Here is a 71,419-nt window from a genome sequence, read left to right as displayed (position 1 = left end):
TCTAGCGTGGACATATCAATGACCTTTTTTGAGATCGCATTGAAGAACGAGCAAAGCTTTATGATTGGGGCGCGGACCTTTGGGGGGAGGATACCACGCAGGGCAACAGGGAGCAGCTGAGTCATAATGACATGACAGTCATGGGCCTTCATAGGGCCATAGTTGAACTTGAGTTCTCTCATGTTCACTAGCCTCTTTGGGTTTGCATAGTAGCCCATTGGGACTTTGAGTTCATTGAAGAAAGAAATAAGCGCATGCTTTTCTTCCTTCTTCAATGTCCATGATCCAACTAGAAGTTCAAACTGGCCATTCTCTAGCTCCACAGGATGCAGCTCCTTCCTGATTCCCAAGTGTTGCATGTCCAGGCGTGTGGCTAGTGAATCCTTCAATGTCCCCCTGGTGTCCATCAAGGTGTTAAGAGTGTTAGCACACACGTTTTTAGTGATGTGCATAGGATCAAGACAGTGGCGTACACTCAGAAATGGCCAGTAAGGTAGTTTCCAGAAAACCAATTTTTTCTTCCAAATGCTCCCATCAGGTGCTGCTACTGCATTGTCCCCCTTCCTAAGGACAACCTCCAGTTTGTTGAGTTCTCGAAGTATCGCAGGCCCGTCTTGATATTTTGGAGCTAAGCGTTTCTCAATAGTATCGTTGAAATCTTTTTTGTTCCTGCGGTAAGGGTGATCCTTAGGTAGGAACCTATGGTGTCCCATATAAACTATCTTTGAGTTATTTGGTAGATTTACCGCATCAGTGTCGTCCAAGCACTCGACACATCCGGTATAGCCTTTTGTCTTCTCTTTGGACAACGAACCTCGACCTAGCAGGTCGGTGATTGTAGCGATAAGTACTCCCTTGATCGTGACATGTTCCTTTTTGTACTCATCCCAAACATCCGACACACCCTTTTCAAACATCTCCACTAGTTCATCGATCACTGGTTCTAGAAACACATCGATGTCATTCCTAGGCTATCTTGGCCCTTAGATCAGTAGTGGCATCTAAATGTACGACCACTTCATACAGACCCAAGGTGGAAGGTTGTATATACAGAGCATCACTGGCCAGGTGCTATGATTGCTTCTAACCTGGTCGAAAGGATTCATCCCATCTGTGCTCAAAGCAACCCAAAGGTGCCTTACCTCTCCACCAATGTCCTTATAGAACATAGTATTGATAGTCCTCCAGTCATGCCCATTGGCGGGGTGCCTTATCATTGTATCTTTCTTACGCTCTTTGCCATGCCAGCGCAATAGCTTGGCTGACTTTGCACATGCAAACAGTCTATGCACCCGGGGAGCTATAGGGAAATACCAAATGACCTTTACGGGACCTCCTCTGGTCTTGGTACCCTCATCTGACGGCCCTTCCTTGTACCATGGAGCTTCACACTTGGGGCACTTGTCCAAGTCTTTGTATTTTTCTCCACGGTACAATATGCAATCATTGGAACATGCGTGGATTTTTTTTCAACCTCGAGGCCGATGGGGTAGATCATTTGCTTGGCCAAGTATGTCTTTTCTGGCAACTCGTTTTTTTCTGGGAGCATTTTCCTTATTATACCTAACAACTGATCGAAGCCTTTATCGCTCAATCCGTTTGTCGATTTCAACTCTAACAGCATGATGTCGACTTCTAGTTTGCTCATTGGACAATTCCTATACAATGGTGTTTTGCCATCTTGTCTCATTTTCTCTAGCTTTCTTAGCTATCTTTCACTAAGACATCCGGTCTCTACATTACGTAGCAGCTAAGAAATGCCATCGTTATCCTCGGTGTCGTCAGCTAGCGTGTTCCTAAACACATTATTAACTGTGGCCATAGGTTCCGTGTTGACACCGGGTTCCTTATCAGCATCGTGGATGGCTATGTTAGGCATGTCCACATCATCATCGTTTTCCCGCAGAACATTCACACCAACCTCGACATGCATAGTCCATATCGTATAGTTTGGCATGAACCCCCTGGTAATCAAGTGCGATCGTATAGACTCAATTTGACGAAAGTTCCTATGATTCTTGCAATCTTTGCATGGGCAGGAGACAGGGTTCCCATTCCCAGCATGGGCTTTGGCATCGGTGATAAACTAGCTGACGCCATGCATGTACCGCTTGTCCGTTCGGGACAGATGCATCCACTCTCGATCCATCTCTGCATAAAAAAAATACTGAGATAGTAATTATTTTGTGCTAATAAGAAATCGAGCTTCATGAACAACAATTGTAGCTCAAAAGTACCATTTTTGGAAAATATTATTGTACACTAATTATTGAAAATTTGAAATTGATAGCCCCGGCCCTGTAAATTGAAAATCGTAGTAAAAAACAATTATTGCACAATATTGAAGAACAACTATTCTACTCTACTTCTAAGAACTAATTATAGCATCACATACTAACAATGATGATCTTGACCACCATGGAATAATTAGCTAGGAATTTAAATGTGTTCATAGACACCAACCTTTTGGATGATGGATTCACCACAATTTGAGCTTTGCACAAATGTCCAATTGGAAAAGTGCTCTCTAGAATGGAGAAAGAACTAGAATGAGAATCAAACAATGTAGCCATTAAAATGAAGCTAATTAAGCAACAAAATCAAAGAAGTGGATGTTTGTTACTAACCTTAAAGCAAAATGATCAAGCCATTCTTCAAAATCCAAGCACTAGCTTCATGGTGAAGAGTAGCCGCAACAATGGAGGGAAGGGTCCAAACGCACGCCTCTGTTCTCGGGATGGAAGAGAGGAGGAAGGAGAGGACAACTGCAGCCTTTTGTGTTGTAGGCTTATCACCATCGGTTCTTGGCTAGAACCGACAGTGATAGAGCCCAATCACTGTCGGCTCTTGGCTTAAACCAGCAGTGATGAGCGGCCGCCAAAACACTGCCGGTTCAAGCCACAAACCGACAGTGATATGGTCCTTCACTGCTGGTTTTAGCCCAGCCCCAATTATTTTTTCATTTTCAAGCTCATAACCGGCAGTGAAGGTACATCACTGCTGGTTCTCACAAATCCGGCAGTGATGATGCTGGCAGTGATGTGCAAATCTGACATAGTGAGAGTGCATTACTGTATTGCAAGAGATCTTATAAATTGTGGCGTAGCCAACTGCAATGCTTTGAGCTCATGGAGATGGTATGTCATGCCCAAGTTACGGAGAAAGAGTCGAGATGCAACCCGGTATGATGTCAAGGACTGGTGGGAAAGAGAACCAAAAAGTTCAACTAGTCTTTTGCAAATGGTTTGATTTCTCTTGTCCTAGCATCGCGCGGGTATCTTACTTATAAGAAGGAGTAGACTAATCCACTCATAGGTGGTTAAGCTCTTTCTTAGCGTTTGTTAGCTATACAAACTATACAAGCTCTTATTGGTGTGGCCGAACCCAATAGACTTAATTAGTCCTTCTACCTGTTCGAAGCGCCTCTATCATTTGGCCGAGAAAGGCATTGGCATAATAAGATAGGATAGAAGATAGAAGGGCCCCCAGCTATGTGCCATTGTAAAAATGGTTTTCTATCACCTTGACCTAAAGAAAAAAGTTTTCTTCTATGTCTCCTAAGCCTTCTTAACTCGCTACTTTTTTTCCGCTCGTTCCCTATCTATGGTCGAGCACTTCGTTCATGAGTTGCTATCACTTTAGCTGTAATAACTAGAACTTTTGCTATCTTCTCAAGCAAGTTCCAATTGCTTTCCTTAGGACAAGCTTTTAAGGCAAAGTAGAAAGAGCTTATTTATTCGTCGATAAAAAGCCTTTACTTAAAACTAAAAAGGAATAGAACCGAAAGCTCTTTTCCAATACAAAGAGGCATGTCAACAAGCACCTGACAGACACTCATCTACTTCCATTTCCTATTTTTTTTATCAATATCCTTCCTATCGTATTCTTTCCTTCGCTTTTGGGTCACAGCCTAAGCCAATGGCTAGCTAGTGAAGTGAATCCTTCATTCACCGACTAGATAGCATGCCACTATGCTTGCCACATGAAATTTGTTTCTTTGGCACTATAGCTGCACTTTAATTAGTCACCTTGGGCCAGGCCCACTTATACCCTACCACAAGAAATCACCTAAAATAGGCCCATGTCAGTACTACATAGCTTTGGTTATTCAAATGGTTAGCGAAAATTCTCTTTATTTCATTTTCTTTCGGTCTCGGCACCAACAGAAAATGAGAAACAAATCAAAGAAACTGAAAAAGCCACTCAAGCGAAATATGGAAAGGAATTTAAAACATCATGTGCTGGTATGAAGGAAAGAAAGCACATAGCTTGACAAGCGAGCATCCCTTTGATGGATGCATGAAGGCTTAGCTCTTTACTTTAAGAAAGACTACTTGAAAGTAGCCTTCTCCAATTTGGCCTCACTCTTTCGATGTGCTAATTCCTATTCCTCAGCTGGAAACAGATTCTACCAAGCTAGGGAGGGCTTGCTTCCATTTGGATTTAGTAGTCATAGAATGCCTTTATCTTGATCCATATCTAGATCATTAAGATGAAACTAAGGACTTCCTTGATAAAGTATATCTTTGTTCCATTGGAATGATCTTTTTTTTTATTTTTAGGTGCTCCCCCTCCCAATCAACTTCCAGCCTGACTCTAGAGGAACAAATCCTGGACCCAGCCGAGAATGCTCCAGATTGGCTAGCTGAAATTTCCCCTATGAGTTCCTTTTTATTTGATCTCTCTCCTCGTCAAATACACTCTCTCTCTAAAGGCTAAATCCCCTTGTCAGTACAGAAAGTGACCAACAAGTAAATATTTGTAGTTTTACCGTACGTTGTGATCGGAGGTGGCCTAGCACTCAATGACATAGGGTTTATACTGGTTCAGGCAATGTGCCCCACGTCTAGTTTGAGTCGGTCGGTGACTTTATTCCTGAGCCCAGGTGCTCAAAGTTTGCAGTGGGGTTACAAACGAGAAGGAGAAAGATGGGTTGCACGAGAGGTTCGGTCGACTCCGGTCGGAAGGGCCGAGAGCGATAGGAGCTCCTCTATGAGCTAAGTGTTCAAGTGTGTGCTTGAGGTCCAAACCTAGCGGTTCTGTGGTTGAGAGCTAGTGAACTTGATCGATCTGGATTAACTTGTATGTACTTGAATCAACCTAGTCTCTTGGGAGAGAGCGCATCCCCTTTTATAGATGAAGGGGATGACCTTACAAGTGAGAGGGAGAGAGTTTGTATGCTTCTAAGTCTTATTGCCCACGCCGGTGAGTACAAGAGGATGGTAGACACCCACAACACTATTGGATGTCGGTTGTATGTGGGAGGTTACGTCGTCTTGTTTCGGGTATGGCAGATGTCGGCACCTGCATATACTGTTGATGCCCAGAGGCATGTGAGGAGTCTCACCATGTTCACTTGGTATGGTAAATTCCGACGCCCGCAACACTGTTGATGCCCAGAGGCATGTGGGGGGCCTTACCATATGGGAGTTAACGGCGCCCACAATACTGTAGAGGAAAATGTCGGCGCCTACAATACTATTTGTATCAAGGCGATTACAGAGTATTGTTCCTGTAGGTGATAGGGTACGGTCCCTGGTATCATGGTTTGACTTGAGCGCCTTGCCTTGCTTTCTCCTTTTGTTCCTTGGTCCCTTCTGGGCGGGCGTCCCTAGTCGGTTGGTCCTAGTTGGCTCTGGTTGCGCCAGTTGGAGAAGAGCAGTGAGCAGGGTCTTTGCATACCCTGGTCGGAGATGTGGGGTCAGAATCAGAGGTAGTGCTTTGCCAGGCCTTCCGGTTGGAGAGACCGTCCGGAGGCACTGGAGACCGAAGTGAGCGCTCTAGTCGGAGATGTGGGCCAGAGTCGACAAGCGGGCGTTGTTCCTCCTCGGCCTAACCTTTCGGTCGATGGCTGGACCGCCCTCCTATCCTATTGTTTTAGACATTTGGGTCAGCCCATGAGTTGCGCGCTGTCTGCTTGGGCCGAGCCTTTGCGGGGAAGCCGGTCCACGAGGGACCCCGGGTTTATGAACCCGACACCCCTTGTATCTCATATCCAGCTCATAGGTCTCCTTAATGGGACTGATCTTGACTACTGGAGGTCTCTGTGATGGAGCTTCCTTCACTAACTCAAGACTTGTTTCCATATCCGTTGGGATGCCATCACCTTTCTTCATCATTCATCATCGGTGTTTGCTATGACTGGTCCTATTCCTTCTCTATTTTTTCTAAAATCAGGGTAGGATTTCCTACATTTACATTTTGATCTACGTTGCTGATATTATCGTTACTGGTAATTCATCTTCTGCAATGAAACACCTCTGACATACTTTACATCAGTAATTCTCCATTAAAGATCTTGGTCAACTTCACTTCTGGGTATTGAGGTCACCTCTACTAGTTCAGGTATCCTTCTTACTCAACAGTTCTTGAGAAATCTACTTATGAAGGCAAACATGCTCACAGCCAAACCTATGTCTTTAGTTATCCAGGATTCCCTTAATAAATCCTTCCTTGTATCGAAGCATTGTTGGCGCAACTTCTGATCCTCCATAGAACAAGTAGGCAGTCTTTGGTTGGCTTACTAAAAATGCTAGGATCACCAATCAAACTAAGGAACCCAGAGGGAGAAGGGAGAGATCTCAATGTTACACTTCCTACCTACTCGCTCTCGCTCTGCTTTTCTAATAAATCTTCTCTAAGAAGGCTGCCCCACTACTTACTTAATGAATCTCATGGGCCTTGTCCTAGCTTCAAAGAAAGACCTTTCAAAATGTCTCCCTCTAGACTTTCTTGGGAAAGATCGACTAACTCGAAGAAGAAACTTGAAAATACCAATCATCGCTAACTGATTCTAGCTAGCTATTCCAAGAAAGAAAGAGAAAATGGTCTACGGGCCTATCACTTCAATAGCTAAGCCTGCTACTCATCCTGGGTGGTCAAGCACAACATGTCCAATTACCAAAAACTCCTTTTCACTTGTGAACCACTTAGAAAGTTTTCTACTTGATTGGCATCCATCCACATGTTACCAACAACATATCATTCTCTATGGAAATTGTCAAGTGGGATCGATCCCCAATCATCGAGTTAAGCACCTTAGTTGCTTGGTATGCGGTGCACCATCCTTCTAGAGGTGTCGTAGGTTCATAGGCCATAAAGAAAAGATAGACTAAGTATGAAAGGAGCTTAGCTTAGACAATGAAACTAGCCACTAGAAAGTCCACTGAACCTTGTCATAGAGGAAAATCAAGAAAAGGGAAGTCCTTGTGTGCTTAGTAGGTGATTGGGCATACAAAGTCAGACAAAGGCACTAACATGAATAGTAACTAAAAAAAGTATCATCCATGGGAGGACTCAAAAGGAAAGAAGGTGAGCGAGATACTAGTCATGTTGATTGAAAGTCTGATCTCTATCTTTTCCTAAATAAGGAATCTGTCCTGGCTCTGAAGGAAAGCTCCCATCAGCCCAAGAATGGAAGTTAACAGTCAAAGAATGAGAGCTCAGGCTCCTATTTGAAACTCTCCATTGCTTTGATCAGGAGCTTTGAGATAAAGAATTGATTGGGCAGTACCGGGAATATAATAGTTTTGGATACCACCAGATCTTGACAAATGGCATCGGGAATTCGTTCATAGGCTACTAGAATCCAAATCAATGGTTTGACAGAGAAGAAGGTCTGAGTAGAGCTTGAGAAAGAGCAGTTTTTCCTAAGTCTACAAAAAACAAAGAACATGAATTCCACATAGAGGGGGGCATGACGTGAGTAGCTCTTTCATGATAGAATTTCTCTTCTCCATAATGGTGTGACCTTGCTTTCATCCCTTAGGCCATAGCCATCTCTTTGTCATGAACTGTCAGCGCCCACTAATCGTACTTGAGTCTTCTTTGTAAGCTCCTTTTCAAGCCTTGTTTCAGCCCCTATCTGTCTGGCAATAAGTAAAGATATTTCAAGCTTTGGATAGGCCGAGAAAGCCTTCAAACTATCACAAAGAAAAATCAATCTGTCTCCCGAGCTTTAAGAGGTTACCGTTCAAAACATGGTAGGTCTATACGAGCCAATTGCAATTTTTTCCCATTTTGTCTTTTACGTTACTTGTCTTGACTACGTGTGGGCTGCAATTTTAAGTGAAGCGGTAGCCATTCTAGTTCATCTAAAATTTTCATATATAGTTTATTTTATCTTTGATGAGAAAGCTCTTCTAATTAATTCAAGATTGCCTTGATTTTCTTAGTTATTACTCGAGCGCGCTGAGGCAACTCTGAACTAAGCTCAGGGGAGGGGTAGTAGGTATGCTTCCCTCCAGCACCTTGAAGATTGAGCTTTTTGAAAAGCGGATTTCTACCATCATCCATCGTCTTTGTTTGTTAAAGTATGGAATTCTCACCAAGTGCTGCAGAACTCACGACTCTATTAGAAAGTAGAATGACCAACTTTTACACGAATTTTCAAGTGGATGAGATCGGTCGAGTGGTCTTAGTTGGAGAAGGGATTGCACGAGTTTATGGATTGAATGAGATTCAAGCAGGAGAAATGGTGGAATTTGCTAGCGGTGTGAAAGGAATAGCCTTGAATCTTGAGAATGAGAATGTAGGTATTGTTGTCTTTGGTAGTGATACCGCTATTAAAGAAGGAGATCTTGTCAAGCACACTAGATCTATTGTGGATGTTCCTGCGGGAAAGGCCATGTTAGGCCGTGTGGTCGACGCCTTGGGAGTACCTATTGATGGAAAAGTTGCTCTAAGCGATCACGAATGAAGACGTGTCGAAGTGAAAGACCCAGGGATTATTGAACGTAAATCTGTCCAAGAACCAATGCAAATAGGCTTAAAAGCAGTGGATAGCCTGGTTCCTATAGGCCGTGGTCAATGAGAACTTATAATCGGGGACTGACAAACTAGAAAAATAGCAATAGCTATCAATACTATATTAAACCAAAAGCAAATGAACTCAAGGGGCACAAATGAGAGTGAGACATTGTATTGTGTCTATGTTGCGATTAGACAAAAACGATTGACTGTGGCACAATTAGTTCAAATTCTTTCAGAAGCGAATGCTTTGGAATATTCCATTCTTGTAGCAGCCACCGCTTTGGATCCAGCTCCTCTGCAATTTCTGGCCCCATATTCTGGGTGTGCCATGGGGGAATATTTTCACGATAATGGAATGCATGCATTAATTATATATGATGATCTAAGTAAACATGTGGTGGCATATCGACAAATGTCATTATTGTTACGCCGACCACCAGGTCGTGAGGCTTTTCCCGAGGATGTTTTCTATTTACATTCCTGTCTCTTAGAAAGAGCCGCTAAATGATTGGACTAGACAGGTGCAGGTAGCTTGACTGCGTTACCCGTGATTGAAACACAAGCTGGAGACGTATCGGCCTATATCCCCACCAATGTGATCTCCATTATAGATGGACAAATCTGTTTGGAAACAGAGCTCTTTTATCGTGGAATTAGACCAGCTATTAACGTTGGCTTATCCGTCAGTCACGTCGGGTCTGCCGCTCAGTTGAAAGCTATGAAACAAGTCTGCGGTAGTTCAAAATTGGAACTAGCACAATATCACGAAGTGGCTGCCTTCGCTCAATTTGGGTCAGACCTTGATGCTGTGACTCAGGCATTACTCAATAGAGGTGCAAGGCTTATAGAAGTGCCCAAACAACCACAATATGAGCCAATTCCAATTGAAAAACAAATTGTTGTTATTTATGCTGCTGCGAAGGCTTCTGTGATTGAATGCCACTAGACATAATTTCTCAATATGAAAAAAACATTCTAAGTACTATTAATCGTGAATTACTAAAATCCTTCTTAGAAAAAGGTGGCTTAACTAACGAAAGAAAGATGGAACCTGATGCTTCTTTAAAAGAAAGCGCTTTAAATTTATGAGAAGCAAAACTATGACTCTATTACTAAGAATGCTTGTTCGCCGACAACGGCAAAACTACACTACCAAGAAGAGAAAACTTTATTGGGATAATGTGCTATCATTGGGATCGATCTCCAATCGATGGGAAGAGATAACGGGTCAACCCGACTCCAGCTCTTAGCAGGATGAACTGCGAAACTACGCCGTCCGAAACAAATGGACTACGTCATCCAGCCATATCCAGATTTTTTCCCTTGAGCACATAGCCCGGCTGCAAAAAGACGGAAAAATAAAAGACATTTTCATGTTTGTTAATGACCCTGAAGAAAAGCGGGACGTTGCCAAATTTCTGGCCCGCGAAGGACTCGACAAGGATACCCTTCAAACACTTTTTTCTCAGGACGTTCTGGCAAACCCCCCGTTGGACCAGAATGAGGAGCCGGAGTCGGCGAGAGATTGGGATCTCAATAAAAGTCCTCAGCTAGAGCTGGATCTCAATAAAAGCCCTCCGCTAGAGCTGGATGAAGCCGAAGACGACGGAGCTGAATAAAAAATAAGGGATATGTATGAATTTGCTTTCTAATACAGCGCAGCATTGGTAGCTTCATTTCTTGTGCAGAAAGAAGCGAGGCCGCTGCCTCCCTAAGCTGTGGGAAGGAAGAGTGGGTCAGAGGGCTTCTTTCACTTTTGTTAAGATGTCGAGTCGGGTCAAGTAGATTCATATAAGTTATTGACTTGTTTACTTGGGAGAAATAGCTAGGGCTGCGCAAATCCTACCTGTATCGGTACTCGTTTAAAGTATGCGATACACAATCCTTTTAGTCGTGGGTGTAAGGCAAGAAATCAATTTCTGTATGGGTCACTCCCCACTTTTCTTTTTAGATTGACTAAAGAATTTCCAAAATTGTTTAAGATTGAAAGGCTTGAACTACCCTAGCCCACAACCCGAAAGAAATAAGACCTATGGCAATCTAACAGGGTTCGTCTCACATGAGATTGACTGGAAGTAACACTACTCCTTTTCCTGATTATAAGATTTTGACCCGAGTTTTAGTTGATTGTTCAGCATAAGCGGCACCTAACCACACTCAGCCACGATTGGAACTGGGCAAGGTAGGGCCCAATTTGACTTTCGTGCCCCGAACTTTATGCATTGAGTCTTCTTGTAGTAAAAGACTTGCCCAAGGTACTTTTACTTACATTGAACTTAACACAGGGTCTTCTAACTGATATTTGGTAGAGAAGGAATGAGCCGGAACTATACCACTTCTTTTATCAGAAGATTATTTAACACTGATAAAGGCTTTTCTTCCGCAGTCCATTGATGACCGATTCCCTGCCTTTTACTGTTTCCCCTGTACACCCATGGAATATATAAACGGTGAACAGTCCACGTATACATAGTGGCTGACTAGTACACCAGATAGGAATAATAAACGAAAGACAGAACGACAGAAAGAAGGCTTACTCCCAAGTACGGAGATCACATTGGTAGCTACTACAATCTACACTCTCTTTTAAATTATTATTTGACTGAATATCCTAGTGTAGTGTAGGAAAAATAAACTACTTACATTGTATACTTATCCACTCCCTTAGATACCGAGGATCTCTTCTAGGCGCGAAGCGATTCATTTCATTATATCGGATATAAATATAAGATTTGTTTCCCTAAAAATTATAGGTCTCTTTCAACCTTCGGCCTCCTTCTCTTTGGTCGATAAGAATTCCGGTGGCTAAGTTCCGAGAAATTGATTCGCTCGAGAACGAAGAGTGTGCCGTCTGAAAGATATTATTTTAAGCACGAAAAGAAGAAAAGAAAAAGGGTGCGAAGCAAAATAGAAAGGATACGACTTTCTATTGTTGGTACCCCGTGCATCTGCTTCCTTTTCACGTGTGTATAGAGATAGAAAGCGCGGGAAGAAGTTTGCCTCACTCATCTTTTTTACGTACTCTAAGAATGAAAGAATGCATTCTCCTTTTCATCTTGCAGCCTTATACCGGGCCTAGCACACCAGAGACTTATGATGATCCTGCTTACCAAAAAAACTCCTTCCTAATTCGTGTATGCGCGTCGAGTAGCTTGAGTTTCCCACGCTCTGGGTTTAGGAATAGCCAAATCCAAGCGCGCAGCGAAAAAAAGGCCAACAACACAAATGGTTTGTGCTTTTACCAGTAATCCATCTTAGCGGCCTTTGTAGAAAAATCTTACCAGATAGCATTTATGGAACCTGCCACCTAGGCTTATTATTTAGTTATGTATTCATTTATTTTGATTTTTTTTATTTTTCATTGTAGAGGGGTGGCTTTATACAAACTTTCGTGGGTCACAGCTCTCAATCAACTCACCTCGTTGGATTTCCACCCCAAGAGAACTGAGCTGCTTTGCTCATGTGATGACAATGGTGAGATCCGTTTCTGGCTTGTTGGTCAAAATGCACCTTCTCATGTTTCTAGGGAAAGACTCAAAACCTTTTCTGATTTACTTTTCTTCTTTCTTATGAGCTGTGAAATGGCTTAAGCACAAACAAATTTCTTTTGGGATCAGGGTGGCACTCCCAATGTGAGGAAAGAACACAAGACCATAGAGATGGCATCATTGTGGACTAGGCACCACATCTTTATAAGTTTTTTACCACCTTTCTAGTGACCTATGGCGTCAACACTTCGCACCTTGTTTCTTTTCTTATTTTTATAGTACTAAATTGCTTTGTCCTAGGTCTTCAACTCAATTCTCTCCTGCCCAACCAGCTTCCTCTCTGCTTGATATAGATGATTTTCTAGGTTTTTCTAATGATGCTAGTGATGTCTCTTCCAGCCAGCCCTCTGGGATTCCATGGGCCACCTCACTTTGGATGTTGACCAGGTCACTTTTCCTCTCCCTTAGGTGGGCTCAGGGGACCGTTGCTACTAACGCGCTGAGGGGGTGGCACTTCAAGCAGTAAAGCGAAGCCCACATCTCAACCCCTGAGTACACAGCACGCAAGTGGTGGTGCTGCCCCCGGTGGTTAACCAGTAATAGGGCTAAAAAATTTGTATATAAGTATAATTAGATTTATTACAACCAAAATTGATTTATGTAAAAGTTGTTGAGATGAAAAATCTGACTAACCAAACAAACTTCTTCCATTTATAAAAAGAACCAAAAGGCTTTCTTCAAAGGAAACTTTGGAGAGGGTCGACAGTCCATTTATCATTCCATCACTCCCCCAAGCAAGCTCAGGAGTTCAGGTGGATCGTCGCCATTTAGCTGCTTTAAGCCCGATCGCCCTTACGTCATATTGGCACTTCCACCGAAGATATCTTTTTTCGGGTTCCAGTCCAACCTTCTGTTGTTGCCCCTCTACAACTACTTCAATTTATACTTTCTGGTCCAGGCCATCTCTCAGGCTTATAGTTGTAAATCCGAGTTATCGTTACTACCGAATCCATAGAAGACTTTCAAATGAGAAAAGAAGATGAAAGGTATGGCGGAGTTGTAGAAACTTCTTAGTCTTGGGGCTTGTAAGATTATCCTTTTTGATAGTTGCTCTTCTAGGGCGCGCCTTTAAGTAAGGCCCTTTTTAAAGGGAGGGGTTTGGTTCCTCTTCCGGGCTCGGTTATGGACGAGAGGATAGGTCCTTTTTTACTATGTTTTAAGGTCCTTTTCCGAGCGAAGGTTTCAAATGATTCAACTAAAGCTCCTAAGTAAGGTCCGATAGCCACAAAAAGGGTCATTTCCAGTTTAAGAGGAAGTGAAAGGAGCGAGACCATGCGGAGTAGGTACAAAAAGGGGGGCCTCAGAAGAGGTAGTGAAAGCCCTTTATTTAAGCGAGGCAAGAGAGGTCTTTTAGGACCACATACCCTACTGGATGCAGACCCCGAGGGAAGTAAGGAAGCGAAGGATCGACCTTTAGTTTAGAGTGGCTGTCCTATTTGCTTGCCTAGAAAAACGGTGGAATAAAACTCCCACAGTAGAAGTCGGCCTAATATGAAGCAAAAACTAAACCACAGCGATTTCATTTTCTTTAATTGACTCATTCTTTCCCATTTGAAAATAAACTTTCATTTTACGGATCCACCCACCCACCTTCTATATTCTCCCATCCCCGAGGGAAGACCACGCACGGTCGAGAAAGAAGTGTCTCATATTCAGCAGCTCGACTAAGTCCTAACCTTAGTGGAAAGAGTAACATAAGAAAGCTTAAGCGTGGTAGCCCACAGACCAAATATGAGAAGTGATGTTTTTACGGGAAATGCACTACTAGTTAGTAAAGAAAAAGGTAAAGGTAAATTAAGTAGGACATACTCTGAAGCAGTAGGTCAGCACAATCAAGCACGAGGTGCACTACTGGCTTGAGACCGCCTACCACACTTGTCGCCAAGTTGCACTCTTCTTTCTCACGTCAGTTATGGACCTATTAGAGTCAAACTTTCTCTATTGTGAGGAATGATCTCATGCATTCAGCATTGAATTTCACACTTCTAATAGCTAAGTGAAATGCTCTTATATGATGCTAGTGAGGATGATTCGATGCATGGCTTGGTTATCTCCTTTATCAAGTTATCGCTTTCAACACATTTCATCAATGGCTCTTTATTAGCTCGCTAGTGACTCAGCTGCTTCAAGTCAGCGCAAGTGGATTTCATTTGATCATATAGAATGAAAGAGTTCATTGTCTCATCATTTGTGTGTGTGTGTGTGTTTCGTAAATAATATGTTTTGGGAGGGTTGGATTGGGGATCCCACTTGCTCCTTATGTGGTGCTGCTGATGAAACTGCCTCTCACCTTTTTCTGTAGTGCGAAATAAATGAACAAGGCAGGTAAGATAAGAAATACTCTGACAAATCACCCAATTAACTTTTTATTTTCCACCACATCCTTAAAAGAGTCCTTACTTCTTTATATGATTAGGTGAAGACATACCTGACTTGCCGGTCCTGAACTCTTAGGTAGGAGCACTCCTCTTATGATGGCAAACTGAGTCTGAAGGATAAATAGAAGGACCTTCTTCCTTCGTCTTAAATGGAAGACTACTCTTTTTCCTATACCTCAAAGCTTCTTATGGAAAAAGCTTTACTTTCCTTTGGTATGGCTAGGCCCAGGAGACTAACATTTTGTGGGCTAGGTACTGTGCTCGTCTCCATCGAGCTGTCTTTTATAGCAGTACAAAACCTAACCTATTGGATATTTCTGATTTGAACTTATACATAATCAATCTTGTGGTGTGCTTTTTCCTCCCTCCACGACAAGCCTTGATAGCTTTGCCTTTCCCATACAAGAAAAGAAGACTTGGGCATCTGTGGCCAATTGGTTTTGAAAGGGAAATTGGTCTTGCCCCTTTACCCCCCTTTTTTACTAGATCTTTTAAACAAAGCAAGCAGCGCATATTCAAACTCAAACTACATTATTCTAAACAGATACCTGGAGTGTACATGTACTCTCTTTCTTTGCCCAAGGGATTGGCTTGTCCCAATACATATTGAATAGGAAAGAGAAGAGTTTACTTGGCTAAAGGTCGTATGATAACGACCACTAATCTCATATATAGTTGTTCATGGGGTTCTCGTTTCTGCTTGGCGTGTTGATACGCTTTCGAGACCAGCCTTTGAAGCAACTCTTTTTTGGCTAGAGCGTATTTTCGTCACCTTTTCCCTGTTGAATTCATTTCCTGCCGTGGTGTGTATTTATTTCAACTTAGGTTATTCATCTTTCCATCAATTGCTTTCGTCTTCTGTCATCTGCACCGAGGTTATGCTCTGCTTTTGTTTATAGCACTTCACTTTTGATACGGCAAATACATAGTTCTAACGAGACTCCTTCCCATCGAGTACATGTGCCTATCACTTTTCGTGGAACCGACCCAGCTACTTTTCTATAGTAACCCTGTTACTGCTGGTAAGGCCCCAAGAGGTTAGCGTTCAGCCAGATGCTCTATAGGGAGGGGAGTCCATTAGGCTGCACTGTGGATTTCACATGGATCCAGTGTTTATAGGGAGGGGCTCTCTTCGCTCTTGCTAACGCCCTTTTGATCTCGGTCTTGTGTACCAAACGGGTAAAGTAAGACGTCTGACATTAAGCGGTAAGCGGGGTGCCCCTATTTGGTGCTGTAAAGCGGCAAATTTCTTTTCCTGAAAAATGCTTTTCCTCTCTAACTCCTCTCTTTCCATCCAGCCTTAGTGGCCCCTCTCTGATAAGGTTTGAAATCAAAATGAAAAAAATGACAAATCTGATCCGATGGCTCTTCTCCACTAACCACAAGAATATCGGTACTCTATATTTCATCTTTGGTGCCATTGCAGGAGTGATGGGCACATGCTTCTCCGTACTAATTCGTATGGAATTAGCCCGCCCCCAAATTCTTGGTGGGAATCATTAACTTTATAATGTTTTAATAACGACTCACACTTTTTAATGATCTTTTTTATGGTTATGCCGACGATGATAGGTGGATTTGGGAATTGGTTTGTTCTGATTCTGATAGGTGCACCTGACATGGCATTTCCATGATTAAGTAATATATCATTCTGGTTGTTGCCACCAAGTCTCTTGCTCCTATTAAGCTCAACCTTAGTAGAAGTGGGCAGCGACACTGGGTGGACTGTCTATCCGCCATTAAGTGGTATTACCAGCCATTCCGGAGGAGCAGTTGATTTAGCAATTTTTAGTCTTCATCTATCAGGTGTTTCATCAATTTTAGGTTCTATCAATTTTATAACTACTATCATCAACATGCATGGACCTGGAATGACTATGCATAGATTACCACTTTTTGTGTGGTCCGTTTTAGTGACAGCATTCCTACTTTTATTATCACTTCCGGTACTGGCAGGGGCAATTACAATGTTATTAACCGATCGAAACTTTAATACAACCTTTTTTGATCCAGCAGGAGGGGGAGACCCAATATTATATCAGCATCGCATTTGGTTCTTCGGTCATCCAGAGATGTATATTCTCATTCTGCCTGGATTCGGTATTATTAGTCATGTCGTATCGACCTGTTTCAAGAAAACCGGTCTTCGAGTATCTAGGCATGGTTTATGCCATGATAAGTATAGGTGTTCTTGGATTTCTAGTTTGGGCTCATCATATGTTTACTATGGGCTTAGACGTTGATACGCGTGCCTACTTCACCGTAGCTACCATGATCATAGCTGTGCCCACTGGAATCAAAATCTTTAGTTGGATCGCTACCATGTGGGGAGGTCTGATACAATACAAAACACCCATGTTATTTGCTGTAGGGTTCATCTTTTTGTTCACCATAGGAGGGCTCACTGGAATAGTTCTAGCAAACTCTAGGCTAGACATTGCTCTACATGATACTTATTATGTGGGTGCACATTTCCATTATGTACTTTCTATGGGAGACGTTTTTGCTTTATTTGCTGGATTTTACTATTGGGTGGGTAAAATCTTTGGTCGGACATATCCTGAAACTTTAGGTCAAATCCATTTTTGGATCACTTTTTTCGAGGTTAATCTGACCTTCTTTCCCATGCATTTCTTAGGGATTTTGGGTATGCCACGTCGCATTCCAGATTATCCAGATACTTACACCGGATGGAATGCTCTGAGCAGTTTTGGTTCTTATATATCCATAGTTGGGATTCGTCGTTTCTTCGTAGTTGTCGCAATCACTTCAAGCAGTGGAAAGAACAAAAGATGTGTGGAAAGTCCTTGGGCTGTTGAGCTGAATCCAACCACACTAGAATGGTTGGTACAAAGCCCTGCAGCCTTTCATACTTTTGCAGAACTTCCTACTATAAAAGAAACTCAAGGAGAACTTCAAACTATAAAATAAAAGAACCTAAAACAGGAAGTGGAAACCGCCACTTTCCACTTCCTACTGGATGCGCCCCTTTTTCTAGAAAACTTCTGTGCTGGAGTGAACAAGCCACTTCAGTTTCGGGGCAGTAAGGAACTCAACACCGAAAGGAACTGGTCTAACAAAAGAGAACTACATATGGTCTGAGACTTTCTTCCTAGAAAAGAGGAAGACTAGTTATGTAGGCAGTAGCCGTGAAAGAAATGTATCTTTATCGGTTGCTCGACCAAAGCCTGTCAAAGAATCTATTATAGATTGAATCCTTTTTATAAGCAATACCGCTCCGTTACTGGTATGTTTATGGTATATAGTAAACGGATCAAAGGGATATCCTCTGGCATTAGAGAATATTCATCTTGACAAGAAATTATCTATATGTTAAAATATCTCTGACAAGGTCTATAGCTCAGTTCGGTACAGCAACTCGCTTACACGTGCGCCAATGCTTTTCAAGGGAACTTATTATGCAATGAACATAATTGACCTTATTGCAAAATCAATGTCTTACTTCATGGATTCGAAAGAATAGGAGAACAGTAGCCTGACAAATAGTCGGTTCAGTCCAATTCAGGTGCTTAATCAAATAGAACCCCTATTGATTTGCTAGTTGATAAGGTAAATATCCAGCCCACTCAATGCTAGGCGTAATGAGGATAAGGGCCTCCAAAAAAACTTCTTTTCGTTCTATGAACTTTAAGGTGTATGAAGTCTAATAGTAAACTCTTGCAGCGGAACGATAGAGACTCCATTTCACTTAGGTTGATTTCATTTAGGCCGGAGGCAGACCTAAGTCAAGGTAATCCTCCTTTGAAACACTTTGGTATTGCTCCTAGATAGGTCATAAGACAAATAATCAATCAGAGCACAGGGAGCCATCTTATTATCTTTCCCTAAAGAAAAACTATGGTGGATTAATTGATCTTTACATCAGTTGATGAAAAAGCCCAATGCAGAAAAATGCATGTTGGGTCTTTGAAATAGTTCAAATCATTTCGATAATAATCCGTTTTATCTGTTTTACCGAGAAGGTCTATGGTTCGAATCCTACCTCTCCCACTAACAACTCTCTTTATAGAGAATTGTGAATAGAAAGATAACAAAAAGGTAAAGATGTATTGGATTATTATAGAATCGAAAGAGAAGGGGAAAGCTATCCCTCAGACTAGGTAGGGCGGGAAAAGGTCACTAGATTCTCAATTCAAAGAAAAGTACTCGTCTATCCGGGCTAGGCATGGGAATCAGATCATTTGTTTTTACCTCAATCTGCCCTCAGAGCCAGCCAGAGCCGTGGGAAAAAAGAGAAAAGCAAGCAAGGAATAGTTGGGTTTGCCAACAACGAATATTCTAGTTTCCTACCAAGGCAAGGTACTAAAATAGAAAGGGAGGATCCACCGAAGCTAGGATCATTTATCTATTCTTTCTTTTTATATGATTTTTTATACCTCTGACGAACCGAACCAAGCAGTCTCATCATCCTTGCCCGTCCCCCTCTTCTGTCAACCGTTGAAAGAGCATAGCCCAGGAATGAACCATATCGATCCAAGGTTGCAAGGAAAGAAGAAAGGTAAATTAGACCATAGGAATGTTCTGATGAAGCCCATCAGAGAGGAGGGTTAGGTTCTTTGTTGCCTCATCTGCTTAGCTTATAGAATCACACTATTATAGCTCTACACCAAAAAAGCAAGTATTTTTTCCCATTAATTGGTTTTTCTGGGAAACGAAATAGACACACATGTCAAATTGCAATATTTCGTAGCGACGCAGACTGGCCCGTCCTTTAGGAAAACCTTTGGAACTGAATAGAAAGAGAACCAAAACAAAAGCTAGGCAAAAGAATGGAATGGATTGAGAAAAGCAGACCGGTCGGTCTAGGGATAGGTTGAGAAAGCAGACCGTCCAGAAGCAAGGTTAGGATACCGTCCACCCGAAGAGTACGGGTAAGGAGGCAGGTAAGTATTAGGAGGAAAGTGGGAATAAACCGTCTGTAGTGGGAATAAACCGTCTGTTAGGTAGGACTGGTGGTAGAGAGGGTATAGATGGTAGATCAACTCTGTTTATGGTGGGGAAAAGAAACGATTCTTAGTGCTATATACGAGCAAAGGATTCAGATTCCCATAAAATAGGGATAATCAATAAAAACATGAACTCAACCTAAGCCACCATGCAAAGAAAGATTGTACTTTGTGCTCCTTCGATACTCGTGCTAAACCAACCATCCCTCAAGATGGAATGATTTAAAGCAAACTGGATATCTGACTTATGACTACCAGGAAGACAATAACGTAGGGCTCAAAAGAAGTCTTCTTCGGCTACCTATCTCAAATGCGATAGAACCCACTTGACATACCAACCTAAGGAGATCCCTTAGAAGAGTGTGAAAACAGGCAGTACATGAATTCATATGCCATAGAGAATGAAACTCGGAAGAAGATCTAGTTTCAAGTGTAGTTGAGATATTACTCGCAGTATGAGAAGGAAGATAAGATCTAACCTCTCTACTTGACACCTCTGAACCAACTTCATTCCTTGCTAAAACAGTACGTTAACCATTCCTCCTCACACCGTAATCCTTCTTTGAAATTCTATTGTTGATTTATGCGAATAGTAGGAATAACTATCATAGTCGAATAGTAGGAATAACTATCATAGTAGAGCTTCCTTGTCTCCCCGCTCGTGGATAAGAGTAGTATCTTGATTGACAATTGGACACCGTAATCTTTCGAAGTAGAGCTTTTACTTGACAATTTCTTATCAGGTTGGAGGAAAGCGTATTCTAATAAATTGAGCACACATTTCGTTGAACGGTTTCCTGTATAGTGAGTTCGAGTCTAGGTTACTGTACCTAAGATGGATTATATATCCTAAGTCGGGGAACAGCTGAGTAGATATTAGCTTGAACCATAGCATCCTTGTGCATCAAATGGGTAGTAGTTGAAATACCAATAGGAAAAGCAATGGCATGGGCATGAAAGGCTATGTAAATAAGTACTTCCCCGAAAGAAAGGGGGCTGTCTAAGGCGGGACCTATCCACTACTTGTGAAGTAATAGAAGAGAGGATTTCTCGTATCTAGCGGAAGTACCACTACCAATGCTAGGCTCCGTAGAAAGGACATCTGCTCCTACACATTAGCGAACCTACGATAAATGAAATATGAATTATTAGCGCTATCAGGGACGAGCTCCTACTTCCTCGGTTTCCTATCCGATCAGAAATCCAATCCGGATGTGAAGTATAGGTATGTGTATGGCAAGGGAGATATTAGCTTAATGGCAAGGGCTTGGGGGAAGCCTATCTTCCCCTTCTCTACTCTCAATTCTAAACTCGATATCGTACAACGGTAAGGTTTTCCTGCTTGATTCTCTTTTCAGTGAGTGATGCCCTGGCTGGGTATCATGAACGGATAGAACTCTTCTCCTCTTTAGCCCCGAGAAAGGAAGATGAGCTAGGGCAAAGAGATGGCAATACTTACTTAATAGGTATTATGAACGGGAAAATCAACCCTTTATTTATCTTTATAGTGATGCTAGCCTGAAAGCAGCTTATCCTGATGACCGATCTCTCTTCTTCTCTGCCAAGCCTACAACTATTACTTTATTGGATGACAATACAATACTACTATTACTTCGAGGAGGAGAGGCTTTCTCGGAAGTAGGGTATTCTAGGGAACCGTACCTGCTTTCCGACCCGAACCCTTAGACGCCTTCCTAGGAAACGGACTAGCTTCGCTCGAGGAGAGGGATTCCTAGTTTTTAAAGAGAAGGTAGAAGCAGATGGGGATGCTCAATTCTATTTAAGTATATGCATACCTTTTACCAACAATTAGAGCAGCAATATTAGTGCTTACTTTCTTCCTTATCTTTTCTTGTCCTTAATACTTCTCTTCGAGTAGGGGAAATAGCATACCATACTTCTTTCGCTGGACACTCGTAGTTGAGGTAGTTGGCCATGGCCACGATCATAGTCGACTTGCCCGTGCTCGACGGGCCGTACAGGAGGTACCCATGCTTCCATGGCTTGCCCGTGCGCTTGAAGAAGTCCATGTTGTTCCGGAACGTGTAGAGGTCGTCCATGATCTCCTTCTTCTTTGCTGGGTCCATGGCCAGCGTGTCGAACGTCGTCGGGTGCTTGAAGTCGTTGTGGTTCCATACTCTGTCTGTTGAGAAGCTGTTTGCATTGCATGCCATTGCCGCCGGAAACAAAAACAGATTAATGATCATGGCATGAATTAATCTACATTGCTAATGAACTATGCAACAAATTAATAAAGATCATATATACCCGTAGTCGTAGATGACGTTGTTTGTGTAGAGCCGTCGGCGGCGACTGACGAAGAGGGCCTCACGACCTTTCCGGCGCACGTGCGGGAGGTACTCGTCGACGACAAGCTGGCAGTGGCGGCGGTGGAACGTGAGGCGGTGGCACTGGCGGTGGACGAGCTCGCCCTCCCTGGCGTTCCCTACGCCGGCCTCCTCCTTGGCCTCCACGCAGGACCACCACAGCACGGCGCCGCGGAACTCGTCGGCGAGCTCCTGCCCGCGGCGCAGGCTGAGGACGAAGCCGTCCCCCTCCACGGCGCTCTCGGCGCGGAGCGCTCAGGCCTCCCGCGAGCACGCCGCGCTCAGGTACGCCTTCACCTCGACGTAGGCGTTGCTGGACGCGATGCTGTCGTCCTCCTCGACGTCGCGCCTGGCGATGTCGACGGTGACGTAGGGGTCCACGAGCGACAGCACCGCCTTGGCGTGCCGCCACACGTGGTGGTTGAAGTAGGACTTGAGCAGCCGCTGCGGCACGTGCGCGGCGATCAGCGGCGCGAGGATGAACCACGCCGTCTTGAAGTTGGCGAACCACCACGAGTCCATCGTCGTCTCGCTGCCGCACCGGCCGGAACGTTGACGCGACGGACAATGTGGTGTAACAAATTGTTTTGTTTGGGATCCTAATAACGTGTACTTTACTACTCCTAAATATGTATATGGCTGAGATGTGAGATGGTACTATATCTTAGCGAAATCCAACTGGACTCATGTCGTAGGGCCTACGGTATTTGCGTGTCCTAAATAAACGAAACTACTAGCAATGCACCGACTATACCTTGTGTCCAAATGGTCGGATTTCAATCTAGCTTTGGTATTTGGCGATTTACATGGAGGCCCAGCCCGGCCCCTAACTGACAGAGGCTTCCGAGGGCCCATCTCCCATGAAAGCACATTATGTTTCTTCACGGGTGTACTTTTCAAAACATGCATGCACAATTATCTTATCAACACGCACACAAACTTAACTTCTCTAAGCGACTCTATGGGACGGGTCTGCAAATGTTGAAATTGACAAAAATAACATGAACATCTAACTCTTAATAGGTATGCTGTGTAATAAAAAAAGAACAGCTAGCATCATTATTTTTTAGGATTAAGTCCACATTTGGCCCCTCAACTATCATGTTGGTCTAATTTTGACTCCCAACTGCAAAATCATCAGGTCCAGACACTCCATCTTTCGAAACCGTTCATTTAAAGCGCCTCGGCGCGTTTGAGGCTGTTTGCGCTGACGTGTGTCCGGTTTTGACCCGCCACACTGGCATGGACCGCCACGTAGGATGGTCGTGTGGGTCAAAATAGGGGCTGGCCCGCTGTGCTCTGTCTCTCCCTCTCACTCGTTCCTCTCCCCCGAACCCTAGCTGCTGCAGTCGTCACCTCCCCCGCCGCCGCCGCCGCGACCCCATCCTCTCCCCCGCCTCCTCCGCGTCTGTAGTCGCCCCTCGCCTAGTAATCCTCCACCGCCTCCATCGCGTGCGGAAATGGCGAGCTCAACCGGATCCAGCCAAAGTTTGGGTACCCAAGACTATTGGTGTCGCCATGGCGATTCGGCCTCACCCATCTCCTATCGTGAAGGACCACTGGAGTATACCCCAGCAGTTCTATGCAACTACGGTGCAAAAGCTGTTAGGTTCATATCTTGGAGTGATCTGAACCCTGGATTGCGGTATCTGAAGTGCGCACGGGCTCGTGTAAGTTGTCCTCTTCTTGATTTGTAGCCTGTAGATGCATCAGTGGTTGACTGTGTCTCTGATTTAGTGGTTACTGGTTTGTTTCGTAGGATGGTGGTTGCAACTTTTATAGATGGGTCAATCCGCTGACCAGTGGGTTCATGAAGCAACTTCTGCTTGATTTGCGAGATACAGTGAAGTACTAGAAGCGTGAAACTAGAGAAGCTGAACGGCGTTTGGAAGATGCAAGAATGGAGACTGCAAGACTCTTGGATGTTGCTACAAGGGAGAATCAAAGACTACAGGTTCAGCTGGAAGGCGCTGTCAAGTTCAATGAAGACAGACAGGCCATGTTTGTTGAATCCAGGAGAGATGTGGCCATTATGCAAGTTGAATTGCAGATGGGAGCTCAATCTAGGGTTCAATTAGAGGTGAGGATTGGGACATTCAAGAAGGAGAGAAAGTTCTTGTTTGGTGCTCTATTTGTGTGCGTAAGATTACTGGCTGCTTGCTGGAGGCCTTGGAGTATGTAAGTCAATGTGGTTTAGTTGTAGTGGTATTCAGTATGATCCATGGAGAATATTAGTCAATGTGGTGTAGTTGTAGTCAGTACGATCTATGTTGGTAGTAGTATGGGTTGTGTATCAGCTTCATGCAGAGCATAATGCTCAGGACCATGTATGAGTATCAGGTGAATGGTCATATCCTAATGTTTAGTGAAATGTTTCAGTTGCCTAAATCCTTTTATATGTGTAATCAGTGAGCTTTATCAAATTTGAATGCAATAGTTGATGATTAACACATCCTAAACACAAACACGGGTGATAACAGATGCCATTGAGTTCAACACACACATGAAGTTCATTACACCAGTTCAAGTGGCACATACACACACATATAGTTCAGTACAACACTTCAAATTTGGCACATACATCCCATCTAGTTCAACACTTCTAATTCAGACTCAAGGACTTGGTCCTCTCAGCAGCAAGGTAGAAGTTGGCTTCCTTGTCATTGCCTGCACTTGCTGCTCCTTCCCTTGTACATTTTTTGTTGGGTGCTCCTGTAGCCGAGACAACAACCTTCGAGGTAGATGGACCAGAAACCTGAACAATTGCTTTAGAATGTTTCCCAGACATCCCTGGTGCAGTGGCCTCTAGGGTCACCTTAGCTTGAGCCCCCTGCTTCAGTGTTGTCTTCACTCTAGCTAATGAATACATAGCTTTTTCCATCCTGAAAGGTAGAGGAAGTAGACAAAATATTTTGGTTAGAACACAGTATGTAATGAAGGATGACATGGAGCACTATCTATTGGTACTTACATTGCATTCAACAAATAACTGAGAGCATTGTCTTTTGGTACTTCCAGTACTAGATGAAGGGCATGACTTCCTCTTTGACTGTGTAGCACCACCACTTCCTCTATGTGAATGAGAAGCAGCAGGACTTCCTCTAGCTGGCTGTGATGCACCACCACTACCTCTAGCTGGCTGAGAAGCACCACCACTTGCTCTAGTGGACTGAGAAGCACCACCACTTGCTCTGGACTGAGAGGCGCCACCACTTGCATTACCAGAACATGTCCTCCTGCTGCAAGTAGTCATGTTGTGTCCAATTCCTTTACAAACTCTGCACCTTATAACAGTACCTTTTTTTGGATAGCTTACCCCGAGTTGGCTTCTTTTTCTCCCCATCCTGCCTTTTCCTCACTTTCTTTGGTCTTCCAGGCATCCTTACATACTTTGGTGGCAATGGCTTTTCTCTGTTAGATACTGGCCAGAAGGCCCTACATTCCACAGGTTGCAGGCAGTGTGCATGTCTTGTTGTACTCCTCGACAAAATAACACTTGGCTACGAAATCTTCTAAAGACCTCAAGGCATAGTAGATGCAAGAAATAGCATGAGGGCAGGGCAGACCTGGCAACTGCTATAACCTACATGAGCAAGTTCTGTCTTCCAAGTTGATAGTGAATCTATGGTCCCAGTAGGTTACTTCATAGCAATTGTTGCCATTGCTAATAGCATGGCAAAAACCACTAGATGTGATGTATGTCATCATCTTCTTGTATGTGTTTGGACAGATTGGACTTGTCCACCTTTCTGCCTTGCTCCTGTTCTCCTGGATTCTGACCATCACTTGGCGCCTTATACCTTCTAGCATACTTACAATTGGAAGGAACCTTGCTTTCAGAATCCAGTGGTTGAAGCACTCACACATATTATTGTCCACAGAATCATAGAATGAACCAATTTTGAACCAGGCTCTACTCCAATGCTCAGGATTAGTTCTCATAATTGCATCAGCCCCCTGTGGTGTCCCATTCCTCAGCTTGTTCAAGTTGTAGTTAAACAGATTCATTGATGAGGACTTGGCACACCTCCCAAAAAAGCTTCTGATACTTCTTGTTGGTGAACTTCTTCCTCCAGTTAGCATAGATATGCCTAGCACACATCCTATGCTCCACCCTTGGTGTCCATTTGTTTACAGCATTGATGAGCCCTTTTTGTTGATCAGATGTGAAGACCCAGCCAGCACCATTGCCAAACTTTAGATGAGTGCTTAGCAAAGACAAGAAAAAGTCCCACGACTCTTTGGTCTCTCTCTCTCTACAACTACCCAAGCTATTGGGTACATTTGGTTGTTGGCATCTCTACCTACTGCACAAAGTAGTTCTCCATTGGTCAATCCCTTGAAGAAACAACCGTCCAATAACCTTCCTGCATCCAGCAAGGAAACCCTTCTTACAAGCATCAAAGCAAACATAAAACCTCATGAACATTGGCTGTAGCTCTTCAGTGTCTAGCTTTACTACAACAGTACTCCTAGGATTGCTTCTGAGCAGTTCCAGTTGGTAGTCAAACACCATAGCATACTCTCCCTTGGTTGCATCATACATCCTCTGCATCACAATTGACTTGGTTCTCTTAATCTTTGAAATACTGACATCTACAAACATATCTTCCTGAATTGTTTCTCTCATACTCTGAATAGACCATTGTGGGTTAATCTTAATCAACTCTCATACTTGTCTCCTATTCTCCTTGATGTCACTAGAGAGTTATCCCTCCTTGGTGGGCATGTGTACACATCTTTGCATGTGGCTATATACCAACTCTTTGCCCTTGATGTCTTTGATAGATGCAAAACACAAGGACAATTTGGCCATGAACAAACTGCTCTGCACTTACTGCCCTCATTCTTCACAAACTTAATCACCTTCCTTTCTGCAAGCCCATACTTGATGATAGCCTCCCCTGAATGTTGATGTCTCAATAAATGCCATGCCAAGACTGAAACTTGGTACTAGAGCATTGCCATCAAACTTGGGGAATTTCCTCTCCTTCCTAAAGAACTCTTCCTCAGGTGTTTCATCATATGAATCATCATCTTCATCGGTGTCCACATCACTGGAATCACATTCATCATTGAGATTAGTAGCATATGGATTGGATGCCATCAAGTTCTCCACATTGACTTCATGCCCTTCCTCATCAACCACCACCATGCCTCTGGCTTCCAATTTCTTCTTTAACTCCTTCAGATTAGTTCTAATTTGGACTGCCTCTTCATCATCTTCACTACTCTCATCATCACCAGGCAAGTAGTCCTTGTCACTTGGAGCATCCATATCTGAACTGTGCTCGGTCTATAGAGGAGCTACTTGATGAACTGACACTTCTTCTTGCATAACCGACTTCTTTGCCTTAAGAACTTTATTTGCACCCTCCTTGTCTCTAATCCAATTCAAATACTTACTAGCTCCTACTAAGTCCTTCCTCACTTGTTCTGGAGATGACATATTCTAAGCATCTTTCTCCAAGTCAGTACACTGGTCAGCAACATTCACTACAATAAGCTCAACAAATATATCTGTAGCCCCTCCATCAGTAACACATTGACACATCTCTAAACAAGCCTAGTCATCTACCAAAACTCTAAGCCCATTTAGTAATTCCTTGCTAGGGAACAACCAATGTAGAATAAGAGGATCTGTTGCATTGTAGTGGTCTTTAAGATGTCCCATTACTTTAGGCAAAGAGATTTTGTCACGGTCGATGAATGACACCTCCTGATTTCCACCAAGATAATGAAGCTTCTTCCCATCATTCAAAAACTCACCACCAAAGTGAAATCGAACAACAAGAAATTCCAAAGGGTCCATTTGAAAGGTCCTAGTATGGCTAGAGGGGGGTGAATAGCCTATTTAAAAATCTACAAATCAACTAGAGCAATTTGATTAGTATGACAAAAGGCGAAATGCAAACTTGCTCTAGCTCTACAAGGGTTGCAAGCCACCTATCCAACAATTCTAGTTGCAATGATTACTAGTCACACAACTTACAATGTTACTACTCACTAAGAGCTCTCAAACGTGCTACTCTAAAGAGCTCCACTAGATGAACTTAAAACAACAAAGCAAGCTCTCAATTCTAATTACACTAAAGAGCTTGCCACAACTAGTTTGCAAGAATATAAATGAGTGAGTAAGATGATTATATCGCCGTGTAGAGGAATGAACCAATCACAAGATGAAGATTAAGCCAATCACCGGAAGAATGCAAATGACAAGAGACAACCGATTTTTCTCCCGAGGTTCACGTGCTTGCCAACACGCTAGTCCCCGTTGTGTCGACCAACACTTGGTGGTTCGGCGGCTAAGAGGTGTTTCACAAACCTCATCCACACGATTGGACACCGCAAGAACCTACCCACAAGTGAGGTAACTCAATGACATGAGCAATTTACTAGAGTTACCTTTCGGCACTCTGCCGGGGAAGGTACAACTCCCCTCACAATCACCATGATCGGAGCCAGAGACAATCACCAACCTCTGCTCAACCATCCTTGCTACTCCAAGCCGTCTAGGTGGTGGCAACCACCAAGAGTAACAAGTGAATCCCGCAGCGAAACACGAATGCCATGTGCCACTAAATGCAATCACTCAAGCAATGCACTTGGATTCTCTCCCAATCTCACAATGATGATGAAACAATGATGGAGATGAGTGGGAGGGCTTTGGCTAAGCTCACAAGGTTGCTATGTCAATGAAAATGTGCAAGAGAGTGAGCTTGAGCCAGCCATGGGGCTTAAATAGAAGCCCCCACGAAATAGAGCTGTTGGCTCAATTATTTGGCTGACTGCGCATCGATCGGACGCTCCGATCAGAATGCACCGGACGCAGCATCGGACGCTCCGATCATGAATACCGGACATGTTTAGTCAGCCTACCAGACGTGTCCGGTAGCTCCCAGACTGCCATGTGTCCAGTTCAAACCAACATAGCTATTGCTGCCTATTCTCCCGACGACCGGACGCTCAAACACAAATGACCGGACGCTGAGCCGCTGCGTCCGGTCGAGTCCAGTAAGCCCCAGGGCTGACTGGACGTGTCTGTTAGAAACTGACCGGACGCTGAGCCTCAGCGTCCAGTCGAGTACAGTAAGCATCCACGCTCGGTCGGACGCGTCCGGTCACACCGGACGCTGCCAGCGTCTGATCAACTATTCTGTCGAACACTGCGTTTGATGATTCACACTGGATGTGTCCGGTGTGGCGACCAGACATGTCCGGTCACTGAGTTCGTCGCTAAATACCGGACGTGTCCAGTCACCATACCAGACGCGTCCGGTCACTTTGTAACCAGCGCGACTAACTCCTTTTCAACTCTATCTTCTTCACCCTTACTCAAATGTGCCAACCACCAAGTGTATCACCTTGTGCACATGTGTTAGCATATTTTCACAAACATTTTCAAGGGTGTTAGCACTCCACTAGATCCTAAATGCATATGCAATGAGTTAGAGCATCTAGTGGCACATTGATAACCGCATTTCGATATGAGTTCCACCCCTCTTAATAGTACGGCTATCGATCCTAAATGTGATCACACTCGCTAAGTGTCTTGATTACCGAAACAAAATGGCTCCTACTATTTATACCTTTGCCTTGAGCCTTTTGTTTTTCTCTTTCTTCTTTTCCAAGCTCAAGCATTTGATCATCATTATGCCATCATCATCGTCATGATCTTCGTCATTGCTTCATCACTTGGAGTAGTGCTACCTATCTCATAATCACTTTGATAAACTAGGTTAGCACTTAGGGTTTCATCAATTAACCAAAACCAAACTAGAGCTTTCACCATTCCTACAACAGAAAATAGATGCTTAGGGCTACGAATCATAGGTTTCGCACAACGCAACAACTAATCTAACAGATGTTTAGATCCCAAAATTTCCATCTGTATTACGTGCACAAATGGAGAAGGATTCAGTCATACCTGGTTGTCTTTGTCCTCTCCGTGTCAATCCTTCAAGCCCATCTGATTACGGGAACGACTACGAACGTGGAGGAGGTGGGGGAGAGGATGGGGTCACTGCGACGGTGGCGATGGAGGTGACGGCGGCGGGGGAGGAGGCGACTGTAGCAGCTAGGGTTCGGGGGAGAGGAATGAGTGAGAGGGAGAGACAGAGCATAGTGGGATGGCCCCTATTTTGACCCACACGAGCATCCTACGTGGCAGTCCATGCTAACGTGGTGGGTCAAAACCGGACACACGTCTGTGCAAATAGCCTCAAACATGCTGAGGCGCTTTAAATAAACGGTTTCAAAAGATGGAGTGCATGGACCAGATGGTTTTGCAGTTGGGGGTCAAAATTAGACCAACATGATAGTTGAGGGGCCAAAAGTGGACTTAATCCTATTTTTTATCACATAAATGTATTATATACTTACTACATTCTCAGGGTGTCACTCAAGTCCCCAAACTTGTCTCAGGTTGTCACTCAAGTCCCCAAAATCTTAAAATTCATTTTTAGGTCCTCGATCTTATCTTTGGTGTCATCTAGGTCCCACACTTTTGATTGTTGATTTTAGGTCCCTGAACTTGTCTCAGTGTGTCATCCAGGTCCCAAAACTCGCTTACTGTGCCATAGGTCCAAATAGACCCAATCTACTCCGCATCAATGACGCCACATGCCACAATGGTTGGATCCACACCTGATTCTTGACCAAGAGGAACTTAATGGCAAAGCAATTGTTTGTCCACCTCTTTTGCCTAAGGAGAACTAGCTTTGGCCTTGCCGCCACCATTACCGATGACATCATGGGTCGTGGCCTTTGATGTGGAGGATGATGAATGCATGGTTGGGGATGTTGAGTTGATGACTATACCACACTAGATTGGAAGCGAAGAGTGGGAGAGAATGGAGATGGAGGTAGAAGAGAGATGGAGAGCACGTAGATGGAGTGCTAGAGACCAACACATTGGTTGGTTCGAGCTTGTTTGGTCCTACATGACATTGTGACAATGACACCCTAAAACAAGTTCGGGTACCTCAAATTTGAGAGCTGAATGACATGAGGAGGCAAGTTTAAGGACCGCTCATGCTTTTTACTCTTGAAGAAATGAAATTCAATAGATGTTTAATGTTGATTCAAGGCATGTTGTGACTTGAGAATTGCTCGATTGGGTGAATGTAGCAAGGAAAGGGCTTTGAGGTACTAAGTGAAGGTAAATGGCAAGTGACTGCTTGGTGGGCAAGGTGTGATGGCTAAAAATGAATAAGGGAGAACTTGCATTGAGCCCATGAACTAATTGCTATGAGATGATGAGGACATGGCACCCATGCATATGACCATGTTTGGCGCATGGTATGGAGGGGTAGGAGGCCAGCAAGGGTGTCCTAGTCAAGAAGGAGGTCCGAGTCTAATTCGGTTCGAGTCCCCGAGGTGGAGGCCCAAAGCAACTCAACTTCGAGTCTGCCTCGGTCTCCAGAACTAGTCTGCCTTAAACTAGTCACCTAGGACGCATCCGGACTACGTTTTCGATGATCCACATATGGTTGGAAAGCTAATTTGATAAGGAAGCCAATCCAAGTGGTCTCATGTCAAAAGACCTTCAGAATCAACGGGAATCATTAAAACAAGTCAGCGTCCAGAATCTGCCATGGTGCTGCGACACCATCTTTTGGTCCGTTGGACTGTGTATTGTGTTTGGGCCCATTAGGGGGCGTGTCCAGGGGGGTGACGCCCAAGACTCTATAATTAGCAGCTGTCGCTCTCCTTAGGGTTTGGGTTTTATTTAGTTCTTGATTTCCTTGTGAAACAGACGTTGTTTTGCTGTAACTGTGTCGCTAAGGCTGCTTGCTGTGAACCAGGGCCCCAGTTCTTGATCTTGTTCACCTGTGGCGATTAGTCCTTTCGAATAAAGACTTGAACTCTTTCTCATTATCATAAGCCTCATATTTATTTGCAATTTCAGATTGCGTTCATCCCATTCTTGCTTGTATTCTCGATTCGCTTGCAAGAAAGCCTTCTCGGCGAGGTCAATCGTGTTTGCGTGGTTGATAACCAACGGAGCAGTGGTGTAACGGTTGTGGAGGTCCGAATCAGTCTTGGTTCGAAGCCTAGATCGTGAACGTCGAGTCTTCACTAATCGACACTATCATACCTTTCGGAAGATCGGGCCTAGTCTACATCAAGTGGTATCAGAGCCCTTGTTGCCCGTTAGGTATAACTTTGTTTTCCCCTTTAGATTTTTATTGTTTTTGCATTACCTATAGTCCACAAAAAGATAAAAAAAATATATACACCACCACATATTCCCTGTCCTATAGCCTCGTTGTGCCGTGCAATTTCGTCTCTGTTTCGCGTTGTTGAGTTTGTGCCCTAGGTCAAGTTCTGGTTGCTGGTTTTAGATCGTTTTGAGTCCAGTTTGTGTTTTTCCCTTTGTTTTTCATCATAATCTGTGAACACCTTCAAGTCTTCCTGTGTTTCCTTTGTATCCATCAAACTCTAGCCCACGCCATCTAATTTGTTACACTTGTCTTCACTGTTTCCATCAAATCCTTGCTGCCGTGACCAATTTTGCGCGCATTGTTCCTGTTTTGTCCTCTAATTCGGAGCCAGTTCGTAAAACTGGTCTAGTTTTCGCATACGAACTCGGATTTTGACGTTCCATATATCAAAATCAATCAGAAAAAAATTTCGGATCCGTCCATCCCCCACGCTGTCAGGGTCAGAAATTTTTATTTTGGTAAAAAACTGGTCACAAGATCCTCTTTTCGTGGTCACAAGCTTTTTGTCGATTTTGAGCACGTCTTCTAAAATTTCCACAGGCTTTGCCTTTCACTTGTTTAAGCTCGTATTTTCTCTGGTTACTTCTTTTGTGCTCCTAAGTGAAGGAAAAATATCAAAAAATAAATAAAAAGAAAAAGTCAAAATTTCCCCAAAAAACAACAACCCAAAAAAATAGAAAAAGAGAGGGACAAAAGAGGAACAATATCTAGAGAGCACATAGAGAGCGCCATTTGAGCTATGTTTGCGTGTGCTGATTGCTACCTTGTTCCTAATCATATTCCTGCTGTTCACATCACTTGATACATCTGGTACTTAGAACGTGAGTAGGCCAGCAACTAAGACAAGTACTCGGGATACTTATTCAGCTTTGCTATTCAGTTGCAAATATTGCTATTCCTTGCTACTATATTGTGCCTATCCAAGCTCCACTTTCTTCTAACCAAGTACAGGTTCACCTTGCAACTGTTACACTCAAGCTACAACAGTATCACAGTCACCAACCGATTGCACCGCCTGTTGCTTTGATAAGAACACTTGTAAGACCATGGTAAGACGCTTGAGAGTTGAGTGCCTTGTTTTTCCTTGTCCACAACCTAAGTAGTTGGTAGGGATAATACTTTTGTGTTATCTTTTGCTGTCTTCTAACAATGACAGGTTGTTCGTATCCACCGACTTATGATGGTATAGGTGCTGATGAGTACATGGAGTGGAAAATTACCATAGATAATATATTTGCTACTCGCTTTATGTGTCCAAGAAGGAAGGTAAAAAATGCAGCTAGTGTTTTATGACATTCTGCTTTATCTTGGTGGGAGTCTTTAGATCCTTCTGATAAACCTCAAACTTGGAATGATATGAAACTTCTTATACGAGAAACCTTTGTTCATCCACCTCCTGTTTTGACTTCATATGCTGAGGTGCACCATTTAGAGGAAGAGTCTGTTGTTATTCCTCTTGTTATGACTAAACTTCTGCAGAAAAATGTACATAAGCGAGAGGATGACATAGAAGAAAATGAGGAGCTCACAACCTCGTATGCAAATTCAGAGCCATCACTTCACAATGCACATATTACTCCTGCTGAGAACACAGGTAATGGCCATGGTGCTACACTCACGGAAGGTGAGAATTGTTTTAATGTACTAAATTTTTCCACAAACCATGCTATCATAGAGCAATTGTTAGTGGAACCCTCTCTTGATTTATCTTTGTCCCATGATAATTTGCTTGAAGTTCCTTGTGATAAAGATGAATTGGTTGATGATGCTTTAGTTTTACATGTTTTGGAACCAGTCACTTGTGCTGAAAATAAACATGTTATTCATATTGCTACTAAAACTGATGAGTTTAAACTGTTGTCTTCTTTACATACTTTGGGTTATATTGAATTTGATGTTTTGTGTAACCTAGATTGTTTGGAGGAGAGCCTTTTTAAATATGCTGATTTGCCTAGGTTTTCTAAACACACATATCATGTTATTGGCAAATATAACAACAAGGGACAATATATGATACATCGAGTATACATTCGTAGTAATTTGAATTTTCCTTTTGTTGTACAAGATTATGATCGTTTAGAGGGTAGCCATAATAATACAAACATTTTCTCATGTTCCTCAAAGAAACAAGTTCACTTCCAAGAAGAGGAGCATTGTTGGTTGCTATCTATGTCTGCTAGACCATCTATTCCTGCATTGTCTTTGGCTAGTTCTAATCTTTTGCAGGATAGTGTTGACATACATCGTGTGCATTTGGATCATGGAGTCTACATGCTTGCTGAAATTTTTATGCGAGATGACATGCTAGAAACTTGGAAACATGGTCACGTTCCATCTCACAATTATTTCAGTTTCCTTTGTCTTCGCAACACCATTCTCCTTTATGTTGTGTAGGATCAGTTTCAAGCACAATCGACGCCGACGACGGCTTTTCGTCAAGAAGAGGAGGATGATGAGGACATGACACCCATGCATATGACCATATTTGGCACATGGTATGGAGGGGTAGGAGGCCAGCAAGGGTGTCCCAGTCAAGAAGGAGGTCCGAGGCTAATTCGGTTCGAGTCCCCGAGGTGGAGGCCCAAAGCAACTCAAGTTCGAGTCTGTCTGGGCCTCCAAGACCAGTCTGCCTTAAAATGGTCACCCAGGACGCATCCGGACTCCGTTTTCGATGATCCACATATGGTTGGAAAGCTAATTTGATAAGGAAGCCAATCCAAGTGGTCTCACGTCAAAAGACCTTCAGAATCAATGGAAATCGTCGAAACAAGTCAGCGTCCAGAATCTGCCAGGGTGCTACGACACCGTCTTTTGGTCCGTTGGACCGTGTATCGTATTTGGGCCCATTAGGGGGCGTGTCTAGGGGGGTGACGTCCAAGACTCTATAATTAGCAGCCATCGCTCTCCTTAGGGTTTGGGTTTTGTTTAGTTCTTGATTTCCTCATGAAACAGACGTTGTTTTGCTGCAACTGTGCCGCCAAGGCTGCTTGCTGTGAACCAGGGCCCCAGTTCTTGATCTTGTTCACCTGTGGCGATTAGTCCTTTCGAATAAAGACTTGAACTCCTTCTCGTTATCATAAGCCTCATATTTATTTGTAATTTCAGATTGCGTTCATCCCGTTCTTGCTTGTGTTCTCGATTCGCTTGCAGGAAAGCCTTCTCGGCGAGGTCAATCGCGTTCGCGTGGTTGATAACCAACGGAGCAGTGGTGTAATGGTTGCAGGGGTCCGAATCAGTCTTGGTTCGAAGCCTAGATCGTGAACGTCGAGTCTCCACCAATCGACGCTATCATACATCATGAGGGGTCATGCTATGTGGAGGATCAAATATTTGTTCAATCATACGGACAAATGACTTATGGATCAAAGTATAGTCTTGATCATATGGTTTGAGAGATCCTGAGTCACAAGCTCAAGGAGGACATGACCACAACAATGGCAGTGTTCATGGCCCTCAAATGGTGAGATCAAACGATGACACAATTTAAAGAAAGAGGCTCAAGTGTGATTCAATTCTACACTAGGCAACCACAGTACGAGGCGTGGTGTTTCCTGCTTCTTGGCCTATTACATATTTACATATGACTTTGACGCATGAGGGCACCTATAGTACAAGTACTCATCAAGCTAAGGGCCTGTTTGGCAGGGCTCTTCTCCAGCTCCGGCTCTAGCTTCTCCAGAGGAGCCCTGCCAAACATTTTCTTGGAGAAGCTGTTTTTTAGTAAAAGCAGAGGAGCCAGAGCTATTTTGGAGGAGCCATATCTGGAGGAGCCGTGCCAAACACCCCCTAAGTATCCGTAACCAAGCTCCAAAGGAATATCCCTTGACAAGGGTAACATACTGCAACAAATCATTGACTCATTGTGCATCTTAAACACATATGTCAAAACAGAAAGAAAAAAATGACTAGATGCCACTACGATGAGTGCGATTAGATTACCCCCCCCCCCCCCCCCCCCCCCCCACCAGATGAACTCGCGAAAAATGCCACCGAAGTGGTGAGTGTGCAATCGTTAATCAATGTATATGTATTTTCTTGGATGGGAATATGTTGGTGTTCACAGGTCATCGTGTCTAATGACAAGGGGAATACCACTTTGTTCGGAATTGACAAGATCATAGTATGAAAGTTCAAAGTTAGTACTGTGAACTGATGAAACTTTTACCTAACAATATGTTAGCATATGCATGTGACTCATTCGTAAGTACAGAGAGAGAGGGCTTAGTTGAACATAAAAAATGTGCGGTTGTGGACAGTATAGGCAAGGCAATGACCATCAAAATATATTGGAAAAAAAGTACTCCTACATGTTATATGAAAAAGAGGAGTGGTTGCGCTGGCAGGCAACAAAGTAAACGGTGACTGGATGCTGCACCCGTATGTCACAAGTCCTCGATGTAACGGGCCAATCCTTATCATCACGTCGTAGGATACTACTAAGCAGGAGGCAGGAGCTGATCACACTTTCTGAACTTTGTCACTGTCTCACTGACATCAGCTATTTCAGTTTCACGCTGGTGAGGTGACGCGCGCATACAAAAACAGGGCAAAAGCAGCTCCACTACTCCACTTGGTTGCTGCTGCCTCGGCATTCTCTTTCGCTTCTTCGTTTGTGTGGCTTAGAAGCTGATTGATACTATTTTATTATAAAAGAAAAATATTATATCATAACTAATAAATACGATCAAACGAACATAATTCCTTCGTGGCACGCTCGCGCGCACTGTGGCACGCAGACTCGTCGTACTGCCACCGGCCAACGGCCATAGTCGGTCCGAAGAAAGCAGGTTTTTCTCAGGCTGAAAAATCAAATCCATGACCGGCCGGCTCATCGGCTGTGTCAGTATTTTTTATTTTTTATTTTATAAAAATAAAACAAATATATCCGTTTGGTCTTAAGCCAAGCAAATATATATATCGAGAACTACTGTTCTACAGCTGGCCATAGAATAACTTATTATGTGGTCACTTTAAGTTGCGATAGTTACTATGCTAATTTACGAGACTACAGTAACTCCTTACTAAGTGATTTACTATAACATTATGGTAAATATTACCGTGAGTTATAGTAACACGAGTATCGTAACTGCATATTCATGTTATCGTAAATTAGTACAAACATTATTGTAAATCAAAGTGGCTATAGAATAAGTTATTCTATGGCCAGCTGCAGAATAGCCTTACCCTATATATATATATCGCATTTGTATCTCGTTGTCTGGAGTCTGGACCCTGTACAACAAAGAACAAGTGAAATAATCTAGTCTAGTTTTGAGGGTTGTTTGCTAGCGGTGATCGACGTGACAATAGTGGTGATTGGCGAAGGATAACAAGATGAGGCACCGATCGAGGCAGTGAAATCAAACAGTACTCACTACTCCTACTACAGTACAGAAGGATGTAGAGAAATGGTTGCAGTGAGGGATGGCGCTTGGCAATGGCTGTTGGAATTGGAATAGGCCTCCAACAACGATTAATTGGGCATGCCACCTGGCAGCTATAGAGAAGGATACAATCAGGTGTGGGTTAGGGTTATCACTACCGGAAACCGGCATTTTGCCGAGTGCCGGAGGCTTTGACGAGTATATTTTATCGGACACTCGGCAAATACGGTCTTTGCCGAGTGCCAAATAAAATACACTCGGCAAAAAAAACACTCGACAAAATGTGTCTTTGCCGAGTGTCTTTTTCTGGCACTCGGCAAATATGTATTTTGCCGAGTGCTATTTTTCGGCACACGACAAAATGCGTCTTTGCCGAGTGCCTTTTTTCTGGCACTCGGCAAATATGTATTTTGCCGAGTGCCTTTGTTTTGACACTCGGCAAAGAGGCATTTTGCCGTGTGCAATTTTTTTGGCCCTCGGCAAATCAGTTTTTTCAAAACAATTTTTGAGGCCCTAAATGAATTCAAATGAAAAACTTTTCAACTACAAAGTTGTATAACTTCTCAAGATCTACAAAGTTTATTTTCATCATTTTTTCATTTGACAAAGCGACAATAACGTTGTTCATAAAATCTACATCTCTCATATTAGTTTCATAAAAATAGAAGAGAGATATATAAGATTTGTGAACAATGTTACTACCACTATGTCGGATGAACAAATGACCAAAATAAACTTTGTAGATCTTGAGAAGTTATGAAATTTTGTAGTTGGCAACATTTTGATTTGAAATCATCTTGTCATGCAAAAATGACGTTTGAATTTGAAAATTTGAAAATTTAAATTTTTCAAAAGACCTCGGATGGAAAAACTTCCTAAATGAAAATTGTAGATCTCCAAAAGTTATGAAACTATGTAGTTGACAACTTTTTGATTTGAAATCATCTTATCATGCAAAACTACGTTTGAATCTCTCAAATTTGAAATTCGAATTTTTCAAACGACCTCGGATGAAAAAACTTCCTAAATGAAAATTGTAGATCTCGAAAAGTTATGAAACTTTGTAGTTGACCACTTTTTGATTTGAATTCGTTTAAGGCCTCAAACAAGCAATTTACTCTCGATTTAGTATAATATATGAGGATAGATAACGGAATTTAGACACAAATGACAGTGTAGTGCAGTGGTAGAGCAGTAGACACGCGTGGGTGAGGGCGTGAGTTCGAATCCCGTCGGCCGCGTTAGCTGCGAATTTAGCGCAAAAAATGCACTGACTTCGATGAAGACGGACGGGCGCTGGCTGGTGGCGGCCTCCCCCGAATTTTTTTTTATAAAATTTTACTATTATTTTTGGTTTTTTTTGCATTTTCATTTTGCAAGAGTATAAATCTTTGCCGAGTGCTTTTCCGGCACTCGACAAAGGCTTTGCCGAGTGTCCGACAAAAAGCACTCGGCAAAGAAGCCTTTGCTGTGAAAGAATATGCCAATAGCTCTTTGCCGAATGCAAAGTCTTCTTTGCCGAGTGTAATTGCACTCAGCAAAGCACACGTCTGCTTTAGTGTATTGAGCTGGTGGCAGCACCATATATAATCATAAAGAAAGGTGTATTACTGTTTGATTTCACTGCAGTATCGGAAAAAAGAAAAGATGCATTGAGAATATAGATTTTCAAACGAGCATGACATGCATGGCTAGCTAACCTTGTCCTGTCATGCCGTGCTACCTGTCATGTGCCCAAGGTCATGCCTAGACACAGCCCTGGTAGCTCATAGAATTAGTTGTATAGCATCGAAAGATCGCGATATCTATAAAATACCATCGAAAGTTTATGTTAGAATAATAGGCAATTTCTATGTCATTTTAATTCCACAATTTAACAGCATGATGATGACATATAAAGAAATATTAATCATTGAAATCATGACATCGATTATATCCATGGTGAAAATACATGCTAGATCATGTATCAAGTAAAACATATGAAAATAAAAAACATGTGAACTTGATTCATAAATCATAACAGAGATAAACTGGCATGATATATATCTCATAATTGCAACAAGCATAAGGCTACATATGAAGCAACATGACTGTAACAATAAAGCACATACGCACAGCATATATTTGACAGAAACAGACATAAGATAAGACTGGACATATGGAACAAACTGAGAGAAGATGAAACGATCATACCCTCCCGAGCGTGATTCCGAAGTCGACATGCTGTACTCGAGGAAGGAGACGCCGATGATCAGGAGGAAGACGATGTACGGAGACGGAGACTCTTGGCCAGTCGCGTAGACGCTCCCCAAAAACCTAATTGCCGATCCCCCGTGCAAGGTCCCGAAACGACAAGGGCTTCGAAGGCACCTACCCTCTCGCTCCTCCGTGCGCGCAGAGTTACGAGATGAGGAAAGCTATCGAGCAACTGAACTTTGTTTCTGGAATATGTTCTCTCTTTTATCTGGAGTTGGAAGAATCGCAAGGGAAGCCGAGAAGCCTCGGAGGCATGCGCTGGGAAGATCGAGAGACTCAGGGAGATCAAGCGTCAGGTCGAGTTAGTCGGTGCTAAAAATTAACACACCACACCACCACACCACGCCCGCCTGCCTGCCTCGCCTCGCCTCGCCTCGCCACGTCACGTCACGCCACGCCACGCCCCGCCCCGGCCCGAGCCCGACCCCGGCCCAGCCGGCGGCGGCGGCGGCGCGCGCGCGCGCGTGTGGCACGCCCTTGTCCGTTTCTCAACTTCTCAAATTAGATGGATCCATTCCAATCATTTACGTTGAGTCAACGTCCTTTTAACTTCCAATCTGGTACAAATAATAATACCCACAATTACAAGCCATAGAGTTATTAATTTATTAGATATATAAATGGGCCTAGCCCATAATAAATCCAACAATCCCCACCAAACTCTAGGGTTTGTAACTGTATAGTTCCAGAATCACAATTCTTTGATATACCAGTGTTTCGATGGAGACTGTTAAGTTGAACATCCACCTAGAACAAGAGTTTCACTCAGTCACAACTGAACAATAGACTATGCCTTGAATTGATAGTTTTGTGTGAGGTGAGATTCACTCAAGTCCTTTGCTGGTACTAGGTTGCAACAAGCATCCCCGCTGTTTGAAGCATATAAGTCACACTTCTATGCCTTTCATGAGTGTTTAGGGATAACCCAGGTCCCATAGACTGTGACCAGCAGTCTGACTCATATAGGTGTACTTCTCAAAAGATGTTCTGTAGGACAACATCTCATCTTTATAAGACTCTCGAAATACATTAAGGTAAACACCATCATGCCTTACAGAAAGAAAGATATGCATCAGAGATAGGTTCATAGGGAACTTTCCTCTCAATCTACTTATAGCTTGTTTCACCACTCTACTTCACGGGATCTCCGGTCACATAGAGCAGGTTACCACTACAGTAGACTTTCACGTGGGTCTCATACCCATCTCTCTCGATGCACTTTCTATCACATTTCATGACAGTCCCTTAGTGAATTGATCTGCCAGATTATTCGACGTGTGAACATAGTCCAACGTTATAACTCCGGAGGTTTTCAACTTTCTGACAGTCTTTAATCTTCTTTTAACATGCCTTGTGGACTTCATGTTATTCCTGGAACTGTTGACCTTTGTAATCACAGTCTGGTTGTCACAGTTCATTGAAATAGCCGGTATTGGTTTTTCATCTACCGGTAAATCCAACAGGAAATCACGAAGCCACTCAGCCTCAGCTCCAGCAGTGTCCAATGCAGCGAGTTCTGCTTCCATTGTAGACTTCGTTAAGATAGTCTGCTTGCAAGACTTCCAGGAAACAGCGCCACCTGCAAGCAGAAACACATATCCGCTTGTGGCATACAGCTCATCAGCATCAGAAATCCAGTTGGCATCACAATAGCCTTATAGCACTTTTGGATGTCCAGTATAATGAATACCATAAGTCATAGTACCTTTCAGATAACGCAACACTCTCTCAAGAGCACGCCAGTGATCATCTCCCTGGTTTGACACAAACTGGCTCAACTTGCTCACAGCATATGAGATGTCAGGCCTTGTCGCACTCGCAAGGTACATGAGTGAGCCAATGATCTGGGAGTATGTCAGTTGATCCCTTGCTATTCTTCGATTTTTCCTCAATAGTACGCTGGGATCATAAGGTGTGGGAGCAGGATCACAGTCACTAAAACCAAAGCGACTTAATACCTTTTCCACATAGTGGGACTGTAACAGAGTTACCCCACCATCACCTTCTCTAATAAGCTTGATGTTTAAAATAACATTAGCTTCTCCCAAATCTTTCATTTCAAAATTGCTCGACAGAAGTTTCTTTACTTCCTTAATCACATTGAGATTTGATCCAAAGATCAGGATGTCATCAACATATAGGCACAGCATAACAGCTTCACCCCCACCATATCGATAATACACACACGTGTCAGCTTCATTCACAGAGAAACCGTTAGATGTTAAAGTATTATCAAACCTTTCATGCCATTGCTTAGGTGCGTGTTTTAGGCCATATAATGATTTTAACAATCTGCACACCTTGTTCTCTTGACCATCCGCAATGAACCCTTCTGGCTGATCCATATAGATCTCCTCTTCTAACTCTCCATTCAGAAAAGCTGTCTTAACATCCATCTGATGAATGATAAGACCATAAGAGGCAGCCACGGCAATTAAGGTGCGAATTATAGTCAATCGAGCAACTGGTGAATAGGTGTCAAAGAAATCTTCACCCTCTTTTTGGGTATATCCTTTGGCCACAAGCCTTGCCTTGTACCTCTCAATTGTACCATCAGGCCTAAGCTTTTTCTTGAAAATCCATTTGCAACCTATAGGTTGACAACCATAAGGACAGTCAACGACCTCCCAAGTTCCATTAGACATAATAGAATCCATCTCACTCCTTACTGCTTCCTTTCACAAGTCAGCATCAGGAGAAGAATATGCCTCTCTAATGGTGGTTGGTATGTCTTCCACAAGGTACACTAAATAGTCATCACCAAAGGATTTTGCAACCCTCTGTCTCTTGCTCTTTCGAGTGACTATAGTGTCATCCTCCTCAGGGATGTGCACATGAGAATCTTCAGCATGATCTGTTGGAATAGACAATTCATGTTCATGGGGAATTATAGTCTCATGACTTGTTTTACTAGGTGTATTCTTCATTGGAAATTCATTCTCAAAGAATGTAGCATCTCTAGATTCCATGATTGTATCAACATACATATCAGAAACTTTGGATTTTATAATTAAGAACCTATAACCAACGCTGTGAAATGCATAGCCAAGGAAAATACAATCAATAGTTTTAGGCCCAAGTTTACGTTTTTTGTTGATTGGCACGTTTACTTTAGCCAAGCAACCCCAAGTGCGCAAATATGAGAGATTTAATCTTCTCTTTTCCCATTCCTCAAATGGTGTGATCTCTTTGTTCTTTGTTGGCACTCTATTCAGGACATGACATGCTGTCAAAATCGCCTCACCCCACCATTCCTTAGATAATCCCGCTGTACTCAACATGGCATTCACTAACTCTGTTAGAGTGCGGTTTTTCCTTTCAGCAATCCCATTGGATTGTGGTGAGAATGGCGGTGTCCTCTCATGAATAATACCATGTTCCATACAAAACTCATCGAAAACATTAGAGAAATATTCTCCACCTCGATCGGACCTTAACCGCTTTATTTTCCTCTCAAGTTGGTTCTCAACTTTAGCTTTATAGGTCTTAAAATAATTAAACGCTTCATCTTTTGTTTTTAAGAGATACACATAGCAAAACCTGGTGGAGTCATCTATAAACGTGAGGAAGTATCTTTTACTGCCTTTAGTTAAAATTCCATTCATTTCGCACAAATCAGAATGAACAAGTTCTAGAGGTGCTAAATTCCTCGCCTCAGCAGCCTTGTGAGGCTTGCGTGGTTGTTTTGATTCAACACATACATGGCACTTAGAATTTTTGACCAAATTGAATTTAGGAATTAAATTTAGATTTGCTAACCGCATAAGACAGCCAAAACTTGCATGACAGAAACGTGAATGCAATAAATCCGACTCATCAGAAATATTAACATAATTCACCATTTTATTACACACATCATGCAGTGATAAGCGAAACAAGCCTCCGCTATCATATCCTTTACCAACAAAAGAACCATGTTTTGACACAACACATTTATTCAACTCTAGAACAATTTTGTAGCCATCTCAACATAGCATAGAAGCACTAACAAGATTCTTCTTGATAGAGGGCACATGCTGCACGCTCTTCAATGGCACCGTCTTTCCCGAAGTAAACTTCAGAATGACCATACCAACACCAAGAATATGAGCACGCGACCCATTTCCCATCAACAAGGCGCCAGACCTCTCGACCTGGTAGGATGAAAACAGAGAAACATCAGCACACACATGAATATTTGCACCACTATCCATCCACCACTCAGGTGAATTACATACTGAAAGAACAAATGGTAAAGAATTACCATACCCAGTTGCTCCTTCTCCAGTATCAGTAGTGACAACATTTGCTGATTTCTTTTCCTGCTTGAACTTGCGCTCAGGACACTCACTTGCCCAGTGCTGTTCACTGCCACAAACAAAGCAGCCTCCATCTCTCTTGTTGTTGTTCTTCTTTTTAAACTGTGCTGTTTGAACAGGTTTAGTTGTGTTCTCTTGCTTGTTCTGGTTTTTCTTCTTTTTATACTTGCGAAATCCAGAGTTTCTCTTCTGTACCACATTAGCAGTAGAGGTCTCAACACTCTTTCCATTGTCTTTTGCTCTCGCTCTCTCCTCAACATCAAGAGTACCAATGAGCTCTTCAACATTGAACTCCTGTCTCTTATGTTTGAGTGAGGTAGCAAAGTCCTTCCAAGAAGGTGGTAACTTGGCGATTATACCGCCAGCCACAAACTTGTCAGGTAAGACACATGGAAAAAGCTCAAGTTCCTTAGCTAGTGCCTGAATCTCATGAGCCTGTTCCACTACAGATCGGTTCTCAACCATCTTATAGTCATACAGCTGCTCCATAAGGTACAGCTCGCTACCAGCATCGGTAACTCCAAATTTTCCCACAAGTGCATCCCACAGCTCTTTCCCTGTAGGAAGGATGATATAGCTTTTCTGGAATTTTGGATCAAGTGCGCTAATCACTGCGCCTCGAAAGAGGTTGTCATCAGCCTTAAACTTAGCCTCATCCTCAGGAGGCAAGTTAGCAGGTTTGCCATCAGAGATATGATAGCATGACATTGCAGTGAGCCATAATTTCATCTTAGCTTTCCAAACCAAGACGTTTTTACCATCAAAAGGATCAGGCTTTAACACAGCAGCAAAACCTCTGATAGAAAAATGCCTAAAATTAGGTTTTTGGATTGTTAGAATAATAGACAATTTCCATGTCATTTTAATTCCACAATTTAACAGCATGATGATGACATATAAAGAAATATTAATCATTGAAATCATGAAATCGATTATATCCATGGTGAAAATACATGCTAGATCATGTATCATGTGAAACATATGAAAATCAAAAACATGTGAACTTGATTCATAAATCATAACAGAGAGAAACTGGCATGATATATATCTTATAATTGCAACAAGCATAAGGCTACATATGAAGCAATATGACTGTAACAATAAAGCACATACGCACAGCATATATTTGACAGAAACAGACATAAGATAAGACTGGACATATGGAACAAACTGAGAGAAGATGAAACGATCATACCCTCCCGAGCGTGATTCCGAAGTCGACATGCTGTACTCGAGGAAGGAGACGCCGATGATCAGGAGGAAGACGATGTACGGAGACAGAGACTCTTGGCCAGTCGCGTAGACGCTCCCCAAAAACCTAATTGCCGATCCCCCGTGCAAGGTCCCGAACGACAAGGGCTTCGGAGGCACCTGCCCTCTCGCTCCTCCATACGCGCAGAGTTACGAGATGAGGAAAGCTATCGAGCAACTGAACTTTGTTTCTGGAATATGTTCTCTCTTTTATCTGGAGTTGGAAGAATCGCAAGGGAAGCCGAGAAGCCTCGGAGGCATGCGCCGGGAAGATCGAGAGACTCAGGGAGATCAAGCGTCAGGTCGAGTTAGTCGGTGCTAAAAATTAACACACCACACCACACCCGCCCGCCTGCCTGCCTCGCCTCGCCACGCCACGCCCCGGCCCGGCCCGGCCCGAGCCCGAGCCTGGCCCGGCCGGCGGCGGCGGCGGCGCGTGCCCGTGCGTGTGGCACGCCCTTGTCCATTTCTCAACTTCTCAAATTAGACGGATCCATTCCAATCATTTAAGTTGAGTCAACGTCCTTTTAACTTCCAATCCGGTATAAATAATAATACCCACAATTACAAGCCATAGAGTTATTAATTTATTAGATATATAAATGGGCCTAGCCCATAATAAATCCAACAGTTTATACCCCCGTAAAATATCACTGAAAGGTTGCACCGTGAACTAGAAGTAGCATTCCATCAGATTTTGTGTATAGAAAAGTAAAACTGACCTTAAACCCAAACATGAAATTACCTATTTGCCCTTACCTTATCCTTTCTCACTCATCCGAGACGGGAAGCACGCACGCAGTGCTCTCGGTTCCGCGCTCGGGTCTTCCGCTCGCGCCCCTGACACCGCCTCCGCCGGTCGTCGCGGGTGTCAGCGCCTGGCCACCGTGGGCGTCTCGCGCTGCCTCCGCCGGCCACCACGCACACGGTGGCCGCCTCCACCAGCCGCCACGGCCGTCTGCGCACTGCGCGGCACCTCCACCAGGCCGCTGGCCGCCCCCTGCGCACCGCCTCCGTGTGGACCTACGCGCTGCCTCCACTCGATTGGGTGCTGCCCCGTGACTCACAAGTCACAACTATGCATACGGCAGGGCTGAGATGTTACTTCAGTTTCATCAGAGGAATGAAGCAAAACGTGCAGCAATGCAGCGCCGAGCCATTCTAAGATTGTACTGTAACAAACTAACAACGATGCAGCAATGCAAAACAAGGTAACGACAGCTATTACGCATGTACGTGTAACAAACGGTCACGATCAGGTGGGGGCAAGGTGTGGCCGTACCACTCGTTGGCGCGGCAAGCGCGACGTCGGCGGCCGCCATGGCGGCGAGCGTCGCGAGCACCGCCACGTGCACCTTGCCCTAGAAGTCGGCGCGACACAGGTGCAGGCACTGGGCGGCGGCGGTGGCCGCCAAGGGTGCCAGCTCCAGGGCCACGGCCTTGGCAAGTGCGGCAGTAGACACTTCAACAGGCGGGCTCGCCACGGAGGTCGGTTAGTGCGTGGCTGATCTCCTTCGGGAGCACCGCGGCGGCCTCAGCGTTGTTCACCTTGGCTAGGCGCCGCAGGCGCGCGTCCTCCTCCGGCGTCCACGCGCGAGGAAGCCTCAGGCGGACCACGATGCCCGACGCGGACCAGCTCGGCCGCTGCTTCGACACCGGCACTGACAACGCCTGGGCGAGCTCCGGCCCGGCCACGCCCAGGCCATGGCAAATGTCGCGCACGTGATCACTGGTGAGGGGGTATTTTTGGCCGAGATAACAGCTCCGTTCCTTCATTTTAACAGAATGCTACTTTCAGTTTATGGTCTAACCTTTTGGTGGTATTTTACGGGAGCGCAAACTTTTGATGGTATTTTACGGAGATCGCGATCTTTCAATGCTACACAACCAATTTCCCCTTCAAACGAGCATGACTTGCATGTCTAGCTAACCTTGTCCTGTCATGCCGTGCTACCTGTCATGTGCCCAAGGTCATGCCTAGACACAGCCCTGGTAGCTCATAGGCGTACCATGCTGGCACGCGATGCACGACGTGCCCGTGCCATCCCAGGCACGACAGTCAGTGATTGCCTCCTTCAACTCCAAAATTCACAGGCACAAAATCGCGGCATCTTTGATCTCACCATCGCCGAATCTCGCAGAGTACGCCACTTTTCCAACTGTTGTCAACGTCTTTTCACGCCGCCGGGAGGGGAGCGGCCGAAGAGAGAAGGTGCTGGAGGGAAGCTGCGGCCAAGAGGGGGGAGTGTTTGGAGGAGAGGGAGTGGCGGAAGCGGCAACCATGAGGGGAGGAGCGCTCGGGTGGGAAGGACGTGAGGGAAGAGGCAGACGCCGGGAGGCGAGAAGGAGAGAAGTGGCGGACCACGGATGAAAGGCGAACGCAGAGCAACTAATTTTGTGCCGGGGAGGGAGAGAAACGGTGTCCAGGTAAAAGGCAGCTAAGTAGAGATGTGGAGTTACCTTCTGGTGTTTAAGAGTTACACGAAATTTATAGAAAGCTATAAAGTCTACTACTTTGGGATGGAGGTCATAATTTATATGGATATCAAGTAACTCTATATACCTAAGACTAAGCTAAAGTCCAGGTGATAAGTCTCAAAACACAAGAATTTTTCTACGCTACAGAGCCTTTTCAACAACGAACCTTACATAAGTTGTAGTGTAGGTGCAAAATGATCGAGTCAGGACTCAGGAGAAGGTAACGAAACCTCGAGCAAAGATTTTAGCAAACCGGATTGCTAGTAAATTCCCACACGTCCCCCATTCTCTTCCTGCTGTTTAAAATTACCGTGGGTTGCCACGGTCCCTTGCGACCGCATTTGCTTCCAGCGTCGCCCTGGCCTCTGCTTCCGCCCACGCCTTGGCCTCTGCCTCTGCTCTCGCCTTGGCCTCTGCCTCGGCCTTCGCCTTCTCCACAGCTCTCTTCTTCAGCTCATCGATCAATATCGCGAGGCACGCAGAAGGCTCGCCGGAGCCTGCGCGCCTGGCCGCCATGAGGCACTCGGCGACGTCGGCCGGCGTGAGGTCCTCCTCCCGCAGAACATCCTCCACGGCGCCGAACAGCTCGTGGTCGTCGACGTCGAGGTAGTTCTTGGCGAGCGTCTGGAACGCCTCGAACCGGCAGTAGGACATCTCGATGTGCATGTCCATCCTGCCCCGCCGGATCAGCGCCGGGTCCAGCTTCTCGACGTGGTTGGTGGTGAAGACGACGATCCGCTCGCCGCCGCACGCCGACCAGAGCCCGTCGATGAAGTTGAGCAGGCCGGACAGGGTCACCGTCGTGTAGCGCGGCAGCCTCTCCCTCTCGTCGGCCTCTCGCCGCCGCGGCCTGCTGCTGCTGCTGGCGCGATCGCCGGTGACGTCGAGGGTGCAGTCGATGTCCTCGATGACGATGATGGACTTGCTGGTCGTCTCGATGATGAGCCTGCGGAGGTCGCTGTTGGTGTGCACCACCGTGAGCTCCACGTCGTAGATGTCGTAGTCGAGGTAGTTGGCCATGGCGGCGACCATAGTGGACTTGCCCGTGCCCGGCGGGCCGTACAGCAGGTACCCGCGCTTCCACGGCTTGCCGGCGCGCCGGTAGAACTCCCTGCTGTTCCGGAACGTGTCGAGGTCGTCCATGATGTCCCTCTTCTTGGCCCGGTCCATGGCCAGCGTGTCGAACGTCGTCGGGTGGTCGAAGTCGATGTAGCTCCATGACATGTATTCGTTGATGCTGCTTCGAGGGATCAGATCATGGACGACGCAAATAAAATCAATGTATCGAAATAGCTTGTGAGTGCGATGCGATGCGTACTAGGAGTGGCGCGACTTGCAGTTGGTGTAGAGCCTCCGGCGGCGGTTGCTGAAGCGGATCTCCCGGCCCTGGCGGCGGACGTGGGGCAGGTACTCGTCGACCACGACCCCGCGGTGGCGCAGGTGGAAGGTGAGCCGCTGGAACCGCCTGTCGGCCTTGCGCTGCCCCTGCACGTCCCTCTCGACCACGGAGGACCACCAGAGCGAGACGCCGCGGAACTCGTCGGCGACGTCCTGGCCGTCGCGCATGCTGACGACGAGGCCGTTGCCCTCCCTGGCGCCCTCGGCGCGGAGCTCGCGCGCGTCCTGCGAGCACGCGGCGCCGCTCAGGTACGCCTTCACCTCCTCGTAGGTGCTGTCGTTGTCGGAGACGGGGCCGTACCGGGAGTACCGGACCTCGCCGCCGGGCTCCGAGATGTCGATGGTCACGTAGGAGTCCACGGCGTTGAGCAGGCGCCGCGCGCGCCGGCGGAGGAAGAGGTTGAAGTAGGTCAGGAACAGCCGCCGCGGCGCGTAGGTGGCCACCAGCGACACCACGGGCGCCAGGATGAGCCACGCCGAGCCGAAGTTGGTGTTGGTGAACAGGGCGGAGAAGGAGCCCAGGTTCGCCAGCGCCCACCGCCGCCACCGCGCCAAAGCCCTGTTGCCGTGCTCCGCCATGGCAGCTACGGCTACGACGGTGCCGATGCGAGCAGGAGATGACTGTCAGTAGCTGGAGAAGCAAGTGCTTGCTGCCGCGGACAAACACTTCATCAGTCACCGTCTGATATATAGCTTTCCTACAAACTAGCACGTGCGATTTTCCCAATTTACCCATGGTTGGTAAGGCTGGACGAAAAACTCGAAGCTCGTTAGCTCGCTCGGCTCGTGGCTGGCTTGACTCGACTCGGCTCGGCTCGTTATGATAACGAGCCGAGCCGAGCCAAGATTTTAGCTCGTTAGCTATAACGAGCCAACTCGAGCCAGCTCGCGAGCCGCTCGCGAGCTAAACGAGCCAAGCTTCCAGGAAAAAAAAGTATCAAAACTTGTATTAGTTTTTGTATTACTTCATGTCTTGCACTTTACAATTGACTAGTAACTGGTCTAGACCCTATAAATTGACTGGTAACTGGTCTAGATGCATTTCTTTTGTATTATTATTATTCTCAAACTTTAGATAAATGCAAATATTATATTTTGTGTATTTTTTATACCTGGCTCGCGAGCTTAACGAGCCAGCTCGAGCTTTTAACGAGCCGAGCCGAGCTGGCTTTCTGGCTCGTTAGGATAACGAGCCGAGCCGAGCCGAGCTAGCTCGTTATCTTAACGAGCCAGAACGAGCCGAGCCCAAACGAGCCGAGCCGGCTCGTTATCCAGGGCTAATGGTTGGCAATCGATCGACAGTTCTGCACAGTGCAAATTTTCTTCTTCTCAAAAGGAAAAAAGCGAGCGGCTGGTTCTTTGGATGAAATTGATGTGTGTTGACGATGTGCCATGGAATGTGTCAAGAAACAGTTGGCCAGAGCCCCAGAACTACTGAATTTGCCATTAGTGCGGATCCGATTTGAGATTTCTGCACAGTAGCAGCAGAGAGATTCGAAAACAAACTAAGATATGGTACAGTGTTTTTCTCTCACAACAAATCAGCGAAAAATACTTTTCAACCTAGCTTTTCAGCGAAACGATCAAGGTCAGTGCCGTAGATCTCAAATCAAATCCAACAGTGAATGGATCACATGAGAGCAGAGCATGCGCCCTCGATGGTAACATTAACCTTCCCATGATGTTGTGGCATGTGGGGGCAACAAGTGAACAAGAAAGCGCAGCAAAACAAAGCAACCTGTCATTTCTGAAGATAGAATATGTCTGTACAGTACCGCAGCAAAACAAAACAACTTCTCGTACCATTTCTAAAGGTAGAATATGCCCGTATAGTACGACATTGTTGGAAATCACTTAGTTTTTTTAAAAATATATATTTTTAGATTATCAAATAGATGTACTAATATGAGTACCCGAATTGGCAAAATCTAGCTAATATGCACCAATAGGAGTTACAAAACCTCAAATATCTAAAATGCCCTCCAACCTAGATTGGGACAGATCTCTCCTCTCTGTCACAGGCACCATCGTCACTCCTGAGTCCTGACACTCCATCCTAACCTTGTCACTGCACGCTGCTCGTAGGCCCTGCCACCATATTGGTCGTCCTTCGCCTTGCCATTGCACGCCCTACCAGAGCAAGCTCTTAGACGGCATGCGCCACTGCCACCACACGCTCCCTCATAGGAGAGGTTGGAGAAGGAGTAGAAGATGCCATACAAGACGGACCCAACTGTCGTTGCAGTTCGCCATGGACGACGGAGAAGCCAAGGGTCAATTTGGGATAGCTTCATCTCCGAAAAAGTAAATCTGGATTTGAGATTCAGCGTGGAGCAACTCCACCAGTGGATCTGAGATCCACCGTGAAACCGTTTGACTTGCACAGCCGCCGCCGGAGGCTCTACACCAACTGCAAGTCGCGCCACTCCAGTACGCATCGCATCGCACTCACAAGCTATTTCGATCCATTGATTTTATTTGCGTCGTCCATGATCTGATCACTCGAAGCAGCAGCTACGAATACATGTCATGGAGCTACGTCAATTTCAACCACCCGACCACGTTCGAGACGCTGGCCATGGAGCCGGCCAAGAAGAAGGAGATCATGGACGACCTCGACGCGTTCCGGAGCAGCAGGGACTTCTACCAGCGCACCGGCAAGCCGTGGAAGCGCGGGTACCTGCTGTACGGCCCGCCGGGCACGGGCAAGTCCACCATGATCGCGGCCATGGCCAACCACCTCAACTACGACATCTACGACGTCGAGCTCACCGTGGTGCGCAACAACAACGACCTCCGCAGGCTCCTCATCGAGACGACCAGCAAGTCCATCATCGTCATCGAGGACATCGACTGCTCCCTCGACCTCACGGGCGACCGGCGGGACAGCATGCCGCCGCCGCCGCCCGCGCCCGCCAGCGCCGCCGCGAACGGCAGCGCCGTCACGCTGTCCGGCCTGCTCAACTTCATCGACGGCCTCTGGTCAGCGTGCGGCGGCGAGCGTGTCGTCGTGTTCACCACCAACCACATCGACAAGCTGGACCCGGCGCTGATCCGGAGTGGCAGGATGGACATGCACATCGAGATGTCCTACTGCGGCTTCGAGGCATTCAAGACCCTGGCCAAGAACTACCTCGACATCCACTCGCACCGGCTGTTCGGAGACGTCGAAGAGCAGCTGCAGGAGGTGGACATCACGCCAGACGACGTCGCCGAGTGCCTCATGACGGCCAAGCGCGCCGGCAAGGGGGAGGACTCTTCCATGGAGTATTTGATTGAAGAGCTGAAGAAGAAGAGAGAAGAGGCCAAAGCAGCAGCAAATGCGGCAGCTGCAGCTGCAAAAACAATTGTGAAGGCGGAGGAGCAGACGGCAGAGGCAAACGTGTCCAAAATAGAGTGAGGATGTAACATTTGATCTTTTTGCATAATGTTTAATAGTGCATAAAGCCTAAATTATTATGCTAATATGTGTTGTCATCATGTCATGGGTAGCAAATAGGTCGAATCTATGTCAATCTTTCCCTTTTTCCTTTAATTCAAAATCCTAGCTTAAATCTTTCTAAATAGAACTTTTCATAATATGCTTTTGACTAAGCAAAAATCCTGGAAAGGTTTCATAAATAGCCCTAAGCAAATCCACATTTTTCTGTGAGCACCGAACGATTTGCTGATGTATGAAAAGTAGCATCGGATCATATGGCGCTACTATGTGAGTTATGTACCCAAGTAAAATGGACATCCCCGGATGATCCACCGGTTTAAACTGTGAGCACCAGATCATACGATACTGCTTTCAACATACATGCTTCTTGGTGTTTTGGTGAAATCAATTTTTTATGATCTTGCAATTGTTGGAAATCTTATGCTCTACAAGATTATAAAAAATCATTCAAATAATGCACTGGATCATCAGGAAAATGCACCAGACCATCCTTTGTTCAGCACACTGACTTCTTTCGTTAATGTTTTGGTATTTTCATATCTTTTTGCTCTGGATTCCGAATTTGATGTTCTTGGGCTTCTTTTTTCTTAGAATTACACAGTGCAACGCAGAGCTTGTCAAAATCTCAATAACTTGAACCTGATATCATACCAATTTGACAAGCTACAAATTATGAGACAAGTCTAATTCAACCATCTCCTTGTCCCTACTTTAATATCTTTCTTTCTTTTTGATTTTTTGGGTCGCTAGAACCTTAGAAAATTTGTGCACACATCTTGAATGAACATATATGTTAGTACTAGTCTTGTGTTGTCATCAAATCACCAAAAATTAAGACACATGATCATGTAATGGACATATGATCCTAATAATACCCCCCCTTTTGTTTATTGGTGACAAGCATAAAATTGCATAGAATTTAAATAATTGAAATACACATGCATCAGGCTTACCACAAACTTGTTTGGGTGACTTGTCATTCATCCAATCTTGTCCAGAACATTTACCCTACTTGATACCAATTGTGATAAATTTGAAGAACACTTGGGTTTTTGGAAATGATTGTGCTCCGCCTACATGCATGGGATCATCAAAATTCCAATTCTATCCCATCTTTGGGCATATTTATTTGCACTCTCCCTTGATTCTTGATCTCCTCCGTTGCCATCGCTTCATGTGACTTCAAACTCACTAAAATCATGTGTTCTACCTTGCAGTGGTAACTCTTGCGTAACACCTTGTGATGTCTCTTGATTTTTCTCATGCTAAATACACTAAAATTTTGAATTTTCTAACAATTTATTTACAACAGATTAACGCTCCCTTTGGAACGCAAGAATTTCATAGGAATTGTGTAGGAATTTCACATGAATCTGTTGAAACATTGCAAAAGAATTGTACTCCTATGATTCTTAATTAAAAAAATTTCACGGTCTAAGTGGGTCCTCCTACCATGACTCGTCGTCAGCATATTCTCAACAAGGAACCCAGAAACAGATAAAGCAGCAGCTGCTGCTTTAGCAGTTAGCACTGGTCAAAGCCACGCCTCTTCTGAAACCTTCTCCTGTCACAAGCACGAGCCCTGCTGTTTTTCGGAGGACAAACAGTGCATCCCATGCACATCACGCATATGTTTCTACACGGTACGTCGCAGATTCGCAGTCGTCTAATGAGCAGCAAAGAGAGCAGAACAGCAGATCCATGAATGGCCTCTCTGACACTTCAATTCTGCAACACAAGCTCAGCAAATTGCAAATGGGCAATGGCATGCCATTGCCATCATTTCATCAAGAGCCTGATCGCCATGTTTTGCTGAAACTGATGTACCAATAAACAAGGCTGCAGCCAAACTAGTTTAATGCATGTCTGAAGATGAAGAAACTCCTTAAACCAATGCAGCTCCAACATGCATGGATTGCAGGTTGCAGCTACCAAGTACAAACACAACAAGACGCAGTTAAATTAATAAACGACATTGTTATCAAAGGCCTAATCTTGATCCTCCACTATATCTCCTCCTTGCCCTGGACGACGACGTCGCTGCGACTGGCACCGCCGCCGGTCTTGGCCTTCTGCAGCGCCTCCACCAAGCCGGTCAGGCCCGAGTCCACGCCGCCGCCGTCGTCGTTGGCGCGCTTGGGCGTCAGGAGCTCGGCGACGTCGGCGGTGGTGATGTCGGTCTCCTGCAGCAGCGCACCGATGTCGTCGAACAGAGGGTGCGCGTCCACGGCGAGGTAGTTCCTGGCCAGGACCCTGAAGGCCTCGAAGCAGCAGTAGGACATCTCGACGTGCTTGTCCATGCGGCCGCGCCGGATCAGCGCCGGGTCCAGCCGCTCCACGTGGTTCGTCGTGAGCACGACGATGCGCTCGCCGCCGCTCAACGACCAAAGGCCGTCGATGAAGTTGAGCAGGCCGGAGAGCGTCACCGCGCTCGTGGTCGTCGTGGACGATTTGGATGGTGCGGCGGGACGTTTTTTCACCGCCTTGGTCTTGGTGGCGGCGGCGTTAGTGCCGTCCTACGCCGCCGTCGCGCCGACGACGGCGGCAGGCGCCCTTTTCTTCTTGCGCTTGTTGCGGTTGCCGGTCAGGTCGACGGAGCAGTCGATGTCCTCGATGACGATGATCGACTTGCCCCTGGTCTCGATGAAGAGCTTGCGGAGGTCCCTATTGGTGGACACGTACGTGAGCTCGATGTCGTAGATGTCGTAGTCGAGGTAGTTGGCCATGGCGGCGATCATGGACGACTTGCCCGTGCCCGGCGGGCCGTACAGGAGGTACCCGCGCTTCCACGCCTTGCCGATGCGCGCGTAGTACTCCTTCCCGTTCCGGAACGCGTCGAGGTCGTCCATGATGTGCCGCTTCTTGGCAGGGTCCATGGCCAGCGTGTCGAACATCGACGGGTGCTCGAACACCACGTGCCTCCACATCGACCTGCCAGCACGAAACACGGCAGCGCGAGCGCCGAGTGTCAATGGAGGCAATGCATGCATGAACCTGCTTTTACGTAAGGCGCGCGCGCCAAAGCCCAAAAGGTACCGATCAAGGCACCACCCGCCGCCGGCGTTGGTGAAGAGCTTCCGCTGCCGGCCGGCGACCATGAGCATCAGTTGCAGCAAGACATGAAATCTAACAGAGGAGTATCTTTCAGCACAAGAAGTACACCAAGTGGAAGCAAATTCACACCAAGAAGTAGTGCAAGCAGAGATACAATTTTCAACTCAAGTGGTGGTGCACGATCAAGCAATTTTGGTGCTTCTAGTGGCAAAGAGCTGGCTGCTCCAAGTGAGAGGAACAAATCAACAAACTCATCATCTATTTTAGTGGGTTCTTCAACCAAGAGTAGTGGAATTCAATGCTTCAAGTGTGGAGGTCGTGGACATGTTATAAAGGAGTGTACAAACAATCAAACCATCATTGTGAATTATCAAGGAGAGTATGAATCTGCTAGTGACGAAGAACATGAAGATATTGAAGAAGAAGATAATCATGAGAAGGAAATCTGTGCATTTGAAACTGGTGCTGCTCTTGTTGTAACTCAGATTTTGAGTGTACAAATGAGTGAAGCTGAAAGTGGACAGCGGCACAATCTTTTTCAAACAAGGACCAAGGTTGAAAACAAGGTGTGCAAGGTAATTATTGATGGAGGAAGTTGCCACAATCTTGCTAGCAAAGAAATAGTTGACAAGCTTGGTTTAAAGCTACTGAGACATCCTCATCCATATCATGTGCAATGACTGAATAATTCAGGTTCCATTAAGATTGCACAAAGAGTGAAAATTCCTTTCAAGATTGGTGAATATATTGACATCGTGGAGTGTGATGTGGCACCCATGAAAGTGTGCCATACGCTGTTGGGAAGACCATGGCAATATGATCGGTCATCTCTACATTGTGGTCGAACCAATCAATACACCATCAAGTGGAAGGGCAAGGAGTGGATACTTAAACCCATGATACCACAACAAATCCTAGCTGAGCACTTGCAAAAGAGCTCTGATGTGAGGAATGAGAGTGAAAAAGGAGATAAAATGAATTCGAGTGCCTTCCACAAATCGGTGAGTGAGAGCCACAAGCCAAACATGAGAGATAAAAAAAAGCGAGGGAGAGAACTTAGTGATGTTAGCCACCAAATCTGAAATGAGAGATGTGAGGAAAAACCCAGATCAAGTATTAATCATACTTGTGTGCAAGGACACATTGCTTTCAGCTAACAACTTAACATCTGTCCCTAGTGTTGTTTTACATGTTCTACAGGAATATAAAGATCTTTTTCAAAAGAAACACCTACTGGACTTCCTCCCTTGCGTGGCATTGAATATCAAATTGAATTCATCTCTGGAGCTGTACTTCCAAACCATTCAGAATACCGCACCAACCCTGAAGAAACCAAGGAAATTTAAAAGCAAGTACAAGCACTTTTTAGATAAAAGGTTATGTGCGTGAAAGTTTAAGTCCTTGTGTTGTGCCTATGATTTTGGTGCCCAAGAAAGATGATCCATGGAGGATGTGTGTAGATTGTTGATCTATAAATAACATCAATGTTCGATATCGCTATCCTATTCCTAGGCTAGATGATATACTAGATGAATTGAGTGGATCTGTGATATTTTCTAAAATTGATTTGAGAAGTGGTTACCATCAAATTAGAATAACAATTGGAGATGAATGAAAAACTGCTTTTAAAACAAAGTTCGGGCTGTATGAATGGTTAGTTTTGCCTTTTGGATTAACTAATGCACCTAGTATACTCATGAGATTGATGAATCATGTCTGGCGAGCATTCATTGAAAAATTTGTTGCTGTTTACTTTGATGATATCCTGATTTACAGCAAGACATTGGAGGATCATGTTGATCATATTCAACAAGTTTTATATGTGCTTAGGAAGGAAAAAATATTTGCTAACCTTGAGAAGTGCACATTTTGTACAGATTAGGTTGTCTTTCTTAGTTTTGTTGTTTTAGGTTCAAGAATTCTGGTTGATGAATCAAAGGTGAAAGCAATCAAAGATTGGCCAACTCCTAAAAATGTATGCCAAGTGAGAAGTTTTCATGGACTTGCTGGTTTTCACAGGAGATTTGTGAGAGATTTCAGCACCATAGCTGCTCCGTTGAACGAGTTAACAAAGAAAGGTGTTGCCTTCCAATGGGGTGAGCCACAAGAGAAAGCTTTCCAAGAATTGAAGAAAAGGTTATCCGAAGCCCCCTTGCTTGTGTTGCCGGATTTCATTAAAACCTTTGAGGTTGAATGTGATGCAAGTGGGATTGGGATAGGAGGTGTTCTCATGCAAAATGGACAGCCCATGGCATACTTTAGCGAGAAGTTGGGAGGAGCACAACTGAAATATTCAGTGTATGACAAGGAGTTGTATGCTTTGGTAAGAGCACTTGAGACTTGGCAACGTTACTTATGGCCAAAAGAATTTGTTGTTCATTCAGATCATGAGGCTTTGAAGTATTTAAAAGGCAAAGCAAAACTGAACCATCGATATGCCAAATGGGTTGAATTCATTGAAACTTTTCCATATGTTGTGAAATACAAGAAATGTAAGGAAAACATTGTTGCTGATGCTTTATCCCATAAAAATGTTTTGTTAAATCAACTCGATGTAAAGGTTCCAGGACTTGAAAACATAATAGAATTGTACCCTGTGGATCATGAGTTTTTGGAACCTTATGCCAAACGTATAACTAAAAAAGGATGGGAAAAATATCATATACATGATGGATTTTTGTTTAGAGCTAACAAATTGTGTACTCCCAGTTGCTCTGTTAGACTCTTGTTGTTACAGGAAACACATGTTGGTGGTTTGATGGGTCACTTTGGATGGAGAAAGACATATGAGATGTTGGCTGACCATTTCTATTGGCCAAAGATGAGAAGAGATGTTCAAAGACTTGTGCAAAGATGCATCACTTGTAACAAAGCTAAGTCAAAACTAAACCCCCATGGATTATATACTCCCTTGCATGTTCCTAGTGCTTCTTGGGAAGACATTAGCATGGATTTTGTTTTGGGTTTACCAAGGACAAAGAGGGGGAGGGATTCAATTTTTGTTGTTGTTGATCGATTCTCTAAAATGCCACATTTTATACCTTGTCATAAAAGCGATGATGCTTCCCACATAGCCTCTCTATTTTTCAGGGGAATTGTGAGATTACGTGGCATGCCAAAGACGATTGTTTCAGACCGTGACACCAAGTTTTTGAGCAACTTTTGAAAGACGTTGTGGGCAAAGGTACAAGGCTGCTGTTTTCCACCACTTGCCACCCTCAAACGGATGGGCAAACTAAGGTTGTGAATAGAACACTTTCTATGCTGCTGTGAGCCTTGATAAAAGAAGAACTTGAAGGAATGGGAAAAGTGCTTGCCACACGTGGAATTCGCTTACAACAGGGCAGTACACTCTACAACTAATATGTGTCCTTTTGAAGTTGTATATGGTTTCAAACCACTTGCTCCGATCGATTTGTTGCCTCTACCATTGCAGGAAAGAAGTAACATGGAAGCCTCCAAGCGCGCGTCTTATGTTAAGAAGATTCATGAGAAGAACAAAGAAGCAATTGAGAAAAGGTCCAAGTACTATGTTGAATGGGTAAACAAGCATCGCAGGAAGGTGGCATTTGAGCCTGAAGATTTGGTTTGGGTACATCTTCGCAAAGACCGCTTTCTAGAGAAGCGCAAATCCAAGTTGATGCCACGAGGAGATGGTCCATTCAGAGTGTTGTCCAAGATCAATGATAATGCCTACAAGATTGAGCTCCCAAAATATTATGGTGTAAGCACATCCTTCAATGTTGCTGATTTAACACCATTCTTTGGGCTAGAAGAATTAGAGTCGAGGATGACTCCTTTTCAAGAGGGGAAGGACGATGAGGACATCCTAACTGTACATGCTAGCTCAAGTATCAATCATCCACCATCCAACATAAAAGATGCAAATCAAGGGCCACTTGCAAGAAGTCGGCCAAGAAACTACAAGAGCAGGTGAATTCAATCCTGACTAATTATAATTTTAACATTTCTAAGAATGTTATACTACCTAAATGTTCTACCTTAATGTTGCTCAGGTATGCACATGAAGACATGGAAGACACGGTGCTACAAAATGGCTCCGTTAGAAAAGTAGCACGGATGGATGACCGGACCCGGACGGAAAAGTAACGCGGACAGACGACCGGACCTCATAAAGAAACAACCATAACTATTGATTCCCAAAAGTTATGAGGGTCCATGAGGACATTTTGGAAAGCTTATCGAGTCTAGTTTCCAATGGTATAGTTTCAAGTATTTTGGACTTCCAAGTAATGAGATACGTCCTGAATAGTGAAGACTTCTAAGAAGGTCAACAAGTCTTCCTGGGATAGAATGTTGGTGCAACTTCCCATGCAAAACGGTACCAATCTAAAATGTTTCGTGATGCATGCTACACATGGATGGAAAGCTTCTTGAGTATACTTTCACAGCCAATAAACTGCTCGACATTTCGACTTCCCACTAGGGAGTTATAACTCTTTTAGTGGAGACTACTCTGGAAAATGACAGCCGCGTGAAGACTCTTGGAAATCCAATTCGTAAAAGCCTTTTCACATACTCTACCTTTTCATTTCCATTTCATGTTCAGACTTATCTAGGAGGGTTGTTCCTGGTATAAATATCCCTATGGTCTTAAGTAAATGAAGACTTTTGATAATGGTAAAACCAGAACCCCTTTGTTTAGCTGTGTGCTGACAAACTCAGAGACAGATCTCTACTCCTTTGCTCTTACGTTTTCCTTCGCGGAGATTACAAAAGTGGTTGCGTCATCGACACCCAATCCGTGCTCCTAGTCCATTGATTCCATGTTGCGTAGGTTGGTTTCTTTGACGAATCCTTGGTTTAGGCTGCCGTATAGAGACGGTGGTTGGCTCCTTGTGTATGTCGTCAGGTTGCACTAGTTATCGCTGCTTGCAGCAAGTTATCAGTTGTTCATCAGCTAGTTATCAAGATCGGATCCTATGTCGTGAAGATCAGGACCAAGAACCTCATCAGTTGGTAAAGTGTGGGATGAGCACAATGTCTCCATGGAGTGTCCATGCAGTCCACCTAGTATTCTACTTCTTAAATGGAAACGCAAGAGCTAAATTATTATGACTAATCATTTTTAGAAAACCAAAAAACAAGAAATAGATGCTTCACAAGACTCGTATCAAAGACTAGAACTTTGGTAGAGAGCGTGTCTCCATCCGAGATTATTTCAAAATCTCAAAAATTTAAATCTTGAAATATGTGAATTTACAATAAAAAATGTGAATTTAAATAATTTCATATCAAAAACTTGTCAACAACAAACTTATAGATTGGATCGACTACTGCAACTTTGATATTAATTAAATTCTAAATTTTGAATTTCATAATCTAAGAACTTACAACACATATTTAGAACTCTAACCAACTTTCAATAAAAAAAATTCAACTACAAAATTGTAGATTATATTGAGAACTGCAACTTTGGTATATAGCATGTCAACATCCGAGGTTGGTTAAAAATTTTAAATTCTTATGTTTAAAATATGAGAAATTAAAACAATATTTTGGAACTCTAAACAGATTTAAATCAAAAATTTCTAAATTGTAAAGTTGTAGATCAAGTTGAGAGCTGCAATTTAATATAAAGCTCGTCCTCATCCAAATTCACATGGTAAAATCATGAATTATTTTAGAAACAACTATTTATAGAGGCGAGCCTCTTAAGATGTTCGTCTATGTTAACCGAACTTTAGAGGTAGACTCTTAGAATGCCCACCTCTGATTTACAGAGGCGGACGTTCTAAGAAAAAGGCCTTAGAATGTCTGTCGTGTAGATGATTAACAGAAGTGTGACATTGTTAGAGCCCATCCCGTCATTTCCAAAGGCGCCCAAAAATATCCACCTCTATTAATCAGAGAGGACTTATCTACAAAATCCTTTACATAGCAGTGTTGTGTGATAAATTGTGATCAAGTGTATAAAATTGTGCCGCATGAGCTCTTCGACCCAAATCTTCCAGACCTGCTCTCTCGTCTCCTTTTCTTTTACTTGCCGTAACATTTCATGGAAGCACCATTTATTGGGGTTGTGTTAACGTATAAAATTCATTGTTTAATTCTCTGGCTCGGGAATTTAGCGGATGGTCTCTCAAACAGCTGATAGCAGAGCTAAATGAGGGTATAGCGAACTATAAGAGCAAAGTTGTACATAGACACAAATAACTTGATTTGTCCTAAATGTCGCAATAGTCAGAGATTTAAAACCATGCTAAAATTTGAGTTTTCTCCAACAAATGGTTGGAAACATGTAAGTTCATATAAAATCTTGGTCTATTAACTTTGTTTGGTACTGACTCCGCCTCTGAATAACTGTCGTTTTCGTTTCCCGAGAAATTACTTTAACTAAATGTATATATAATATTAATATTTATGGTACAAAATTAATATCATTAGATAGATCATTGAATATATTTTTATAATAAATTTATGTAAAGATAGAAATGTTGTATACAATTTTTTACAAATCTAATTAAATTTATGGCATGAAAATTAAAAACAACATTTATTTAGGGACGAGGTCCTAGCCTGGTAGCCTGTGCCTACGAGAACTATGACCTGTTGGCAATGTGATGGCAGCAGGCAGTGCAAAAAAGTCCTCTGAACTGGGGAGAAAGCACAGTGCCTGAACTTATCCCCCTTCCGTGCGAGGTGCGACTGCGAACTGCGAAGCCACGGGGACTGATGTGAAGCACTAGCGATTCAGATGGAGAGCCGCAGGGAACCGACGGGGAGTTTGGTTAGAGCTCTTGTCTCACTCCTCTGATCCTAAAGCAAAATCGGAACGGATATTATACCTCTACTCAACCAATGCCAATTAATTAATCCATCTATAGATCGAGAAGGACAAACAATGGCCCCGTTCGGCTAGCTGAATCTTGGCTGAAACTGGCTGAAAAACACTGTTCTGGCTGAATTGTTATGAAAGAAAAATACTGTTCTGACTAAAAAAACAAGCGAAACAAACCGAATATGGGGTAAACCGAACGGGGCCAAAACACCTAATGAGTGTTTCTAAGCCCAGATTGACCAAAGAAGGATAATCAAACAAGGTTAATTCATGTCTGAAGATGAACCTGAAGTCACAAACCACTAATGTACATTAACTGCAACTCCCACAAGGATTGCAGCTACGAACATAACAAGATGCAGTAAAATAAACGACATTGTTATCAAAGGCCCAATCTTGGACCAGCTAGGTCTACTCATCCTCCACTACCCCCTCGTGTCGTCGTGGATGCTGAAACTGGCGCCACCGGCCTCGGCCGTGGTGGCCTTCTTGGCCGTCTGCAGCGCCTTCACGAGGCCGGCCAGGCACGAGTCCACGGCGCTGTTGGCGGCGCACTTGGGCGTCAGGAGCTCGGCGACGTCGGCGGGGGTGATGTTGACCTCCTGCAGCAGCGCCCTGACGTCGTCGAACAGAGGGTGGGCGTCCACGGCGAGGTAGTTCCTGGCCAGGACCTTGAAGGCCTCGAAGCAGCAGTAGGACATCTCGATGTGCTTGTCCATGCGGCCGCGCCGGATCAGGGCCGGGTCCAGGCGCTCCACGTGGTTCGTCGTGAACACGATGATGCGCTCGCCGCCGCACGCCGACCAGAGGCCGTCGGTGAAGTTGAGCAGGCCGGAGAGTGTCACCTTGCTGGCGGTCGCGGTCGCGTCGCGGGGTGACGACTGCTCGCCCTCGGTCGCCGGCGCCTTATTCGTCACGTCGTCGGCGGCGGCGGGACCCGGCAACGGCGCCTTCGGCTTCTTCTTGCTGCGCTTGCCGGTGAGGTCGAGGGAGCAGTCGATGTCCTCGATGACGATGATGGATTTGCCCTTGGTCTCGATGAACATGCGCCGGAGGTCGGTGTTAGTGGCCACGGACGTGAGCTCGATGTCGTAGATGTTGTAGTCGAGGTAGTTGGCCATGGCGGCGACCATGGTGGACTTGCCCGTGCCCGGCGGGCCGTACAGGAGGTACCCGCACTTCCACGCCTTGCCGATGCGCGCGTAGTAGTCCTTCCCGTTCCGGAACGCGTCGAGGTCGTCCATGATTTCCCGCTTCTTGACAGGGTCCATGGCCAGCGTGTCGAACGTCGACGGGTGCTCGAACACCACGTGCCTCCAAGTCCCGTACCTGTTGCCAAGAAATGCAGAACACGGCGGCGCAGGGGTCAATCGCGAGGAAATTAAGCACTGACCACCAGTGCGTGGCCCGGACAACGACAAGAACAACAGGCACCACCTGTCGCCGGAGTTGGTGAAGAGCTTGCGGCGGCGGTTGGCGGCCATGATGGCGCCGCCCTCGTGGCAGACGTGGGGGAGGTAGGATTCGACGACGAGGTCGCGGTGGCGCTGGTGGAACACGATGCGGTACGTGCGCCCGGCGTCCTCCAGGACGCCGCCGCCGCGGTACCCCATGAGACCATGGTGGCGGGAGGGCGACGGCACGGAGTGCCACCACACGGTGGCGCCGCGGAACTCGTCGGTGACCTCCTCGTTGTCGCCCGGGGTGAGCACGAAGCGGTCGGCGTTGCGCGCGGGCTCGGCCCGGAGCGCCCGCGCCCGGCGCGCGCACCGGTGGCTGAGGTACGCGTTGGCCCGCTCGTACACGTCCCCGCGCTTCATCCGCTCGCCGTCGTACTCGGCGACGGTGACGGTGAGGTAGGGGTCGGCGAGCCCCACGAGCCACCGCGCGTGGCGCCGAAGGAAGCGCCCGGCGAAGCGGTCCAGCAGCTGGCGCGGGAGGTAGGGGCGCAGCATGCTCCACACGAGCATCACGCCGGCGAGCGACGACCAGAGGCCGCCGAACTGCTCCACCAGCCCAGGTGAGACCGGAGCCGGATTCTTCATGGCTCTCGGGTGCGGCGGCATGTGGGCACCTCTGCTGTGCTCTGCTGTGCACTGTGGAATGTGGACTGTGCACTACCGGGTGGTGGATATGTGGAGATGAAAAGGGTGTAGGACCACTGGCTGCCGTTGCTCAATGCTCATTTCGTAGTACTTGGCAATGGGTTCGGCCTTTTGCGGCGTCCTTTGATTTTGGACATTTTGCTCGTGATTAACTAATTATCCTAAGCTCGAAAGGACTATTCAATAGTATCATTTTGAAAGTGAGAGCTAAAACTTAGGACCTGCCTGGTGTGGCTTTTTGAGGCCCCGTTCGGCTGGCAGAATTTTGGCTAAAACTGGCTGAAAAACACTGTTCTGACTAAATTGTTGTGAGAGAAAAACACTGCTCCAGCTGAAAAAAGAAGCCGAACAAGCCGAATATGGGATAAGCCCTCCTTGAGCCTTGTCCATGGTTTTATTTTAGATTTTGTGGAAGTTCGAACCATCTTTGCTACAGTGATCAATAATGCTCAACAGTGCATTCGAAGCTTGTGCTAGATAAAGTGGAAGCCTAATCAAATGGAGCCCCGGTACATGCTTGATTCATGCATTGTGTTTCAATTATGCCCCACCTATTGGCGTGGCATATGACTTACCGCCTCCTCCACATGGTGTTCTAGGCATATGGAAGGCGGATTCGATGCTGGAGCAGTGTTTTTACCATCGCTCGGTCTGAGGAGGAAGAAGAAGCTTGTGTTGGGTCATTGGCTGAGTACAAGTTAATGTCCCAATTTTCTTTTGGCCTGGCCTAGCCCCTCAAGCCTGAAGGTTGGGTGCCCTGAAAGGCTGAAACACCACACATGTCTCTACGATTGGCTTGAGTCAAGACCCTCCAACCGGTGCCAATTCGGCGAAATAAACCCTAGTTTTTCCTGACATCCACCCAAGCTAGCTATCACTGTCGTGGCACCGGCCTACGCCTGGTGTGGCTGCCCCTAATCGTTGGTCAGCTACCCTGCACCATTGTGGCAGTCATTAGAGAGATCAGGCGAGAGAGGAGGGATTTCACAGAGAAGGGGAGTAGGGGAGTGGCTGCGATGGTGTGGTGCCGTTGCTAGTTGCCACCATGAATATGGAGTTGCGCCGGTAGTGGCTAATGGAAAGGAGCAACAACTGGTTGACATTGGTGTGGGTGTCGATGAGGCGTCCCAAATGCCCCTATTCGGTGCTACAACACGTCATCAATAGGCATTGCCTCGGCTGTAGTTTTGTGGTGGATATTTTGTTGGTGATTATCATAAGCTCAAAAGCATTATTCAACAGCATATCATTTTGAAATTGAGAGCTAAAACTTAAGACCCGCTTGGTGTGGATTATCGGGGCTTTGAGCCATGTGAAATGAACTCTTAAAAAAACTAGCTCCATCGGCTCTTCTCCATGATCCATTTTAAATTTGTTGGAGTTGGAACCCTTTTTGCTATATTGTTGAACAATGCTCAATTGTGCATTGGAAGCTTATCTGGATACAGTGGAAGGCTGATCAAATGGATCCTTAGTACATGCTTGATTCATGCACTGTGTTTTCAATTATGCCCCACCTACTGCTATGGCATATAACCTACTGACGAGATCCTAACATATAGGTATGTTAAGCCTAGAGTCCAATGGTTCCCTAACGAAGAAGATCCCCCGATCGACCCCTTTAGGATAGCCTGAGGGCTCGGGGGCCTATGCCCATTGGGCACGCTCGCGCGCAACCTCTAGCAAAGAGATCTGGCCGAGCTTGACTTGACTGCAGCTTCCGCCTAGGGCTCGGAGGCTTCCCCGAGCCTTGGGCTCCCGATCTACGACACCTCCGGCCCGGCCCTTGGCTCCTGCCTGGCTAACAATGCCAGCCAAGGCCTGGGCACAAGAAGACAAGCCCTGGGCTACCGATGCCCGGGAGCTCCTCGGCTGAAAGCTCTAGTTTGGTTTTGGTGAATTGATAAAACCCTAAGCGCTAACCTAGTTTATTAAGTGATCATGAGATAGGTAGCACACTCCAAGTCGTGAAGCAAATGAAGATCATAGCATGATGATGATGATGGCATGGTGATGATCAAGTGCTTGGACGTGAAAAGAAGAAAGAGAAAAACAAAAGGCTCAAGGCAAAGGTATAAATGGTAGGAGCTATTTTGTTTTAGTGATCGAGACACTTAGAGAGTGTGATCACATTTAGGATTGATAGCCGTACTATTAAGAGGGGTGAAACTCGTATCGAAATACGGTTATCAAAGTGCCACTAGATGCTCTAACTCATTGCATATGCATTTAGGATCTAGTGGAATGCTAACACCCTTGATAATGTTTGTGAAAATATGCTAACACATGTGCACAAGGTGATACACTTGGTGGTTGGCACATTTGAGCAAGGGTGAAGAAGTTAGAGGTGAAGAGGAGTTAGTCTTGCTAGTCGCTGAGTGACTGGACGCTGGTCTCAGAGGGACCGGCGCGTCCGGTCAAGTGTGATAGCATAGACGCCAGCGTCGGTCATCGACCGGACGCTGGGTCTTGGACTAACCGGATGCTGAGGTCCAGCGTCCGGTCGTGTTGACCAACAGCGCAGAATGAAGTCAACAAGTGACAGGATGCTGGCTGTGTTTGGTCAAGCATGACCAGACGCGTCCGGTCGTGAAATATCGGTTCTGGAACCTTACTGAAAACGACCGGACGCTGGAGGCTCAGCGTCCGGTCAGTTTGTGCGCAGCGTCTGGTCAACGGATGACCGTTGAAATCTGACGAACATCATTTGAAGCAGGGGACACGTGGCATGTATCACGTGACCGTACGCTGAGGGACAGCGTTCGGTCAATCGGACCGGAGCGTCCGGTCACCCCGTGTTGTGCCCAGTGAAGGGGTACAATGGCTCTATTTCATGGGGGCTTCTATTTAAGCCCCATGGCCAGCTCAAGCTCGTCCTCTTGGCCATTTGCATTGACATAGCAACCTTATGAGCTTAGCCAAAGCCCTCCCACTCATCTCCATCATTGATTCATCATCTTTGTAAGATTGGGAGAGAATCCAAGTGCATTGCTTGAGTGTTTGCATCTAGAGGCACTTGGTGTTCGTGTTTCGCTGTGGGATTCGCTTGTTACTCTTGGTGGTTGCCGCCACCTAGATGGCTTGGAGCAGCGAGGATCGTCGAACAGAGGTTGGTGATTGTCTCAGGCTCCGATCATGGTGATTGTGAGGGGTTCTTGACCTTTCCCCGGCGGAGAGCCAAAAGGTACTCTAGTGGATTGCTCGTGGCTTGTGTGATCCTCATCTTGTATTGGTTGTGCGGCACCCTATTGAGGGTTTGGCGTGTGATGCCAATTAGCGCGTGAACCTCTAAGTAAGTGAATCGCCATAATGAGGAGTAGCTTGCCGGCAAGCAAGTGAACCTCGGTAAAAAATCATTGTGTTCATCATTTGATTCCGAGGTGATTGGTCTTCATTGTTATTCATTCTTGTGATTGATTGGCTCCTTCCTTGACACAGCGGTATAACCTTCTTGCTCACTCTCTTTATATTACCGCAAACTAGTTGTCAAGCTCTTTAGTGTAGCTAGTTGTGAGAGCTTGTTAGTTTGGTTAGTGTGGCTCTTTAGTTAGCCTTTGAGAGCACACTAACTTAGTGTAGTGACATAGCTATTGTGTGGATAGAAACTATATAAACTAGAATTATGGTAGGTGGCTTGCAATTTTAGTAGGCTAGCGTAACACTTGCTTCGCCTCATAATTGTCTAACCGGTTTGCTAAGTGTTGTTGTAGAAATTTTTATTAGGCTATTCACCCCCCCCCCTCTAGCCATTAGGACCTTTCAAGTGGTATCAGAGCCGAGGTCACCATGATTTGAGGCTTAACAACCTTTGGTGTAAAAATGGCTCAAATCAACAACACCAATAAGACACCCCAATTTGATGGCTCAAATTATCCTTATTGGAAGGCTAAGATGATAATATATATCAAGTCAATCTATAGGAAGATTTGGAAAGTGGTAGAAACAAAGATTGAGATAGAAGATGAAGAGGCTCCCACCGCCACTGAAGAAATACTTCTCCAAAACAATGACATAGCTCTTAGTGCCATCCATGATGCTTTGGATGAGAGAACCTTTGAACAAATCAAGAACATTGAGAGTGCTCATGAGGCATGGAAGAAATTGGAGGAATCATTTAAGGGCACTCAAGCCGTGAAGGGTGCAAAGGCATATATTCTCAAAGAAAAGTTTGCAAGCTTCAAGATGAAGGAGGATGAAAGTGTGCCAAACATGTTCCATCGGATGGAGGTGATTGTCAATGATCTCAAAGCACTTGGTGAGAAGATAGAGGACAAGGACTTCTCTAATAAGTTCTTGAGATGTTTACCCGCAAGATTTGGCATGTTGGTCACCTTGCTAGTGAGGACCGGGTTGGACACAATGACACCAAACCAAATCTTGGGAGATATTTTGACCGATGATGGTTATAGAGATGATGATGAGAAGGAAGAAAAGAGGGAGAAGAAATATGAGAAGAAGGATGATAAGAAGAAGAGCGTGGCATTCAAGGCCACATCATCCAAGGGCAAAGCCAAGCAAGAAACATCAAGTGAAGAAGATGATTCATGGGATGATGATGATGATGAGAAGATGGCTCTCTTTGTCAAGAGATTTGGCAAGTTCATGGTGAAGAAGGGCTATCATGCTAGAAGAAAGAAATCTTCATCCAAGAACAAGGAAGAGTCAAGAAGGTGCTTCAAATGTGGAAGCAAAGATCATCTTGTTGCTCAATGTCCATACAATAGCGACAATGATGATGACAACAAGAAGAACAAGAAGAAGGACAAGAAGGAAAAGAAAGACAAGAAAGACAAGATGACCTTCAAGAAGAAGAAGGGTGGTTCATATGTGGTCACTTGGGATAGTGATGACTCCTCAAGTGATGATGATGATAGTGATGATGACAAGACCATCAAGAAGAAGGCACTTGCAAGCATTGCAATCAATGAGAAGCCTTCTCTCTTTGACACTCCATCATGCTTCATGGCTAAGGCCACTAAGGTACAAACTTGTGATGATGAAAGTGATGAGGAACATGATAATGTAAATGAAAATGAAAGTGATAGTGATGATGATGAACCTACTAAAGATGAACTATTTGACATGCTAGAAGATGCTAGAGAACACTTTGATATCAAGAGAAAAGAATGCAAAAGCTTGCGTAAGGAACTAAAAGCCCTTAAGCAAGCCTTTGATGAGCTCAATGCATCTCATGAGAGGCTAGAGAAAGCCAATGAGAAGATTGGCAAGGCTCACAAAAAGCTTGAAAAGGCTCATTCCTCTTTGCTTGATGAGCAAAATAAAAAGAAGCATGTTGAAACTTGCAATGTGGGTTTAACTTATGATATAATTGAAGAATCATTATCTATGCCTATCATTGTTGCTCCCGCTAACCCTTCTTGTAGTACTTCTACTTCCACCTCATCTAGTAGTGATGACTTCACTTGTGATGCCTCACTAATGGTTGAGAATGAGAACCTCAAGAAGGAGGTCAATAAGCTCACTCACACCTTGTCTAAGGCCTATGGTGGTGAGGACCGCTTGCTTATGTGCTTGGGTAGACAAAGAGCTTCTCTCTATAAAGAGGGATTGTGCTATACCCCCAAGAAAGGCAAGGCGGCCTTTGCTCCTCACAAGACTAGTTTTGTGAAGAACAATGGTCGATTTTGTACTAGTTGCAAGCAAGTTGGTCATGTAGAGCATGAATGCAAAAACAAAAGCAAAAATGCTAATGTATCCTCCATTAAGCTTGATTCTTTTTATATGCTTACAAAGGGTACAAATGGTGTAAAGGCTAAGTTCATTGGTAAACCATGGATGGGCTCAAAGAAGAAAGCCATTTGGGTACAAAAGAGCTTAGTGACTAATCTTCAAGGACCCAAGCAAGTTTGGGTACCTAAAAAGAATTGATCTTCTTTTGTAGGTCAATTACAAAGCCGGAGGAAGGCATTGGGTTTTTGATAGTGGGTGCACTCAACACATGACCGGTGATGCAAGAATGTTCAACTCAATCAACACCAATGGCAATGATGGCTATGATAGTATCACATTTGGTGACAATGGCAAATGCAAGGTCAAAGGGCTTGGTAAGATTGCAATATCCAATGACATGAGCATTTCCAATGTGTTGCTAGTAGAGAGCTTAAACTTTAATTTGCTATCCATGGCTCAATTGTGTGATCTTAGATTTAAATGTATATTTGGGGTAGATGATGTAGAGATCATAAGTGTAGATGGCTCTAACTTAATCTTTAAAGGCTTTAGATATGAGAATCTATACTTGGTTGATTTCAATGCTAGTGAAGCTAGATTATCTACATGCTTGTTCACTAAGTCTAGCATGGGTTGGTTATGGCATAGAAGGCTTGGTCATGTTGGAATGAAACAATTGAATAGATTGGTTAAGCATGACTTGGTTAGAGGCTTGAAAGATGTTGTGTTTGAGAAGGATAAGCTTTGTAGCTCTTGTCAAGCCAGAAAATAAGTTGGAAACACCCATCCTAAGAAAAGCATGATGAGCACTAATAAAGCATTTGAGTTATTGCACATGGATTTGTTTGGGCCGACACAATACACTAGCATTGGTGGTAATAAGCATGGCTTTGTGATAGTGGATGATTACACTAGATACACTTGGGTATTCTTTCTAGTGGACAAGAGTGATGTGTTTGCAATATTCAAATCATTTGTCAAGGGCATTCACAATAAGTTTGAAACAACCATCAAGAGAGTTAGAAGTAACAATGGTAGTGAGTTCAAGAACACTAGAATTGAT

The 71,419-nt window shown here is 44.8% G+C and overlaps 4 protein-coding genes and 2 pseudogenes across 4 annotated transcripts; 2 read left to right on the top strand and 4 right to left on the bottom strand.

Annotated features, from left to right (window-relative positions):
- Positions 1-21,467: 21,467 nt before the first annotated feature.
- Positions 21,468-22,493, bottom strand: LOC136543580 (AAA-ATPase At3g28510-like). The gene is made up of 3 exons (XM_066535980.1): positions 22,269-22,493; positions 21,913-22,163; positions 21,468-21,798 (listed from the first exon to the last, which is right to left on the bottom strand). The coding sequence occupies exons 1-3, from the start codon at positions 22,491-22,493 to the stop codon at positions 21,468-21,470; spliced, it is 807 nt and encodes a 268-aa protein (XP_066392077.1).
- Positions 22,494-23,431: 938 nt separating this feature from the next.
- On the top strand, positions 23,432-24,153 carry LOC136543579 (uncharacterized; annotated as a pseudogene).
- Positions 24,154-47,988: 23,835 nt separating this feature from the next.
- Positions 47,989-49,867, bottom strand: LOC136545511 (AAA-ATPase At3g28610-like). Its single transcript, XM_066537525.1, has 2 exons — positions 49,183-49,867; positions 47,989-49,101 (listed from the first exon to the last, which is right to left on the bottom strand). Exons 1-2 carry the CDS (start codon positions 49,839-49,841, stop codon positions 48,171-48,173), a joined length of 1,590 nt encoding a protein of 529 aa, XP_066393622.1. The 5' UTR covers positions 49,842-49,867; the 3' UTR covers positions 47,989-48,170.
- Positions 49,868-51,513: 1,646 nt separating this feature from the next.
- Positions 51,514-52,662, top strand: LOC136543578 (AAA-ATPase At3g28610-like). The gene is made up of 3 exons (XM_066535979.1): positions 51,514-51,566; positions 51,649-51,696; positions 51,777-52,662. The coding sequence occupies exons 1-3, from the start codon at positions 51,514-51,516 to the stop codon at positions 52,660-52,662; spliced, it is 987 nt and encodes a 328-aa protein (XP_066392076.1).
- A 2,048-nt stretch (positions 52,663-54,710) lies between these two features.
- Positions 54,711-55,802, bottom strand: LOC136543576 (AAA-ATPase At3g28610-like; annotated as a pseudogene).
- A 7,018-nt stretch (positions 55,803-62,820) lies between these two features.
- On the bottom strand, positions 62,821-64,641 carry LOC136545510 (AAA-ATPase At3g28580-like). The gene is made up of 2 exons (XM_066537524.1): positions 63,998-64,641; positions 62,821-63,889 (listed from the first exon to the last, which is right to left on the bottom strand). The coding sequence occupies exons 1-2, from the start codon at positions 64,624-64,626 to the stop codon at positions 62,986-62,988; spliced, it is 1,533 nt and encodes a 510-aa protein (XP_066393621.1). The 5' UTR covers positions 64,627-64,641; the 3' UTR covers positions 62,821-62,985.
- Between the last annotated feature and the right edge of the window lie 6,778 nt (positions 64,642-71,419).

The sequence above is a fragment of the Miscanthus floridulus genome, chromosome 3 (genome assembly GCF_019320115.1).
Source record: "Miscanthus floridulus cultivar M001 chromosome 3, ASM1932011v1, whole genome shotgun sequence".
Classification (NCBI taxonomy): domain Eukaryota; kingdom Viridiplantae; phylum Streptophyta; class Magnoliopsida; order Poales; family Poaceae; genus Miscanthus; species Miscanthus floridulus.
This window is presented reverse-complemented; position numbering and strand designations above follow the sequence as displayed.

Coding starts and splice junctions, on each gene's coding strand:
- LOC136545511 (XM_066537525.1), bottom strand. CDS start 49,841: ATGGCGGAGCACGGCAACAGGGCTTTGGCGCGGTGGCGGCGGTGGGCG. Junction 49,102..49,182: donor TGCAAGTCGCGCCACTCCTA/GTACGCATCGCA, acceptor CCCTCGAAGCAG/CATCAACGAATACATGTCAT.
- LOC136545510 (XM_066537524.1), bottom strand. CDS start 64,626: ATGCCGCCGCACCCGAGAGCCATGAAGAATCCGGCTCCGGTCTCACCT. Junction 63,890..63,997: donor TTCACCAACTCCGGCGACAG/GTGGTGCCTGTT, acceptor TCTTGGCAACAG/GTACGGGACTTGGAGGCACG.
- LOC136543580 (XM_066535980.1), bottom strand. CDS start 22,493: ATGGACTCGTGGTGGTTCGCCAACTTCAAGACGGCGTGGTTCATCCTC. Junction 22,164..22,268: donor CCAGCAACGCCTACGTCGAG/GTGAAGGCGTAC, acceptor CGCCGCGGGCAG/GAGCTCGCCGACGAGTTCCG. Junction 21,799..21,912: donor AACGTCATCTACGACTACGG/GTATATATGATC, acceptor CAATGCAAACAG/CTTCTCAACAGACAGAGTAT.
- LOC136543578 (XM_066535979.1), top strand. CDS start 51,514: ATGGACGACGGAGAAGCCAAGGGTCAATTTGGGATAGCTTCATCTCCG. Junction 51,567..51,648: donor ATAGCTTCATCTCCGAAAAA/GTAAATCTGGAT, acceptor TGACTTGCACAG/CCGCCGCCGGAGGCTCTACA. Junction 51,697..51,776: donor AAGTCGCGCCACTCCAGTAC/GCATCGCATCGC, acceptor TCGAAGCAGCAG/CTACGAATACATGTCATGGA.